The sequence below is a fragment of the Thalia democratica genome, chromosome 8 (assembly GCF_965202585.1).
Source record: "Thalia democratica chromosome 8, ktThaDemo2.hap1.1, whole genome shotgun sequence".
NCBI classification, from domain to species: domain Eukaryota; kingdom Metazoa; phylum Chordata; class Thaliacea; order Salpida; family Salpidae; genus Thalia; species Thalia democratica.
In genome coordinates, this window is record NC_139172.1 from 17,511,497 (window position 1) to 17,572,444 (window position 60,948).

The following is a 60,948-nucleotide window of genomic DNA, read 5'->3' on the forward strand; positions in this document are numbered from 1 at the left end:
ATACTAAAAAAGTTAAGATCACATAATTAAAAAAAGTATAAATTTAATTTACTAGAGAAAATTTTAGTAAAAAAAGTATGACTTAAGATATATTTAAACTATATACAATATTCGTGTTTAACTAACATGTGAAAACTTTAAATAAACAAATTCTAAAAACAGTTTAACGTTTTTAAACACAGGTTTAAAACGTTATTTTATTTTAAGCAGTCCATGATTTAATATAAGTAAAAACTAAACGAATGCTTATGAATAATGACTTCATCTATAATTACAATTCTTTGTAGCTCAAAAATATGAACAGTTCAATTCTTAAATCACAAGTTTAACCTTTTTTTTTTGCTCTAAGGTTTTGGTATATAAAGAAGCAATTTATTGAATAAAGTATAACGTACAGTAACGCTCTTAACGATTTATAAATTTTAAACACTAAAGTGCAGAAATAGTTTTAAATTAAAAAATTATCAAAAAAATTATCATGAGTTATTTTAAATTTCAAATAAGTTATTTTATAACGAGATTGCTTTTTTGTTTTTGATTAAAACAAAGTTTATATAAATACACTTTGATAAAGCAATTGCAATAAACAAAACTAACAAATTGTATAGTTCTTTGCAGTAAATGAAACTTAATCTAAATAAAATCGCAATACTAATTCACTTTAATTATATATTTTTAAATAACTTAAAAAGTTAGTGCTTATGTTTGTATGTTATGTATAAAAAATAATTCTATAACTAAATTTTTGTTGAACACTAGAAGTATTACACTTTAAGTGAAAACCAAAATCTTGAAAAAGACTGGTCGGAGTTCGTAAAAGTATAAATATGTTGCTATTAAAAATTATAGTACTGCTTGGATGTTTGTCAATAATATCTGATGCTCAACAAAACCCACAACAAATAAGAGTACAAAACAAAATAAGAGGTAATTTAGATACTTATCAGAAATTAATGCAATTTTACAGATTTTATTTTACTTTAAGAAACTCTTGTGTTTCACATTTTTAATACTAGTTACTTAACTAACTGAGAATCTTTAAAAATAATCGAATTTAAACATTTAGAAAGATTTTTAACAAAAAAAAAGTTATTTACCTAACTTTATTATTTACAAACAACAATGTAACAAATACTCTGTATGTATAAAATGCAGCAGTTTTGTTAAAATGTAAAAAAAATTCTAATTTGCTTTTAAGTACTTGTACGTTAAATGTTTAATGATACAAAAAGTATAAACATTGTATATATAGCATTTTAACAGGACATTGAACAATAAACATTCGATTAAGTTAGGATAATCAAAATACACTAGTTTTACAATTACGTTAGTTAGTTAACTTTTTAAAACTTACGAAGTTTTCCAAAAAAAAAAATCTACAAAATTTTTAAAAGTGAAATTACACTTTAGAAAAAATAAAAAATAATTTAGATCATACGTATTGTTTAGATAAAATTAACTAACAAAAAATACAAATGTATAACTACTTTTTTGTGTGTTAATATTTCAATAGACTCTGTAGTATAAAACATTAAACTAAAAACGTCATAAGTACTTTAAACATAACATACTTATTTTTCTTTGTTTCTTCATACATTTTGTAAATAAAATATGAAAGGGTGGATAAGTTTAAGTTAATGAATGTTAATTATTTATAAATGTAGCTTGTATTAAAATAAATAGAATATTTGCCAATTATACCAACTTTATCAAAAACTTTTGCTGTATACTTTATCCTAAACATAAACTTATTTAACATTATTAGGAGTAATTACAATACAAAATGTGAGAGTCATTTGTCAATTCAAGCTTTATCACTTCAATTATTTTCAGTCGTGTGTAAATAAACGTTTTTGTTTTTGGCTTAACTAAAGTTAAAGTAAAAATGTATTTTAGAAATATCGTGTAAGATCACCAATCATCAGGTATGTGCGAACGGTGGATCAACACAAAAGAGTTGTCAGGCTGCCGGATGCTGTTGGCAGGTTCACCCATCTGTAAGTTGTTTGAATAGTTTACAGCAAAGTTTAGAAGTAATGACGAATAAATTATGTAAGTACTTTAATAAAACATTTTTTAGGCCAGAATACGATTTAATTTATTAACCTGTTAGGTTAAATCATTCTACTACTGCAACTGTGTTGTTTATTTATATAGTTTTTTTTAATTAAAAAATTATTAAACTTAATGAACTAATACTTTTTATTTTATCATACATAGCCGTATGTATTATGTTCTAGAACTCTTAAGTATTGACTAAAATGTTTAAAATATGTTTAAACTTTTAAGGTAATTAATGTTAAAAAACACTAAGAAAATCCTAGGAATAAAGTTTTTTAATTTTAAATTTCTAAAAATTCTAAAAACCAGAGATCAGTAGGAGGGTCGGGAGCTTGGTGTTACCAGCAGGGAAGTTCAAGCGAAGTGGCGTCGAAGCTGATGAGGCAATATCGCTTCACTTTGCCGGGAAATTCAGCCGCAGAGAGGAGTGATGCCGTCAACAAGTATGTCAAGTGCACCCTCTCAATACCGTCCGGGTCTTACCTTAAAAGCTTCAAAGATTGCACTTTAGGTAAGAAAAATTTGTTTCAATACAACCGTATTTCAATAAAAAGAACCCTAGCAGATAAAAAAGCTGTGAATAAAAATTGAAGTTATATTTAATACATTTTATAACTACAGCATCAACATCAACAAAACAAGTTTACACTTCTGCTCCTCCCCGACGTGGTAAGTTTATATGTTAAAAATAAGCATTTAATTAAGAATAGATAACCAACTTCTGTACTCAAAAAGCATGCTCCATGTTACCTTGGTCCAGCTGGAACGCCTGCAAAAAAGGTTGTTTGTCGACACTCCAAAAAAGGTTCAGAAGGTGCTCATGCGGCCGAGACTCACTTTGTTCAGGATCAACAGTGGAATTCAAGTCATTATTATTATTATTTTTTTTTTGAACACGTCATTATTTTAAATGTTTATATCTTTGTCATTAGATACTAATTAAAATATAAAAGAGAATATAAAATTCTAGGCCTTGTGGAAATCCGGTAGCTAATGACTGTGGGTACTGGACCAGTTGGAGTGAGTATTCTGGATGTAGTGTTTCCTGCTTTAATGGAGTAAGAACGAGGACAAGAAAATGTGCTGGAGGAGCTGCTGGTTCTGGAGGTTAATGAAAAATATTAGGATTTAAAAATACAGCTCATTAATTATAGATCCAAATCTCAAAGCACTTAAATCATACTTTTATTAACTAATATGAATGTAAATTAAGTGAAATATTTTAAACTTTAATTTTTGTAACATAAATATATCATAAACTAGTTGGAAAACGTTTTTAGTGTACGTTGCGTGTTCCTACAATTAAAAAAAAACATATATATATATAAATGTTATTTGCTGTTACATTTAAAGTACATTTATAAATAGTGTAATGTTTTTGATTAAAATGTTATACTTAGCTACAGTTTGCGTGTGTTGCGCAAGGATGGAATGTTTGATTATATTTTGATAAAAACTTGTTTGCTTAATGTTAATGCATTATGTGATTGCCTTGTAGAAATTAAAACGTTATATTTTAAACAATTCTCACTAAGTAATACTATTAAAGCAATGAAACTTAATAAAAAAAATTATTATCTAATATTTTAATTAAAGCATTTGGATATCTAATTAACAAACTTTGCTTTTTGAAAAAGCAACTAGTGTTAATTAAACCGTAAGAAAAATATCAAAAAAGGTTAAACAGAAATAACTTGAATCTATTTATAAAAATAACGATCGGAAAGTTTCAAGTTGTAAAACTCATAGTATACTTACCCTTAGGTTTTAATTTATACTGCTTAATTTTTTAGACTTAATTTAGTTTTACATCCTTAATGTAATATGTTTTATTAGTGATGTAATTTACATTTATTTGTTATATTATACTTACATATGAGTAAATATAATAGTTAATAGTTTATAGAGTTATAAGACAACTACAAACTTTGTATTTTAAGCATTGTGAGTAGCCTTATTTCTTTACTTTTATTTCAAACTTGTTTAAAAAATATACACGAACTTTTTAGCTTGCATTGGACCACAAACTGAAAGTATTCCATGTAAAGGAACAGCTAAACCATATTTGCCATTTACTGCTTGGGGCAAATGCAGCGCTTCTTGCGGTGAAGGTACACAGTGCAGAGTATCTGTTAGTTTTTAAGCTTTTATGATTCAAAATTAATATTAACTATTTTAAACTAGAAGATTAAACAATAATTTTATAAATAAAGTAACATCACGGTGTAAAAGTAAAAACCAGTGATACTGTCTTAGAAACGTATTATTTTATAATTAGTTTAACATACTGTTTTAGTCTGATTATAGATTTTTGACAAAAATAAAAATACACTAAAATATTCCTAAATTATTTACAAATCTAACGAATTTTGATTAAAATGAAAAGAAAAAATATTTGTAAGGTATCACAATGCGGTCAAGCTGACATCAAGGAGACTAGAAAGTGCAACGTTGGACCGTACAGTTTGTTTCTTTTACACAAGATTAATTTGAATATGATATAATAAAAACATATCCATAAAAATAAAGCTAATCACGTAAGCTAAAATAAGTGTGCTTTTAATTTTAAATGCAATTTTTAATAATGAAAAATGTCATGAAAATTTGATATAGAAGTAGTTCTAATCAACTAATTATACAATACTCTATCATATAAATTTAGTTTAATCTCAGAAAACATTAATGGATATAGTTTACTTTATACATAATTTGTTTGCTTTTAAAAAACAGATAACGGTGCATACTTGCATTGGTCGAAATGGTCACCTTGCTCACAATCTTGCTACGGTGGAAAGAGAAGTCGTTCAAGAGCTCACACTTGTCTGCCTGGTCTTGATGTACAAACTGAAACTTGTGGAAGTGTCGGTGGTTATTCTCATTGGTTAGTAAAATTTAGTAGCTGAGATTTACTAAATAAATAGTTAGTAACTTTTAAAACTAAAATGAAATTTTAGGAGTGATTACGGACAATGTTCACAATCTTGTAAAGGAGGACTGAAGTATAGAACAAGAATTCACTCGTGCACCAATGAAAAACAAGTTGATAGTTGTAAATGTGGGGCAGAAGGATCTTATTCTAATTGGTAATGACTTTTAATGATATGTAGATACCGATCAATATTGATAGTATTTGTTTATATTTTAATAGATTGAAGTATTTTTACCTGTTTGGAAGTTCACAGCTAACTAAAACAAAACTTTTTTTTACTTTTCCTAAGGTTTTAAATGTTTTTTTTTTAATTAATTATTTAATTAAATAATATTTTTGTTTAAGTTTTTAACTTAATTTATTAGGAGTGCATTTGGATCATGCTCAAAATCATGCAAAGGAGGAATTATGTTTAGAACAAAAGTTCATTCTTGTACTAATCATGTACAGCGCGAGAGTGCCTCTTGTGGTGGAAATGGTGCATACTTGCATTGGTCGATGTGGTCACCTTGCTCACAATCTTGCTACGGTGGAAAGAGAAGTCGTTCGAGAGCTCACACCTGTCTGCCTGGTCTTGATGTACAAACTGAAACTTGTGGAAGTGTCGGTGGTTATTCTCATTGGTTAGTAACTTTAATTAGATATTAGATATAACATAAATATAAACATATTTGTGACTGAATAAAATTTTAGGAGTGATTATGGACAATGTTCACAGTCTTGTAAAGGAGGATTGAAGTATAGAACAAGAATTCACTCGTGTACCAATGAAAAACAAGTTGATAGTTGTAAATGTGGGGCAGAAGGATCTTATTCTAATTGGTTGGTTATTATACTCACTTTGAATGTAAAAAAAAAAAGTTATTACTTTCTAATATTTAAAAAATAGATATTTGTGAGCCAACATTTTAATATAAAACCTGCTACTAAGAACTTGTGGCAACTGTTTTTTTTATTTAGTTTAATTTATCATTCATGTATACTAATGATTATTTCTAGATAGATTTAATGCTGCATTTATTGCTATGTTTTAGCTGAAAAATGTATGAAGGATTCGTATTCATAATTAAAAAAAATAATTTTTATTTTTAAAAAGTGCAGTTACAATTTAGTTATTGTCATCTTTCCAATTAATTTAAATTATTTGGTTATAACCTAGTTTATTTCACCAATTAGTTATTTATTTACACTGTACCAAATAAAAATACTAATGTTTTAAGTACTAATAGTACATAAAGTCGTTAATTTGCATATATTTGATATACTTTCAAAGAAAACTATCTGTACTTTTTTAGGTAAAAGTTTTTACAAAATTCTTAAGAAAACTTGAGTAGATATAAGCTTGAAGGTAATAAGATTTAATTGCTTTAGTGTTTTTAGCTCCGCAATTAGGTCATAACATTGACAATTTCGTTTAAAGAAAAGGAAACAATATTACCCTTTTTTTATTCAAACTTAGTAAATTCATTTTAGATACTTTCTTCTTAAGTTATTTTTAATGCTTAGCTGTAGTAATTAATTTTTACTTTAAAGATTTTAGTACCAATAATTAAATGTTGTTTAATTTTGTTGTATTAGCTCTATATTTCAATCTAGCTATTGAGATTTTGTACGAAAACTATTAGTTGTAAATATTTAAATCAGATTTTTCAATTAAAAAAATCTGACCAAGTTTACTATTTTTAGATTTTTATGTATGTCTTTAAATGAAAATAGTTGGTTTTAGGATACTTTTTCGAATATTTCATTAACTTGGTAACAGTTTTATTTTTACTATAAACTATCAAAAATTATTATACTATCAAACTAACTACATTGTTCTGATAAAAATGATTTCAAAAATTATAGTTTGAATGTATAAATTTTCAAAATAATTAAGATAAAAAGTATGGTGTTAATTTTTAAACTAAAATTAATAAAAATACTAAATTGAAAACTATAAAAAACAACAAGGTACTAAGAGTTTTTACACTACAGATATATTTTTTTGAAGTTGTCAAAGAGATTTTATTTAGCTAATTTTCTAGAAATAAACAGTCTACAAAAAATTAACTATTTAAAAAAAATTTACGATTTATTTACACGAATTATCTAGAAGTAGTAAATACATAACAAAATGTCAAGTTGTTACATTAAAAATTGTAAAGCTAATGAATTTAAAAAGCAAATAATCCGTAAATTTTATAACATTCGAAAATGTAAGATTTAAAAAAAACAGCTGTTTTCTTCCTGTACTGAACTTCTTCAAAAACTTAACTAAACTAACGACGTTTTGCTGCTCATTAATTTTGTACAGCTCTAAAGAGTAAACATTTGTAAAGTATGCCAATTATGCCTTCGTATAATTGTTCATATATTAAAGGTAGAGAAAAAAGTGTTAGTCTTATAAAGTATTTGCAAACAAATCTAGTTATTTCAAAATTTTCGACAGTCTTCGCTTGTTTCGATCTCAAAGATTTAGCGCCTTATTGCGCTATACTAGATTAAAAAGGTAATTAGAACTATCTAGAAAACTAGTTTTCATTGTTTTTATTAAGTTTATGACACATGAGAGACGAAATAACAGTTTACTTATTTCTTAAAGTTTTATAACCACTTTTGTTATTACTGTTATTTTATATAAATCCTTATGTTTATATCAAAATGTGTACAGTTGAGAGTCTTTTTTATGAATCTCAAAAGATCATATAAAATTAAGTAAAAAATGAAATTTTAGGAGTGATTACGGACAATGTTCACAATCTTGTAAAGGAGGACTGAAGTATAGAACAAGAATTCACTCGTGCACCAATGAAAAACAAGTTGATAGTTGTAAATGTGGGGCAGAAGGATCTTATTCTAATTGGTAATGACTTTTAATGATATGTAGATACCGATCAATATTGATAGTATTTGTTTATATTTTAATAGATTGAAGTATTTTTACCTGTTTGGAAGTTCACAGCTAACTAAAACAAAACTTTTTTTTACTTTTCCTAAGGTTTTAAATGTTTTTTTTTAAATTAATTATTTAATTAAATAATATTTTTGTTTAAGTTTTTAACTTAATTTATTAGGAGTGCATTTGGATCATGCTCAAAATCATGCAAAGGAGGAATTATGTTTAGAACAAAAGTTCATTCTTGTACTAATCATGTACAGCGCGAGAGTGCCTCTTGTGGTGGAAATGGTGCATACTTGCATTGGTCGATGTGGTCACCTTGCTCACAATCTTGCTACGGTGGAAAGAGAAGTCGTTCGAGAGCTCACACCTGTCTGCCTGGTCTTGATGTACAAACTGAAACTTGCGGAAGTGTCGGTGGTTATTCTCATTGGTTAGTAACTTTAATTAGATATAAATCAGAAAATAGACAGTAATAAAAACTTCTAGAATATTTTAAATAAAGAATAACGTAAAAATTTTGTAAACAAAAATCTCTCTCAGCCAATTTGATTAAATACTTTTTATTTTATTAGCTTTATTAACTTTACTTTACTCAATATTTTCATTTAATGTGGAATTTTATATGTATAAAGTTCTGCACTAATTGCTTTGCTTTACCTTTAAAACGTACAAATGATTAGGGACTGTAAAAATGTAGACAAAAATACTTAATTATATATGAAAAGTGTATTTATATGAAAAACATGAACTATGTTAATAAAACTTCATTTATTCTACTACTTAAGCACTTATTTATACACATCAAAAGTCTACAAATGCTTTTTTAGTAGCCCGATTAAACTTATGTCCCGTAAACTAGTTTGTGTTTTTTTTACCTTACAAAAGAATTCAATTCTTTTTTAGCCGTTTTTTCAAATTATAGATATAGTAGAGACTATAAAAAACATTACATTAAATGTTTTTACCCCTATATATTTTCAACTTTTAAATTTTTATTTTAGTTTAGCTTTAATTATTAACTGTTTTTTTAACATTTTCAACGAAGTAAGTTCTAAAAAAGATGTTGCTGTTGACTTTTTAGACAAATTAAGTTTGCAGCTTTTTATTAATCTTATAATTCTTCATCAAGAAAACAAGTAAATATACATATTTTTAATTAATTTTGAATTAAAAGCTAATATTTGTTTTTGGAATGCTTTACATGGCTTTTGGAAAAAAAAAATTCCAACGACACTTTTTAGTATTTTCTTTTAAATTTAGCAAATGTTTAAGCTCAATAGAAAAATCTCAATTAATATTTTGATCAAGATAGTTGTGTTTAATTTAACATTAATACCTGAATACTTTGATTTGAGTATTTAAACGTATAAACTTAAATAAAGAAAATTGTTGGGTGTTTGAATTTTACAGTAACTTCTAAAATCAGGTTTAATTAACTTAGTTTATTGAGTTTTGGTAATAAAGAAGCTTCAAAATAGTTGGTATAAATTACTCCAATCTGCCACAGAGCTCTAAGACTAAATTGCTTTTTATACAAGAACTGAACAGTTTACAAAAAAGAAAAGACAAAATCTACAAAAATATAAGAAAAGTTTTATCTAAGTTTGATTTAAAACAAAAAACAACATAAAAATATAAATGAAATTTTAGGAGTGATTATGGACAATGTTCACAGTCTTGTAAGGGAGGATTGAAGTATAGAACAAGAGTTCATTCTTGCACCAGTGAAAAACAAGTTGATAGTTGTAAATGTGGGGCAGAAGGATCTTATTCCAATTGGTAAACTTTATTTTTAAAAATACAGTTTTACATAAAAACATATCACAGCCGATCATAAAATTATTTATATATGTTCTTTTTATGTTTATGATCGTAACTCTTACAAATAGTATATCTACACAATCAGTTTAAGACTTTTAGAAACTTCCTTAGGACCTATTTTAACTAAGAGTTTTAGGTGTGTGTATATGTATTTTAGTCTAATATAAAACTAACATTTAAGGAGTGCATTTGGGTCATGCTCAAAGTCTTGCAAAGGAGGAATTATGTTTCGAACTAAAGTTCATTCTTGTACTAATCATGTACAGCGCGAGAGTGCCTCTTGTGGTGGAAACGGTGCATACTTGCATTGGTCGATGTGGTCACCTTGCTCACAATCTTGCTACGGTGGAAAGAGAAGTCGTTCGAGAGCTCACACTTGTCTGCCTGGTCTTGATGTACAAACTGAAACTTGTGGAAGCGTCGGTGGTTATTCTCATTGGTTAGTAGTTTTTTAGAAATGAGATTAAGTAAAACCCTAATTAAAAAGCTATTTTAATTAAATGAAATTTTAGGAGTGATTATGGACAATGTTCACAGTCTTGTAAAGGAGGATTGAAGTATAGAACAAGAATTCATTCGTGCACCAATGAAAAACAAGTTGATAGTTGTAAATGTGGGGCAGAAGGATCTTATTCTAATTGGTCAGTTTATAATATTTGGTCTTCCTAGTCAATGAGTTCTAACTAAAGCAAAAAAATAATTTTATGATAATTAATATGATATTTTATGACCATAGTTTTAGTAGTATTTTACATCGCTATATTTAACAAACACTATAGTATAGCAATACTTTAGTAATGTAACTTACCATATTAAATTAAGTAGTTTTTAAAATGTGCTAAAATTATTGGATGTTTTTACCAATGGCTGCAGTTTGCCGACCCCTTGCCTATACCGACCTTAGTTTATTTTTTAATGAATAAAAGAACACTCAAATTTTTCATTCCAATATATTTCGTCAAATTCTCTTCAGGGAAACTACAATTGAAATAATAAAATAAAACACAACACGTATATATACAAAATAGTATTTTTTTACAAACTAATTAACTGATCAATTAAGTAAACATAAATGTAATCAACGAAAATGTAATCAAAAAGCTTTAAAAATCAACAAAAAATGGTCTTAATTAGATAAGGCTAGGGTGTAATCAAATTCTTTCTTTTTGCATAAATTTGGTTTGTTTAAATGTATTAAAATGGCTTCAAGTCTGATTAATTCCAATGTATTTGAACATTGTCGCATTACACTGAAATTGGATAATGCAAACTTTTTTCCACAACTTGGATTATTCACAAGGTGTTCTGCTATCGCAGATTTTTTTATTGCATTTTTGACTGCAATACTCTTTTCGTCTTTAATATATGAAGTTATACACTAGTTTATTTACTAACAAAATGATTTAGTACAGTTTTATTTTTTTGACTCGCTAAACCTACGTACGACATTGTTTTACAAAAATTGTACAAAACCTGTTTTACAGTTTTTCAAAATTCGGTTTAGTAAAAATACTTTTTTATAAATCGATCATAACGAATTATTTACTTTTTAACAACTTTTTTTCTTAATTATCTATAACTAAATATTCAGCTTTTTATTAACAAAGACAATAAATAAACTTGTTACTAGACTAGATTATTGAAAACTTTCAATTCTAATAGCTCTAGTATGCATTCAAACTTATGTTTTCATCAGCGTAATACACTATTGACAGTTTGCTGTTTAAAACAATTGATGTAATGTACTGATTTGAAAACTCAATTTAAAGCATTATAAAAGAAATATTTTTAACATGAAGATGCTAATGGGGAGTTTATGTCCGGTTTGAATGCATTTAATTTCAGTAGCGTAGTTTGGCATTCAAAATTACCGCTTACTTACTTACTCGATTCGATCACATTAAAAGATTAATATCTAATAGTTTAATTTACAGTTATTTAAAAAGTTATAAACAACAATGAAATTTTAGGAGTGATTATGGACAATGTTCACAGTCTTGTAAAGGAGGATTAAAGTATAGAACAAGAATTCATTCATGCACCAATGAAAAACAAGTTGATAGTTGTAAATGTGGCGCAGAAGGATCTTATTCTAACTGGTTGGTAAACTAACCAGAATTTGTAACTAATTAGACATTACTTTTCATAAAATCTAACTATCAAATATGTTTTATTTAATATTTATAAATTAATAATTACATTATTTACTTGTTCATATAAAATAAAAAAATTAAAAAATTATACTTATTTGTATACAATCTGAATAAACTTAAAGGAGTGCATTTGGATCATGCTCAAAGTCTTGCAAGGGAGGAATTATGTTTCGATCAAAAGTTCATTCTTGTACTAATCATGTACAGCGCGAGAGTGCCTCTTGTGGTGGAAACGGTGCATACTTGCATTGGTCAAAATGGTCACCCTGCTCACAATCTTGCTACGGTGGAAAGAGAAGTCGTTCGAGAGCTCACACTTGTCTGCCTGGTCTTGATGTACAAACTGAAACTTGTGGAAGTGCCGGTGGTTATTCTCATTGGTTAGTAAAATTTAGTAGCTGAGATTTACTAAATTAATAGTTAGTAACTTTTTTCAACTAAAATATACTTTTAGGAGTGATTACGGACAATGTTCACAGTCTTGTAAAGGAGGGTTGAAGTATAGAACAAGAATTCATTTATGCACCAATGAAAAACAAGTTGACAGTTGTAAATGTGGAGCAGAAGGATTTTACCTAAGCTGGTCTAGATGGTCTCAATGCAGCCATCCGTGCCGTGGTACGAGAACTCGAAAGCAAGTTCACACTTGCGGTCAAGCTGATAACGTTCACACCGAAATTTGTGTGGGAATCAGTAAGTATTAAATATAATTTTGTAAATTACTTTGTTTTAAATAAAATCTTTTTGAATATGAGATACTTAACTTATGTATCATATTAGTGTATACAATTTTATTACCCGTTTGAAAGACAAATCTAAACAATAATATCGAACATATTTAAAAAAGTAAAGCTTTATTCACACATAGATTTTCTAAAAGTCTGTTTAGTTTATATTGATTCTCAGTTACTTAAATTTAGAAACTAATAGTTTAAGTATTTAATATTTTTTATAAAAGATTACTGGCAAAACTGGAGTCATTGGGGTAAATGTTCTTCAATTTGCCTGTCAGGAAAACAAACTAGAACGAGAAAAAAGCTTTGCTCAAACGAATACGAAGTAAGCAATATATTTAGCTAAAAAAACTTTTTGTCTAAGCACTTTTTTTTAACGAATTTCTTTGTATTTCTAAGAATCAAGAACAATGTTGTGGTACTGGAGGACACTGGGGTGAATATTCTCATTGGTCAATTTGTTCGGCGTCATGCGGCCCGGGAACCAGAAAAAGAGTGAGATATCATCCGTGTCGTGAGTGAAGTATTTTTGTGTAGCGAGTATATAATACAAACAAAACGTTTTTAAACCCTAGAAAATTAAAAAACAAATCAAAGTTTGTATAAATTTCTTTAAAAATATGAACTGGTGCCTCAAAAGTAAGCAAGTTTTGCTTTAAAAAAAGTGCTTCATAACATTTTAAAATTTATTTAAATATTTTAGAAACAAGTACAATCTGATACTTTGTCCGAAATAAAAAGTTTTAACTGTAGAATTTTTTTACAAAATAACAAACAACTTAATTAACAAATAATTCTAAATTTAGTAGTTATTCTTTTGTTTAACATAAATAATAATAAATATATTAAATACTAGTAATTTGTTCTTTACCGCAAACTAATAACTTAAAGTTATATAAAAACTGTGTACGAAGGTCTTTTTTTGTTGATAAACTTATTTTGTCGTTGTTATCTATTTTATATAAAATTATTGCAACTAATAACAGCGGCTGATATTGGAGGAAAAAGTGTTGAACAACAAGTTGAGGTCTGCAATTTGGATTTTCAGCCGAGGCATTAAGTGAATGAAAAAATACTTCAGTTGTAAAATTGATTAAATTCAGTAAATAAATTTATTAAAAACTGTGCAAATAAAACTTGTAGAAAAGACTTGTCTTGTAACTGTTAAATACTTATTTTACTAAAAAATTAATAAATAAAGTTTTGAAAATAACAGTACTAAAATTTATTTATAAACAAGGAAACTTATATAATAAAATAAAGTCATTATATATCAAAACAATATATCAAAAAAATCGATATATCTTAAGAAATCTACCTGAAGTAACAATTTAAACCTTCTATAAGTGCCGCATCAATACTTATAAAAATTGTAAATGCTTTGGCGAAAGTTTAGATGTGTTTTTTTGTAATATTAAACTGCTAAACTAGCTTCAGTTATAATTGCTTTTTCGTTATTTATAGAAACATATAAACAAAAGTCATGTTTTTCAAAGCATAACTTCTCAGTTTTTATCTAGTTAGGATTTCTAATGTTAAGTACATCAACATCTTCAAAAGCTGTAAAAAGAAAAAAACGAGGTTATAACAGCTTTTTATAGTGCAAAGAAAAATCACAAAAAAAACTCTAAATTAATTTTATACAGCCAAAATTAAATTCAAAGAAACTAAATTAATACATTCGTTCTAATATAAGTTTACGCAAACAACTACTGTCGCAAACCGCAATAAATATTTGATGTTGAAATTGAATTCAAGAGATTTAGTTTTACTCTTCAAGTTTACTATGGGCTACTAAGAAATTCTTCTATAAAAACTTTAATTAATACTAATATTATTCTATTATTTTACTTGATTTGGGAGCTAATAAATTTAATTAGAAATGTACAATATTTTATTTTAAATGTACAACATTCTATATTGATAAGAATTAAACTGTAACTGAGGGTAAATTTATCTCATTGATTAACTTAGTGATGCATTGATTTATTAATAAACTCGTGAATTGTAAAACTTGTATTCATCTCCTTGGGCTTAAGTTGAGAAATTTTATGGAATAAATCTAAAAGTTTTAATTTTTTTAATAATTAAAATATAACTCATTTGCGTTACAACATTATAGTTTGAATTTACTTTTAAGCTTCCATATAAACTCTTTTTAAAAACAATTTTATGGTTAAAAATTTATTAGGATAGTTATATCAATTTTAACAAATCAATTAAAATAATAAGTTTGTACAACATTTTATAAGTTACTATCATTTATAAAATAGAATTAAAGATGATTTCTGAGTTGTTAATACTTGACTACTTGAAACAGTTTTTAATTTTATTAACAGAAAATCAATTCAACTCCAAGTAAATTTTTATAAAATAAAACTACAACTTGATTTTTGAAACACAACTGACAACTAAAGGATTTTTAATGAAAATTTTGAAAACTAACGGTTGTATTAAAAAGCTATACATTTTTACATGTAACTTTAGTAAACAATTGAAAAAGTTTAAAAGTCGTTTAAGCGATAAAAATAACTGATAAAATTTGTAGTTTCATCATTAAATTCATTACTAATTGTAGATATTTTTCTACCAAAATCGGAAATAAAATTTTAAATTTAAGTAAAGTTCTATTTTAACAACTTAAAACGAAAATTGTTCTTTACATAGCTAGTTATAAGCAGTAAAATTTTAAATAAAAGTGAAGAATAAAAACTACCAATAAATAATTGATGTTTATGATTTTCATTATGTTATGGAAAATGCATACATTGACCAAAAAAACTAGATAATTTTTTGTAAATATTTAAAAGCTTAAACAACTTTTTTTTTGTAAATAATGATCTCAAAACTTTTACATTTTATTTTTACACCATTCTTTAATCAAATAAAAAGTTTTGTTAAAACTTGAAAATGGACTATCGATATGATTATAAATATACTTAAATCATTAGTTTTTAGTAAATAAAAGTTGGAAAATATGTTGATAAACAGTGAATATTAAACCAAGTTAAGTATTAAAAAATTTTGTACCTTGAAAACATTGTCTACGATTTGAACACCAACCCAAAACACTATTTAAGAAAAATTACAACTAATGATGCTTATTGAACCAAGAATTAATTGCAGTTTTTTTTAAATACAGATAAAAAGAGTCAAGCTTATTTTCTCCATTACCACAATTTATGCAAATTTGCAAGCTGCCTACACAATCACTGTACTCAAGTTTGTAGTTATCAAGTTGTCCATTCTCAATACTTGCAAACTCAGAAGTAAACTTTTTTCCGACCAATGGACAAGACCAGGACCAGAAAACTTCTTTGTTGCAGTCCGTGACCGTCACGTCGACCATTAAAGTCTTTTCAATGATGCCCTTGAAAATTTCAGTTTGCCATCTCAGCTGAAAATATTTTAGAAACTCGCAAGTTTTTTGCGCTAGCTCAAACTCAATGTATTCGTTTTTTGCTGACTCTTTAGAATAAACGCAAGAAAACTTCTGGTCCCACAAAGACAGTCCGAAAGTATGCAAATGGATGTGAACGTCGTAACCATGGAGACCATACTTAGGGTCAATATCATCAGGTACTACTGAGTGATGTTGTGCATACACCTCGTGCGGTGTAGATAGAAAGCATTTACGAATTAAATTGTGGTTGTGAAGACACTTGGCTATAAATGCAATGTCATTGGTTTCTTTCCAAGTTGCCAAAATAACATTGTTGGGTGTTAAATACACGTCCACTAAATCTCCTGTAATATTTTTTTTTATCTAAAAAATTGAGATAATTGTTCCGTTATATTTTAACTATTTACATACAAATATAGCTAAAAATTAATTTGATTGGTTTTAACTTTAATAATATATCAATGGATTAAATTTTAAAGGTATTTACTAAATATGAAACGAAGCAAAGTATACTCTTTTTCAAAGTTATGACCAAAGTAACTAATTTTTTTTAACAACTGAAAAAATAACTTAGTTTAATAGAAAATATTTTGTAAGCTAGCTCAAAAAATATTTTAAAACTATAACCATAAAAAATAACTTTTAGTAGAAATTTTTTATTACACTTAATGTTGTAAGATTTTTTTGTAATATCAAAGAAATATTAACCTTTATGTAACAGCTTTAAACTTTTTTCGGTTAAAGTTTCTAAAAATACCAATTTGAATTCAACTGGAGAATTTGTAACCGGTTTTTCATCTTTGTCATAGACTAAAGGCAATCTTGAATAAATTTTAATAGTCTTGATTTCTTTTAAACAAGCTTTGCAGTTCATTGAGTACCATTGTACAAATGTTGAAGAACTGAACACTTTCCGCCTTGATTGTTCAATTTTAGTAATTTCATTGTCTTTTTTACCTTCAATAACTACCTGAAAGTCGCAACCAACTTTGGAAATTATTTTGTCTACTTTATCTGTTACTCCTGTATATGAATTTATTTTCAACCTACTCAAAAATCTTTTATTGCGTATTTGTTTGAAAGTTTTAATCATTTCTGCTTTTAATACCATCCCTTTCTCTATTTTCTCAAACCTGCCTCTTGATGATTTAAGGCGGTAAGCTAGTAATTGAAAATACAAACTTTTCCACAAGCTGCTACTATTAGATAAGTTTTGCCACTTTGCACAAACACAAGCACACTCCATCAAACTTTTTAGGTCAAGAAAAGAAAATATTTTTATAATCATCTCATTGGGCAGTTCTTCAATCAAGAACTTGTGTTTTCTTTTATACATTTTGTTTTATGTTTTATAGTATACTAAAAAATTATATAAAAATTGCATAAGATCACTATTTTAAAACAAAGTTTAAGCACACTATAACACAAAAAAAATCTAGATTACATAAAGTTTTTACAGAAAAGAGTAATAGTAGAAACAAAACAAAAGTAATTTTTTTATCTAAATAAACTATTTAAAATTTAAAAACATTGACAATTAAAAATAAAACAAATTACTAAAATTTGTAATGATATAAAACAACATTTAAACACAGTACGAATTTTTGTTCTTTAGTAAAAACAGATAAACGGTTTATTTTTATCAACATAGACGAATGATTACTTAAGTTTATTTTAAATTTGAATAATACATTTAAAAATTGTAAAAGTATATATTTTTAAATTAGCTAGCTCATAAGTTTAAAGATTCACTAACAGTAGGTTGGTAATCAGGCAAAATACTCAGTACTTTCTTATGGATATCATTTAGGCGGTATTTTCTTTCACGTTCTTTACGCTGAAAACTTACATTTTTTAACAAGAGTTTTAGTACTTGACGCATCAATCTTTTTCTATCTTCCTTTACACTAAACTCATACAAATCTATTAGTCTAAGTTTTTCATCAATTGTGTGACAAGAAAGTTTATTTAAGTACTTTGACTTTAGCAAATTGTTGTAGTGATTTATTGAACGCTGTTCAAGTATAGCCATACTCATACCAAAAAGCTTCCACTGCCTAAATGACCTAACAATTAAAAGGTGACTGTAAAAGTCATTTGCTTGATGTTTTCTTTGTTCAACTTGTTTTTTTGTGTACTGACTGAAAGCGGATAAGAATTTTTTCAATAATTGTTGATTAAAATGTTTAGATGCATTCTGTTCTTGTATGTAAGTGACTTTGATTAGCTTCATTAATGGTAAAACTCCTCTGTAGTATAAAGATCTGTTGTTGTAATGTTCATCTGCTCTCTTTTGGGCTTCTCTCAACCAAATCTGATACTCTTTGATCTTAATTTGTTTTTCTTCCTTTTTCTTTCTTTCCATTCTTTTAATTTTGATTTGTTCACGCTTCAGTTTCTCTTGTTTTTCAGCTTCAAGTCTCTTTTCTTCTTCTTTTTTAACTTTGTTTTCTCTTTCTCTATCAAGACGCTTTAGTTTGATTTCTTCTTGTTTCTTTAAACGAATAAGAGCTCTTTCTTCCATAGCTTTGACCCATTTTGGTCTTTCAGGTTGTTTTTGGGAAGGCTTAGAATTGGTAATTGATTTTATAGACTTTGGCTTATCAATAGAAACTTCTGTAACAGTTTTAACAGACTTTAGCTCACTTATCAACCTTTTCTGCTTTGTAATCATGGAATTTTGTTTAAGCAAAATAGCTTTTTGCCTGTTGTACTCGTAAACAGTAAATGAGTTTTTTGCTGGTGAAGACTTAATTTTAGGGGTTTCTACCCAAGAAAGTCTAGAATTTTTGAAACCATTTTTAGTAGAGTTATTCCTGACAAGTTGTTTTGAATTTGACATATTTTTAAGAAAATTTTGCATTTTTTCTCTAGTTTCTTTAGTTTTTTGTTCTGACTGAGAGTAAAACTGGCTTATTTTTACAAAACGTTTCCATGAGTTAAAACATTTTTTTAGTATAATCAGTCTGTGTTTTCTATCAGCTTGCAATTCATTTTTTTTCTGTTTGTTTATATTTAAAAGATAGTTTTTATGTTCTTTTTCACTCTTGTTACTTATTGTTTGTCGTTTCCAATTGCTAAAAGAAATATGGAGAACTTTCCAATCAAAGAATGCATGTGCTTTACTTGAAAGTAATTTTCTTCCTAGCAAAAACTGGTACCACTCATCGAAAAACTTTCTTTTCATCTCAAATTCTTGACGCTTTTTAACTATAGAATTATAAAAACTAAGATTATTTGTACAGTCATTTTTTACTTCTTTTATAGTATATTTTGATTTTTGGGGTTTGGAACAATTTTTAACAGTATCTTTTTCAATTAACTGCTTTTCTTCAAATTTAAAACTTTTTTTCCTTTTTTCATACAAACTTTCTTTAAACTTTTTTATTTCAGCCTGAATTTTATGGTCTTCTTTTTTTCTGTTAATTTCCCTGATAACATTCTTTCTTTCTTGTTCTTGTTTAGCTTTTATCAATGCTTCTTTTTTTTCTTGTACTAACATTTCTCGCATTTTTCTAGCTTTTTTTATTTCTTCATGACGCTTTTGTATTCTTTCAGGAGTACGAGATGATTTTGAAGCATTATTTTGCCTAGCTATTTTGTAAACAAAATCATTTGTCAAGTTTGGTAATGGAGTTATCATAAGCTTTTCAACAACATCAGAGACAGTTTCATAACTACCACTTTTAACTCTATTCCTGCAGTCATTCAATACTGTTACATCGTTCTTCAAACTTTTTTCTACAACATCATCTGTCAACTCTTTGATTTCTTTTCCATTTATCCAATCATTAATAAGACTTCTTGCTTCTTCACTAATTATTCTGCATTTGTGTTCTTCACTTTGATAACTATTTAAACTTCTTCCAAATGACATTTTTGTTTTTTCTCTTTTGTTAGAGAATATTTAAGCATTAATTACTAAAGTCTGGTAAATTTTTAGTACTTTTAATTGACAAAAAAATTACCAATAAATTTACTAAAACCAAATGATATTATTAAGTTATTTTGATACATTAATAAACATAAATTTACAACTTATTATTTTTACTGATTTCTGTTCTACAAAATATTAAAAAGTGGTGTACATATGACTTAAAATTTTAATTTACTGTATTGTAAAATATAGAGTATGTAAAAACACCATAAAAATAAGTACACCTGTAAACAGTTTAAAACTGAAAAACTATTTACAGGTAACAAAGTTTTGTTAGTGATTCTAAAATTGAGAAAGAACATGACAGCACATTTGTAAAACTAAAGTTAAACAGATATGGTAAAAAAAGGAGAAGTTTAAATATATAAAATTTATAAAAAAGATTTTTTTTCTAATCTAAGTTTTATTTTCAGTTAAACTTATAAACAAATAAATTTAATTATTGAAAACTTTTTTCAAAACAATGTAAAACATCAACATAACTTAAAAAAATCAATAGGAATGACTTTAAAAATATTTAATAAACATTACATGTTAAGAAAGTTAGATAAAAATTTAAAGAAAAATTACTTAATGTTTTACATAGTCAGTATCAAACAGTATCAGACAAATATGATAACTATGTATGTTTTATTAAAAATTGATTAAATAGAACAAATATAAATAAAAAAATCATATTTTTAGAAAAAAAATTATTAAAAATACAAGCTAGATCAGGGTTTCCCAAACTCATTTTCTAAATCGCCCCCTTCTAAGAAATTTGAAAAATAGTCGCCCCCCACGATTTTACAAAGTAGTTTTTCTCTTGAGTTCTAACTTTTGAGCCGAAAAAATTTTGTTCAAAATGTAATTTAGTCTGGTACTTCTTATGCACGCCTTTTTGGGCTGTGTTCAAAGTAGTTTATAGGGCTTGAGAAAATAAGTTACATTCGTTTTCTTATAAGCCCAATAAAGCGTATTAAAATAATAATTATTAAAAAGCCTTGTGTAATCTGTAATCAATCCTGTTTAGATATGAAATGTTTTGAAACTAATGAAACTTTTAGGATAGTATTGGACAACTTCTGTAGTCAGCAATTCATATTTACTATAAAATCTTTTCTAGTTTCAACTTGTTAAAAAATGTAATTGCCGGCTGCATAATTTAAAAAAAATAACGTATATGAAAATTAAAAAACTCCAGCAGAATTGTGATAAAATTATTAAGTATTATTGTGATCTAGGAAATACTATTGTAAACTGAAAACCAAATTGAAAGTGTATTTCAAAATATTAAGAATCAAAAAACTAATTTTTGTTTATTTTGCACAAGTAGTTTTCAAGTTACTTAGCAGGTCGAAATTTGACTGGATCTTAACTGTACGTTACCCATATGAAATTTTAACTTAAACCTGACATTATAATAATCTCTCATATAATGAATTTCGGACATTTAGAAATTAATACTAAGTAACTTATTTAAGCCGCACAATATACTTAAATAGTTTTAGAAATAGGCATATTCTAAGATTACTATACCAAAGATTAAAAAACTATAAAAGAATGAACAGTTTATTTTACATATAATAAAATAAACATTAAAACATAATATCTGACCTAGTTTGAGGAAGTTTGACCGACTGGTTGATTATCTCACATGAAAAGTGGTTTATCAACAGCTTCAGTTAATGTAGTAAAATTATTAATTTCAATGCTAAGATATATTATAAGCAAGTTAGTTGTAAAATTAAAAAAATAATTTTTAACTTACAAACTATGTTTTGTAGAATACCAGTTTGAATATTAAACAGTATTTGACTTGGAATAACCTTCAATAAACTAAACCTTAATTTTAACAATTCCTTTTTTTTTTACTTATATTCAAAAAAAAATCAAAAGTTTTACAATTAATTCTGTGAACGGAAAGTAATCGATTGAAAAAATCTTTTAACTAGTTAAATTTTTTTTGTAACTGTAGCATTCTTTTTGATGGCTTATTTAATACTGTTTAAATATATTTTTTCTCTAGTTATAAGACTATAATAATTTACCAGAAGTAAATAGTGAAAAACTAAAAGCTAGTTTTGAACTATTAAAATAAACAACACAATCTAATTGCTAATATATTAAAAATTTAGATAAAACAAAAAACAATTGTATTAATAGTTTAAAATTCCTTAATATATTGATTTTTTTAACAATAATAAATCAAGTAAGAAAATAAAATTGAGTTTAAGAATCTTTTAAATGAAAAATTTGAAGTCATTTCAAACAGAGACCTCAAATTTATACTCTTATAAAACCAAAAAAAAAATTTTAAATAAAAACTTTAATAGTTATCAATTTTTATTTATTTATACAGATTAAACAAGTTATAAAAAAATTATGTCAAATAAGTTTCTTTAAAACAAATAATATAATCACTATGCTATAAAAACTTTTAGTGAAATGTAAAACGACAAATATAAACTACAAAGTTATACAAGTCAAAATAAAACTATTAACAGATTTAAAACATAAACCATTTAATATATACAGTAGACTTCCGCTTGAGTTCGCACTTTGAAAAAAATCAAAAAGTGCAAACTCAAAAATTATTACCACTTTTTTTATAAAATGATATTTTTAAATATGTTATATGCAATAACGTTATGCATAAACATGAAATCAACTAAAACATAAAACAAACATTCATTAAAACACAGATCTATATAAGCTATTAAATATTATGTATTTTTTGTTTTATTAATACTTAGTTAGTAATAGACTTTATTTAAGTTAAATTTTAGAAAATATAAATTTGCACTTTTTTTTGGGTAAAAAGTGCGAACTCAAAAGGAAGGCTACCGTAATTAATATTCATTAGGCATTATGCAAACCTTTTGTAGAATAAATAACTTAATAAAATTTTTATTATAAAAAGACTATTTAAATACAATACAAACCAGGTTAAATAAGAAGTATTTCAAAAGATCAAATAAAATAAAATGAACTTTCATAAAATAATGTCTGCTAATGAAGTCTAATATAATGTGAAGGATGAGTTTTAATACTGCTTGCAAGTTTTTCTAATCTGATTCTTAATCAGTAAAATAAAGTCTCCTTTACAAATATCTAGATTAGATCTTTTGCTCAAGATGTTGATAACTGAACTGAAAGCTTTCTCAACAACATAGCTAGAAGGAAAAACTATAACAACAATCTAAATTCCTCTCAAATGATTGGATACTTTTGCCTTAGTTTTTGTTGATTCCAAAAGCTTTTATATCGTTATTTGGAAAAATTTACTTTCAGTTCAAGGTCAGTTTGTAAGTCTGAGAAGGTTTCCTGTAAGTCGTTTACTTCAAAAAGATCTGCCTCAAAGGGATCTATATTTTTATCTATATGATAGCTTTTTTGTGTCAAATCGAAACTTTACTACTTAATAAGTTGAAATTGTTAAAAAATCCAGATTTTTTAGGTTTTTTTTGCCTAAACTGTCAAATTCCAGGTTTTTCCAGATTTCTAGGTAAATTAGCAACCCTGTATAGTTTCATTTCTTAGTCTAACTTAGTGACTTTTCAAAAAAACAATTGCAAATATCATTAGGTGATATAACTATCACCTCATGATATTTCCAACAAAAATAAAAGTATACAGGGTTGCCAGTTTACCTAGAAATTTAATAATATATAACATAGTTTTTTACAAACCATTTATGATCCCAAATAGCATTTATGTCAGGTTATAAAATGGTGAGAGGGATTCCGATCGTCTATGATCTATGTAATTGTTAAATAAGAAAATATATGAATGAAAATATGTAATTTACTTAAAAGTAGGAGTCATAAGTACTTGATTTTTTTCTTTATATTTTACATAAACAAAATAAACTTTTTTTGTTTAAGTTTTACTTCAGGGTCAAATATTTAATAGCAAGCTAAAATTAGTAAAATAGCAATATAAAAAGTAAAAATTTTATGACAGCCTAAAATTTTCAAATCGCCCCCTTTCTAGTTATCGCTCACCTTTTTGCCCCCTTACTAATTATCGCCCCCGACTTACTAAAATCGCCCCCAGGGGGGCGATATCGCCCACTTTGGGAAACCCTGAGCTAGATTTTATTCAAAATAGTTTTTACCAGGGTTTTCATTCTTTAAATAAATAATAAAAAGAATGAGTCAGAATGAGTTTATAAAAAAAATAAAAGTGAGTTCTGTGCATTTAGTTCAACTTATTTTTTCTTTTTAAATCTAAACTAATATATTTAAATAAAAAACCAACCTGGTAATGACTGTAAGTATATGCTTGCAAAAGTTTTTACAAAGGGCCATAAAACATACTTTTGTAAGAAAAAAAAAACTTTATAAATACCAAATTGGGAAGGTTTTAAAAATGTTTTCAAATATTAAGGAATTCTTTCTATTATGATTATAAAACAAGGATCATTTTTCAAAATTAAGCTAAAATAATTGAAACTATTGATTAAAGAAATATAAAGTTATATTTAAATTTAATCCATTCAATCTTAAAACAAAATCAGATACAATAACTTAATAACACAAACTTTGGAACTATTTATGTTATCTTCCTAAATTTTAATTATATTATCTCTCTTATTTTTCAAGTGTTAACTTTAAGACCATAAGGGAGGTTACAAGCTAAGTTACAAGCTGCTTTTTACAAATTTTTAATATTCAATCTAACCTTTGAGATCTACAGATTAAAATAGAAAGTACATCAGGTAAGTCATAGGAGGAGAAAACTAAAACATTAAATATATAAAAGTATCTTATAAAATCATCTTCTTTTATCTTTTTGAAGTTAAATACCTCAAATTAAATACCTCAAGAACTACTACTTGCATTGTAAAAAAAAAATCAGAGCAACAAATTAAAAAAATATATATGACCAACAAATCTTTTGTTTTGTCTATTAAAAAAAAAGGTTGAAAATTAAAAAAAACTCCTTACAAAGATATTGCAAGGATTATTTTCTAAAAATTTAAGGCAAAATATGTAGAAGGTAATAAAGTTTAGTGAAATAGTCTTTTTTGCCTTTTTAGTCAACTTTTCCAATAAGGAACTCTCTGATTTTAACTGGTGGTATATCAAAAGCTAGTTTGACTATAAATAGTATGTTAAAAGCAACTCATAGTCAATTTAAAACACTACAAAATAAGATCAAATTGTAAAAAAGTGAATTACCTCCCTCTAAGGCCTTAATTCTATTTTTGAGAACCCAAATATATTTAAAAAAATTATATTAAAGTAGAGAGCAAGATGACACAAAATTTTACTTTATGATGGTTATTTATACAGGGTTGACACTCTTTAAGTCAAAAAAACTACCTTGGGTGACCAAAAAATGCTTTGATAGACCTTAAACTGCCCTGAGTAACCCTGAGTTTTTTATCTCTAGCATAAACTACTTGTACATCATGTGCATTTTTCTACTTAAAAACTAAAAGTAAAATTGTATGTGTATGCTTCTGCATTAGATTTTCACTAAACTCAAGAGAAATATTGTTTTTGAAGATTAGACAACACTAGTTTTTACTCACTTTTAAAAAATTTAAAACAAGTATAAATAAATTATAAAAAATAACTTTATCTATGAATTAAAGACATATAAAACTATATGATTTTACTAAACTACATAAGTAATTAAAATTATAAAGTATATTAAAACTTTTTAATGCATAATTAAACTTTTATATCTTTAAACTGTTCCTGTTTAGAATATAAACTCAAATCATGGATATTAAATACAGATTTAAAACAAAATTACAATACAATTTCTAAGAATAGTGAAAAGCTAAAATAAGAAACACTAAAAAAATTAAATAAGCATCTAAAACTCAAGAAAAATCATGTTCTTGAACAAAATTGGGTAAATAAAATGACAAAATATTGAAATTAGATCACCTAAACCACAATTTAGATCTAGAAAAAATCTGCCCAAAATTTTTGAAAAATCTTAAAAATATCCAGTTATTTTGTATAAAAATAGTCAAAATGTTCTGAGTTAATCCTGAGTCTCTCTGAGATCTTTCTAGAATTTCAAACTATTCTGAGTTTCCCTGAGTGTATGGCATCCTGTGGTTATTGTATAATCATAAAAAATATTTTAATGGTAACTCACATGCTAAATATTAAGATTTATTAAAAACTCAGTCTACTTTGTCAAATAATCTTTAAGCTAGTCTGATTTTTTCGAAAAAATGCAAAACAATTTATCCTGGACAAGATTAAAATGTATCCGTGGTGTGGTGTGAGACTTGATAATCAAAAGTTTTTTGGTTCACCAGGTCCTAGGACCAAATATTTTGAGGGTATTTTTGTAGTTCAATAAACTATTATATATTATATTCTGCCTGAGTTTTTCAAAAGCTTTTAAAAAATCAGAGTTTTCAGGGTTCGTGCGCGAAATTTTTTTCATTTAGACTGACTGAGACCAATTTAGCCTGACATTTTTAAAAAAATAAAGAAAATTCCCTTTGGAAGTCATTTTAGGTATTGGGGGTCTTGATTAGTACTATTGTAGTCTCCGACTTCAACAAGCTTTAACCCATAAATATTTTGAGCTTTAAAAATATGCAAAAACCAACTCATAGCTTAGTTGAAACTCAATAAAATAAGACTGTATTGTGAAAAAGGTGATTAACCCCCCTATGCCTTTAACATAACAAATTCAGTGATAAGTTTTGAAAGAAGTGTTATATCTAATCTATTTCTAGTGTAAAAATTAATATATATTACTAAACACAATTGTTCAATTTAATTAAGCACAATAAAAACATTATAACCAGAAGATTTATAATAAAATAACGTGCATTGTCGTGTTTTATTAAAGTTCAAAATTAATTGCTTACATAAGTATTAAAATTCAAACAAACAGCTAAGTTTTTGAACTAAACAGTAATGTTTAAGTTGTATTTTTTTAATGAACTTTCATAATTATGACGTATATAATGTACTCAAAACAAAATAATGAATATTCAAAAAAATGGTTTAGAGACTCAATAAAAGGTTTTAAGCATTATATATAAATACTGACTGATTTTGTCCTTAATAACGAAATTTTTATTTAGAAATAAATTAAGATCTCAATTTGATCTTAAAATGATTTCTCTTTTTTTTTTATCAAAAAATTTCAAGCATTTGAACTGAGAAAAACCAAGATTCTCAAATTTTTAAATAAAAAAACTGATTTAGCCTGACGTTTTTCAACTTTTTTCAAAAAAACTGATTTAGACTGACTAAGCCTGATTTAGCCTGACGCGCACAAACCCTGGTTTTACAAAAATTTCAAAGTAACCAGAGTTAAGGTGGCTACTGATTTTTTGAAAATACTTGCAAGTTTTTAAAAGTACAAGCTATATCAAACTTTATATTATGTAATAATTTAAATTTCAAGTAATTACTCTTTTTAAATCAACTTGTTGTTTTATGAAACTCATTATAGTTAAGTTTATAAAATAGCATCTCTGTTGTCTAAACAAGATGTTAAAAACAGCATAAAAATCTTCTCTGTGCTCATCAAAGCCACAACAAAACATTTTAATTATTTAAAATAAGAAAATGGTATACTATCAAAATCCAACCGCGTTCAAAACCAACCCGATTTTTTTTATATATCAATTAATTTATATAATTATTGTTTTGCAATTTTTTTCGTTTATTTTTTATTTATTTTTCTGTTACCCCTAACCCTTACCCTCGATCGGTAAGCAGTTCTCGAATTTGACTGAGTGGATTTTGAACGTGTCCCAAGAAAATAAAGTAAAGTTATTAGATATCAAAAAAAATATTTTCGAACACAAAAAAATTGTAAAAAAATAGTCTAAGGTAAAGGCTAGTAAACTAAAAAATCAGTCTAAACTAAAAAAGCTAAAAACCGATGAGTCAGCAAAAAAGAAGGAGCTTGTTTTCATTTTATTTTAGTTATTTAAAGTTTAAATCATTATATGATTTTTTTGATTAATTGTTATGTTTATGTAAGATGGTTTCGGGATAAGGGTACAAGTTAAAAAAAATTCTGACTCAGATTTTTTCAACTCAGAGTCTAATCTTCAGACCGACCTTCGAGCCTACCTTCCTAAGGTAAACAAGCTTGGATTAAAAAAAAGGTTACAATTCCGTTTAAAAAAATAAACTACGTACATATTATATTTAAATTAGTGATTTATCGAGCCCGGATTTTCTTTAATACTCTATATTCAATACAATTTATTATACAACACAACTTAAGGTACTTAATTGTCAATTTATCAAAATATTAAATATAGATTAAAGTCAAAAAAAGTTTAGAAAAAAATGTTAGTGTGTCGTTAATAAATGATAAGCGAAAACACTATGAACTAGTCAATTTATATGATTTTATAAATCTAATTAACTAAAACTAAAGCAACAAAATTAAAAAATATATACTTTAAACTTCTATAGGAACAAGAACTATTCATAAGTTTATAACACCTTTCTAATATTAATCGTATACTTGCTCTTAAAGTTTCTAACACGTTGATTTTGTTTGTACTTTATAGTTTGCTTTAAGCTTATGTTTTTTAAGAAAGTTTTTAAATAATTTTACTTTGAATATAAATGAAATAAACCTTTTGTTTTTTTTTAAAGTATTTTATTTTTTTTAACAAACTAGTCCTTTTTTGTAACAAATTTTAATAAAAATATCGTTTCTGGTGCACAATACTACTAAGTTAAACCTAAACAAGTTATAAGCTGTGAAAAGAAAATTAACTGTGCTGAAATAGAAATAACCTGATATATTTTAATCATGTAGTGCTGTTTTTTAGTCGTTTTAGCTTGCATTTTCTATACAAAATTAATTATACTTAACAAATTTGATCGCTTGAGTTTCAAAAATATGTTTAAACCTGTAAAAAAAGTCGTAGCTGTATTAAAATTAAAGATATAAGATCAATTTTTAAAAAGCAGGTTGATCCTCCTTTATTCTGCTTTAGATAAAAAAATATTCTTTAAGTTTTACTAGTTAATCATTTCTAGAAAAAATCTGAAAAAGTCATGTTTTTAAAGTCCTTAAAAGTTTGGAGTTTCTTTAAATCTTTTTAAAAATTAACTAGTGTAACATGCGTTTAGTATTAGAAAAAACCTTTAAATTCTATACAGTAATTAAAGATTTTGTAATAAAGTAACTTCTCTGAAGTAATAATAAGTCAACATAAGTTAATAGAAAAATAAACTACTCGTACAGGTTTCTTTAAAACTTTTGTAACAAGTTTGTAGCTTTTAAATTCAAAAGCGTCTCATGACAAATCAAACTGAAAAAGTATAATTCTAACAAATCATTCAATAAAATCCGCTTTAATCTTGGGATTATATTGAAAATGCAGATGAGCTTTGATTTCAAAATCAAAAAATTTTTTTTTTAATTTATAAGATTTTTAGCATGTTTTAGTTAAACTTAATACGTTTTTTACCTTTGAGTTTTGTAATATAACTGTAGTTAAATTTACATTTTGTGTTTTATAAAAAACTGTGTTGTACTGTGCTTTCATTTTTACAAACTTCAACAGAACATTAAAATAACTTTTGTATATGCATTAATTTAGCTACTTGCAACAAATATAGACGAACACATGTTTAACTGTTTTTACTTTACTAAAAACATAATTGCTAATAATAATGTTTTATTTTTTTAAAAATTTTGAAACTAACACTTTAACTGTGAATACATTAACTAACAATATTGATGTTTACCGGAAATTTTGAAGCTAATTTTATAAACCACAACCTTTACAAAACTTTAAAATATAATTACACTCTTTTTACTCGTTCGCATCTTTACTAGTTATTACCCTATAAAATCACTCAAAAGAAGGCGATATCGCCCACTGTGGGAAACTCTGATGTACACACTAAGTAATTTGTTTGAAATATATATATATACAGAAATATTATTTAAGCCAGTGTGAATTATAACTTTAAATATAAACTTTAACACTTAATAAATTTAGTCAAATACTTTAAATTGCTAGAAACTTTAGCTGTTAGTTGGCTATTAAAGAAAATTAGTCTTGTATAACTTCAAGTCAAAAGTACAGCTTTAAAAAAACTGAAAGCATAAAATTTTGATATTATCAATATTTATATTAATTGTTTAATTTCTGAATATGTTATAAAGCTGTTTTATTTAAGTTTAGAAGAAGCAAGACTTATAAAGCATAAAGTTCGTTTTACAATAAATATGAAATAAACGGTACAAGTGTATGCACTTTAAGTCATATATTGTTTATTTAACTACTTTTTAATAGTATAACAATCATAAACATTATAGATTTAAAGTTTTAATTAGATGCTCTCATAACATATACTTATTAGTCTAATTTTTTACTTTACTGGAATAAAAAAAGTTTTAGGTCTAATGGTGTAATTTCAAAAAGAAAAATAAGTTGAGACATACACTTCCTTTTAATATTAGTGATTAAGCAGTTTCTATGTATATTAGATTATTCTGAACAATTTTTATGTAGAAAAGTTAAAATTATGGATAAAAATATTAATTTATAATGTTAATATATTGTTGAAAAATGCGATGTTACCCTGCAGAGGTATAAAATCAGCAAATAAGTATTCAAATCTATATAAAAAATATTACCATTGCTATTGAAACTTTAACTTTCGTTTTGTTATCACTATTTAATACTGAGTACGAACAACTTGAGTTTTTAAACTTTAGTAGCTTTTAAAACTAGATTGATTTTAATCAAACATTTGTGAATAAACATATGTAAACTTACGGTCGATAAAACCCAAAAACATAGAATTGAAGTAATTTTTATTTTAATAATAGAAAGTTGTAAATATTTTTTTAAGATTTACTTAACTAAAAGAATCACTATTTAGTTATTTAAAACAATTTTTATTAAAACAATGTAAGAAAAACTACAAAAAAAATTACCTATCAAATATTCAAGCATATAAAAAATATTCTACGAGCTAAATTGATCTAGTAAAAACAATTGATTTATTTTAGCAACTGTGTTTTCAAATCTTCACCAGCTAACTCTTCAATCGATTTTTGCATACTTTTTTGCAGTTTCGAAGGTTTCTGTAGGAATAGTATTTTTCATATAAATTACTCTTTTTATCGAAAAAATAATTAAAAAATACTGAAATTAGCTTAGAAATTAAAAAAGAATAGAGAAATTAAGTTTTAAGTTTTGTAATCGACAGCATGAATTAACTTAAACTACAAATGATAATAATAATACCATCTAATATGTAGCTATAAACTGATATTTGTTTATTATTAAGTGTATTTGAGCTATGCTACTAAGTAAAACACATTGAAAAAAAGGAAAGAATTTTTTTTCACAATATAAAAAGTATTACTATAAAGCACATGACTACCAAATATAAATTACCTGATTTTTCTGTATGAAGTGAGCAACATGATTGATGGCAATTTTCTCAAGTAAGGGACTTCTTTTCAGTTTTCCGGTGAGCAAGGCGTGAAGCTGGCTCCTCAAAATTGTCTCGTCACTTTCGTATGGCTGCATGAAGCTTTCAATTGGCAGAAGAAGCTGAAATTTCATATCTCATAACCTTATTGTCATCAACATATTTAAATTAACCATATCTATTTTAAGTTGTATTCCTCACTTGATCTGTTGTAAGACCGTAAAACAAGAGGTTGTCCTTGTGTGTTGTCCAGAAAGAAAGTTTCGATTTCGTATTCAGTTTTGAGTGTTGGTGCAACGGCAGGAGTGTCACTGATGCAAACAACTCGTTTCTCATCGAAACTTTTCCGTATTCTTCAATCAATGACTCATAACTGAAATTGAAATAAATTTATAAAGAGTCAAAAAATATCAAAAATATTCAATTGAATAAGAACAAGCAAATGTGTATAGAATATAAGTTAAAAAAGAAATTTAGCCTTTAAGTTTGATATTGCAATTGAAATGTATCATAAGAGATATAACTTCAATGGTGATTACAATAAATTAAAACTCAAATAGTAAAACTATTTTACCCGTATAAAAAACTGTTAAAGAAAGTTCGTTTTCAGTTTTGAATAGTTAGAATCAATAAATAACTATTTATATAACAACCTATACAAACATATGCTAAAATTAAAAATAATTAACTAACAAATCATAAAAAGAGGTTATTCCTGGAATTGGATCAAAAAATTCAAGTTCTTCAAGATTGACCTTAGAGCAATAATTGACGAAAAGTTTTTTCAATAAAGCCGATATATTTTCATCTTCAAACACATCTTTGCCTAAACAGTAGTTATGCACTATTTTCAGACAATATTTAAGATTTTTTAAAATGCTTCGTTTTTTGTAGTACAAACTAATATATTATATATTTTTGTTTAACTTTTTTATTACAACATCGCTTGTTAACCAAAGAAACTTTAAACTAATTACTATTTTCAGGTTATCCTAAACTATAAATTTAACTTAAAAAAACAAAACATAGAATAAAAAAAACATCAAAATATTATTTATTTTTTAAGCCGAAGAAAAGTTTATAATAGCAACATACCGCACAGAAACACACACATGAGTCGAACTATTTTTACGACGAGCGAAGTTTCTTTCATGTACTCTTGTCGGTTCGTTTCAAGAAAATTTATTAAATGAAGGCATGTTGCTACTTCATTGCTTGTAACTTCCTCATCAATTTCACTGTTTACAGGAGTTCAGTAAAAACATAAAAAAATTAGTTTGATGTCAAAAAACATAAAGTTAAAACTTATAATAATGTAGTAATAAAGCATACGCATGTAACGTAAATTTCATAGAAGCAAACAAACTTGTAGCACACATTAACTTGGGTGTATGCGTTAATAATCGGAATGAAGTACCAGTCCACAGGTAACAACGTCATTTGCATGTTGTTCACCAAAAAACTATTAACATTCCCACAATTCAATGATCTGTTATTATAAACTTTATTACATGCTATTTTTTTGTTTCACCAGTACTTAATTACCACATTATTTAATAATTTTATACTGTTAAAAAACCGAACATAATTAAATACAACAGTGCTTTCTTATATCAAGAAAATGGTTTAGCAATTTATATATACAAAAAATTTTAAAATATAGCAAGCTAAAAAGAAAAATAAATAATAATGTTTAAAGAAATTAAAACTACTTTATTTTGGCAAATACATAAAAGTAAAGACTCGAGCTTAGTAATCAAAAACAATTTGGAATGTTTCACACAAAAATTCTCACTTAACATGTTTGTCATCAACAAACCTATTACTAGATTCTTCCACAGATGAACGTTTAGGTTGCAAGTATTTCAGGTAAATATTTTTGAATTTTATATAACCATCTACTAATTGGCCGGACGAGCTATTTCTGTTACATTGTTTTGATAGATAAACGATAAATAAAAACAGAAAATTATCAGAAAATACGAACTTTTAAAAAAAGTTATGCAAATCTTATAGGAAAGTGTAAAATTAAACTAATTTCAAAATGAAAAAATATATAGGCGAAATTAAAGAATTGTACCTGTATTTTGTCTAAGTACAAAACTACATGAATTTAATATTTAACTTATCGAATACTCTTCTATAGACACAAAATTTATATACATATATCAACACAGTAGTATAAAATTTAATATGTTGTTAAATTATATAGATACTTTTTAAATAAAAAACAAGCATCTAAAAGGTGTAATGTTAGTTTATAAAATGTCATTGGCACGTAAATATCACCTTAAAAAGTATGGATGAAAGATGCGATTAGTGATGTATTGAAGCAACAAATGTTCCTGCCCAGTGCGCAGTGAAACAGCTAATTTGAGAGTGAAGGTGTGAATCGACTCAACATTGTCCATCACTTCATCACTCATTTTGTTGGCATGCTACACGAATTCAGTTTAACATATAGACTAATTAAAACTAATAAAGTACGTTTAATAATAACTTGTCATTGTGTTTTATAATTTATTATTTACAAAACTAAAACTAAATCATTAGTACTTTACAATTTAAAATTCAAATGTTAATAAATCTTGAATGAGTTTTTGCAAAAAGGTGCCCAAAAATTTTAGTTTTGTAAATCATTCGATTGCTATATTTACATAGTCTTAAGTAATAATTATGTATAAAAAAAAACAAAAACATGTTGAAACTTTAAAACATTTATATTGCGACAGAAAAAAAAGAGTTATAGTTCTTAAACTTTAGTTCTAAGAACAGGTGATTTATTAATAAATTACTATTGCTCTATAGTAATCATATACAAAGTTAGAAACTTGAACTTTTTTGTAAAATGGCAAAAACTGTTTTTACACTGCTCAAATTGATCGATTACTGTACATAATTATATAAAAAAAGCGTTATAGTAGATATGAACAAGAAAATACAAAAAAATTATATATGTAGAAACTATTTTAATTTTGTGTTGCCTAACTTTAATGAATATAGAAACTTGGTCAAACTAACCATTTGAAAAGCTATTTCAATTAATAAATGTGCAATTTGATGTAAAGGATTTTTAAAAATTTGAGGCAGCCTAACCAAATCACTGTCAAATATTTTTAATTGATTTAGGATAACTTCTATAAACCATGCCGACAACGTCTCTGATTTGGTTTTATTAGTCCTATAACATATAAGGTTTTTAAGCAAAAATGTTTATAATTAAAGATATATTGTTATAGTTTTAATTTTAAAACTTAAAATTTTTACCAACTATATATGTTATTAAATATTTAAAAAACTAGGTAAAAAAACAAGTATTACTTGATTAAGGAGCAAAGGACATTAAGAAATGCTGCAAGCAAACTATACTGGCTTGAAGTATTAATTAACTTATCACAATTCTCGATATTTATATATTCTAGTCCTGAACTTGAAAGGCTCTTTGTCATTGAAGTTTGATGATTCTTGGAAAGAATTTTCTGGTTTTGTCCTAAGCTGTTTTATTATGATTATTAACATTGTTATGAAACCTTACTTAGTACGAGTGACAAAAATTTCAGTCGATTTATGTTTTATAATTAACCTAAGATAAAAAAGTTAATAAAAGTAGACAAGATTTTATACATTTATATAAATACCAATTCAATTCAGTTTTTTTTTTTTACATTTATATAAGTTAAGTAAAACTTGAGAAAGTTTTTGTTTATTACTTTTAGCTTTTCTTTTAAAATATTATGTTAAAAACTTTATATAGTTATTAATTTCTTTTTAACATAAAGTTAAAAACTATTATTCGTTAATTATAAAAAAAAATCAATTTTTTTTATATGTTGTACTGTAAAGTTTATTAGAGTTTAATTATTTATTTTTAAGCTGGATTAAGTAAATAGTTAAAATATAAAATCTTATAAATAAATGCTGATTGAGGTATAGTTAAACTTTTTTATTTTAATGAAAAACAAAATATTGGCTGCAAAACGTTTTTCCATAACATATTTATAAATACGAATTCACAGGTATAATACTGTTGATAATGATAATAAGTATATATTTGGTTAGGCAAAAAAAAAACATAAAAAAATAGTGTAAAAAAATATATAAATGTAAAAATAAATGTACTGAATATGTAACATCTTACCACATATTTTCTTTAATTGCAGTTTCAACACACTTCATTAATACGTTCAAACGTGAATCTTCTAATGAATTAAAACTTTTTATTCTTGAAAAAGGAAGATAGTTCATTAGTATAGCTAAAAGCTTTGTCTGAAAAAATAATTGGCTAAATAACTAAAATATATTGATACAAGTAATTTTTTATTGTTTAATATATTATCATTAGTTTGTTTAAAAGTTATAGCGGTTAAGTTTTTCTAAAACCTTTACATCTCTAAAATGTATTTTTTTGATCATCAATTATTTAAACTTAAAAATTGATAGTTATAGAAATAAATGTTTAACAAAATTATTAATGCTTTAACATTTGTATGAAACTAAGACTTGATAATCCTTAAAAACTATTAATAGCTATTATGCATTATATACAAGTAAAAATATTTTATAACACATATTTGATATAAACTAACTAAAACGTATACTTGGAGTACGAAAAATGCACAAGTTTTAAATAAGTTTTTATAATAAATGACAACAAACTTAAATAAAAATTAAGGTTTAACAAGAGTATGATGAAACAAACACTGTATTTATAGTTTTTACAGGGTTGTCAAAAGTTTTTTGAAATTTTTTCCCGGTTTTCTGAATATCTTCCAGGTTTTTTGAAAGTAGTTTTTTGTTTATGTTTAGTTTACCATTAAATTTAAGGTAAAAAACTGACTTAAATAGTAAAAAAAAACATTGAAAGGATACTGTAATAATTTTTTAAAAGTGTTTTATAATAAAAACAAATTTAAATGGTTAAAAAAAAAATGTTTTGTATCTGATTAGAATTTTATAACTTTACATATAAAAACTTTTCAAAACTCCAGTTTTTTCCCCTTTCTTTTTCAAAGTATTTATAATTTTTTTTTTTGCTTAAACTTTCAAATTCAGGTTATTGCAAGTTTTTACTAGGATTCCAGGATTTTTGCAATCCTGTTTCAAAGTAAATGTTTATACTTTGAAAGAAAAAAGAATTTTTTATCTAAGCTAAACATGATAAAATATTATTAATTTAATGCTATTTAAAACAAAATACAACTTATGTGTACAAGGAGGTAAAGCTTTAAGCTGCAAGCCATTATCTAATATAACTTGAATCAAACCTGATATTCATCACAATTAGGATATCTTTTGATGAGAGAAAAAACAATTTTAGACGAAATTTCTAAAACGTCTAATCTACTAGACGTTTTAGGGGTGACTAAGAAAAGCTTTGTTATGTATGCATCAACTAATTCAATCTCTTCTGAGTTTTCAAGTTTTCCATAAATTCTATTTAATACAAATCCAGCAGTTGACAAATTTGTACTGTAAAATAGTTATGTGGTATTTGAATGACTATTTTGTTTTAAAATTTATTACTTCAAGCTGTTAGTTATTGTGTGGTTACTTACAATTTTTAGATTACGCTAGTATTTAGTTTTGTAGAGATAGCATAATACAAACTAACTAAAATAAAATTAGCTTGTACAAAAAAGTCTATTTTAAAGCCATTACGTATTTCAGAATGAATTAACAACATAATACAAAGTATTTTAATGTCTTTTAGCTACAAATTAAAAAGCTAGTCTAGTTTATTGCAAAATAAAAATTAATTAACCATTAAATTATTTATATTTTAGAAAATTTAATAGCTCAAAATGTAAAGCCATTAGAGAAAGATGCTAAATAAAAACACACATTTGATTTTCTCTTTTATAAAAAACATTCAGAAAAAATTACAAACTTTTTTTCTTAAATGTAGTAGTTTATGACAAATTACAATTATTAAGGCTTACTTCAGATATTCGTTTGAATGTCCGTAAGATGATAGTACAATCAGATATTTGCAGCATTCTATTTTCAGTTCGTGCATTTGACGTTTCGAAGGCTCTTCAACTTTTGAAGTATTTAAATTTTTATACAATTACAAAACTAGAGTATAGAATAAATAACTTTAGTACTATCTAATTTATTGATACTTTCAATATTTTTAGTTAATTGCAAAACTAGATATGACAACAAACAAATAAAAAAAGTTAAATATAATCCAAAACTTAATTTACCACTAATATATGCTTACCTTGTTTTATGATGTTATATGAAACATTAATAATTTTTTTAATTAATTTTGTTATTCTTCCTGCAATGTGTGTTCCACATTGAGAAGTTATTCTTAAAATTTTCACAATACTGGTAAAAACTAATAAAGCTTCACAATCTTCCGGAGTCAAAAAAATGTTCTTGATTCTTATGGAAACTGTAAATATATAATAGTTGTTATCAAAATTTAGTAAAACTAAAAAAACAAATTCTTTTATATTACTTTTTGAATGAACAATATGTTACATACTAAAATTATTGTAACGATTTTTTCATCTCAAAAAATCAATTTTACAAGTTAATTAATAAGTCCAAATTGTGTGAACTAGTACTATTAGCTTTAATATTGCTAAAAAAATCCTTCTGAATGCTATAGTTATATATATTTTAAATCAAGTAAAATTAAACTGTACAATTTGTATTTAATTCGAGATTAAATGGATCTAAAGGTTTATAAATTTGAGAATTTGATAAAAACCTAATATTTTAATACTTTTTTACTTGAAACTATAACACAACCTAAGATTTTAGCAAAATATTTCTTAAAAAAAATTCTAGATTAAAAATCATAAGACTTAAACCAATAGCTTTGAAAGATATTTTTGCTACAAGCTTTTGATATATTAAAACATTAGTTTTTTTTTAACATAAAAAAAGAAGGTTTAACTCATAATTTAATCACTTTGTGTTGTAGCAGTTGGTAAATGGTTAGTAGTTAGTATATTTTTTAAAGTAAAACAAAACACTTTGGGATGATAAAAAAAAAGTTTGACATTCTGAACTTAAACGGGCATCATGAGACATTGCTCTGTTAATACTATTGGAATCAACTAGACCACAGGTGAAAATGTAAATACCGACCTTTCACAATCTTTTGAGGTTTACCAAGATTAGAGCCAAGCAATAAAAAAATCTTCTTTTTCGAATAATGAAAAAACATCATTAAATTATGAATTAAACTGAATAATCAAAACTCAAATTTATCTTTAAATTTTTGTTAAAAAGGAATCAAAATACTTTATGTAAAGGTATTTTAGACTGCCTTTCAAAGTGTATGTTTAGTGTTATTCAAGATTTATTAAAAACACTTTTACTTAATCTTCAACCAAATGGCATAATTTTTTTTTGATGGAATATCAAAAAATGTCTAGTAGTTCCAAAATACAAAACTTTCTAATCACTTATTTTCATTTGATGACAACTCAACTTTTCTTCCAGTTGTGGTTCAACACTAGAGTCCTTAATACAGTTTTCAAAATCTATTTACTTTTATATTTTTAGTCAAGCTCAATTATCAGTGTTAGTTCAATTCTAATTACCATTTAAGGGCATAGGGCAAGAGCACTATGGTTCTTACATAAAAGTTTTACATAAAAGTTTTACATAAACTATAGGCTCTTTTACTACTATTAACTACATTTTCATAAGTAATATTTATTTTGAAAACTCACTAGAAGAAAAAAATAAGCTTACACAAAGGTTCTTATAATTTTTCAATTTTTATTTGGATTTCGAAACTTAACTAAAATTCAAAGTTTACCATAAATTCAACCCTGAGATTAAAACTTATCTTGTTCTGTTTTTAAGTAAAACATTGTTTTTATTTAAATGCTTAAATACTATTTTCCATGACTGTTACATATCTTTTTAGATTTTTTATTTAAGCAGAGAAGAGGTCTTTGACCAAAACTTAGTTTTCATAATAAAGTTTTGAAAGAATAAACATATGTATAAACTACAGTTCAGTTTTTCTTGAAAAATTTTTTTTTAAGATATAGTCATTTTTGTGAAAATTTTCCAATACATACGTATGGACCGCAATTTTTGATTGTAAGTATTTTCCAAAATTTAAAAACTTACTAAAAATTTATCTTATTCTTAATTTTTAGCAATTGACCTATTTTCAGGAACTTCCTTGCATTACAAGAAAAGTTTCTATTGTAAGGATTAAAAAAATTAAAAATAAGCATTTTGTGACCCAAAGTAAGAAAAAATAGTTTTTATTTTTTTACTTAGATAAACATATTCCTACAGCACAATTGTTTATCATTAACTTTTATGTGAAAAAAGAAGTACAAATTATATTATATATTTATTTGTCTTTTATAAAAGTATTAGAAAAAAGCTTAAAAACTGTAGGGAAAGAAATATTTTAATGTAGTAGTATCTTTTTTACCATTTTACTTAGCCCTTCCATAAGGAACCTATTGATCTTTCCAACTTGGTACCATTATATTTCAAAACCAACTTTAAATTTATAATAATATAAAAAGCAACTGTATGCAAAGCTATTCTTAAAAATGAGATCAACATTTTAAAATACGCGTTACCCACCTACTCCTTTGATTTTGTTCTTTAAACACAAAAGAAGTCATTAATAAAAATTTCAAGCTTTAAAAAATCACACCTTTATCTAGTTATAAACAGCAAGTCAAGGTTATTATAATAACCATAATAATAGAACTAGTTATACAATTTAGTCGTAAAAACAATTAAGTATAAGCTTTATTTTAAGATAGACAACCTTTTTCTATTTGAAGTAATTGCACTAATACTTTGAACAAATAAGGATGTTCAAAAACAAATGTTGCAGCTTGCAGAGAATGCTCGCAAAATCTTGAAATAATTTGGAGGCATTCGATTTTCGAAACCAAGTCCAAGTTACCATTCTCAAGTAGGAAGCTGAAAATTTGATTTTGTAATTAAAGTATTAGAAGGCTTTAAAAATATTTGCTAAAACAATAAAAAAAACTTGATTGTTTTATGAAACTGCTTAACACTCATACCTGATGCGATCGACAGTCGACATTCTGATCAAGCCGCAAACGACATCTCTCTTGCTCACATCCGCGTCACTCTCATCTTTATCCCACAACTTCGCATTTCCACTTTCAATTCTTATCGGCTCCAACTCACAACCGCTCGTTTGCAGGAATTGTTCATTTTCAATTTGATTCTGAAGTTAAAAATATTGCATATTAACAGTGCGTTAAAAAATGCTTTAGTTAAGATGTTATTATTGTGGTTGCCAGTAAAACCGAAATTTATTTACAAATTACTTAATTCAACCAAGGTCTACATTATACTTTAAAACATAACATATAAAAGATTTATGGTAAATAACTTTTAGTATGTGCAATTGTTGAAATGTTTTTTTAAATATCGTAAGTATCGATTATGTAACAAACTGTTATTAACATTTAAAATATTTCAACAAAATAAAAAACAATAAAATATTTAAAAAACTTATTTGGTTATTTTAGGCTTTCCAAACATATCAAAAAATATTACACCTTGATATAGATCTTTTAAAACATAGGATTACAATAAAGAATTCCTTATAGAAAATAGAGTTGGCATTTAACGTTTTGTGCGCGACTGACTATAGAGTAGTTAATATTTAAAACAATAAATAGGATAATTTAAGCTAAAAGTCAATAAAAAACTAGCAAACCATTTTTAAGTTTAGTAAAAATCTATTTTGATAACAAAAACTAATATAAAAAATCAATCGTATAACAATAGAAACTGTACTTAGCTGCACTAAAATTTTCTAAAACAGAACAATGATTAAAAAAAGTATAAAATTAGTTATAACTGTTCAAAATATAGATTTAATCGTTTGGTAACAAAAGATCCTAGTGAAACAAGTTCACTGGAATATAAATAAAAACAAAACATATGTTGGTACAATAAAGGAAGATTACTGTATAATTTGGTTTTATAAAATTAGTTATAGCAATAATAAAAACATAAACAAGAAAGTATGCAACCGCGCAAAGAACTATTATGAAACCAATGTCTTCTATCCAACCTTATCTATAAAGCTACAATCAAGTCAAAAAACACAACGAAACTCTACATACAATTTGAAGAATGTTACTGGAATCTTAAAATCCTCCGTAAACTAAATCTAGATTAAACTGTCTAATTATTTGTGAAATCTAAAACATGATTACTTAAAATCTTACATTAGATAGTAACTAGCTAAACAGTAACAAAATTTGATTATAAAAAAGTTGTAAGTACTACAGTTTAGAAAAGACAGAAAAGGTCGATAAAACTTAGCCATAAATAAGTAAACAAAGAGACAAAAAATTTACATAAATTACAAAAGATTCATAAAAAAAAAACCTTTTTTTTTTAATTTACAGATAATTTGTGTTCCAGCCGTAAACACAAACGGTTTTTATAATTTTAGTTAAACATTTCTTTATATTAATTTCCTATTAACTGCTAAACTATTTCTAAGACATAAAATTACTTGCAACCTTTTATTTTCACATAACTGCAAGTAAGCCTTAGTAAACAACTCTTTATATAATGGATTAAAATTAAGCCTAGGTATTAGTATAGTTTTTTCACAAACTTAAGTAATAAAATAAGTTTAAACTTAATTACTAGGTCATAATGATTACAGAATTTAACCGAACTCTTAAAATTTCAATAACATCATCGTTACAGTAATTATCAGTAGCTAAAATAAACTCAGGGTTGCCACAGATCAAGCTGAGAAAAATTTATTGACTTTTCCTGACTTTTTACTAAAATTTTCCTGACATTTTTAAATCAAACTCTTAGTTTTAACTTATTCTAAAATATATAATATAACACTTGAAACTATATAGAGCTTTTAATTTAATTTTAATACAGGTTAAAACAACATTTTTTGCTAAACTCAATAATCAAACTTCCATTACATCTTTAAACCATCTGTGTATGATTGATGTATTTGCAATAAAATGCTCTATCAGCAAAATATTTGTATTATTACCTTATAAACACAGATGTCTGAAAAAAAACACAATTTTTCAGTATTTTTTAACATAAATGTATCTAAATAAACGAAACGACATATAACGAACTTTTACAATAAAAACCTTAAATGAATAAAGAACTAAATCAAACACTTTTTTTTTATTACATGTATTCAAATTTATTTTATCCGTTTCTTTATTAGCACTTCAACCTCTTTAGCTATTGAAGATATGGTTTCGTTCGTCTGGTCTGCATCCCGCTTCATTTTTTTGGCAGTTAAAACCATTTGCCTCATTTTATTTAAATTGTTCTCATCTGCTGCACCTATTTTTGTTGAAGAGAATCTTTTCTCAAAATCTAGCAACAATTTGTTGGCTTCTTTTCTTTCCTTTTTGCACTCATTTATTTTTACCCCCAATTTTGCTGGCTCAATTATTTACTTAAACAAAAAACACTTTGATTCTAAATTATGCTAGATAAACTCTTTTGTATATATCACATTTTCACTATGGAAGTTCACTTGCTACAGATCATCAATAGTAAAAAGCTTACAAAAACTGTTTGCTCAAGTAGAGTAGTAGTTCAATAAGTTAATAGAAACTTTTTGCAGTTTTATAATGGATATATTACAGATGTTCTTGTGCTAAAACTTTATTTCAACTAACGGCGTTTCACTGCTCTCAAATAAATTTAAGAACAGATCTACGGAGTCTATAAAATGTTAACACACATTAGAAAAAAAGCAGAAAAAAGCATGTATAATTATGTATAGTGTTTATCTAGGTAGTAACTATAAATGGACTTTATGGTTTAAAAACAAAGTTTGGGATAAAAGCATAAAATTATAAAGTTGTCTACAAAAAAAACAAATTTAATAAAAGTTGGCACTAACCTCAAAAAGCTCTAAGAATAGGCAAATTTTAAAAATGAAAATTAAATTGAGTTGTGCAGAAATGTTACGTCATAATAATTTTAACAAATTTTTCAATAATTTATACAGCTTAAAAACATGAAGTATTAAACTTGCAAGTATAAGTTTTGTGAAATAAATTAGTACATAAATAGACAGAGTTATTTAAAGTAGAATCGTCGGTTATGGGGACAGATATTCGATAAATCTTGCCGCTTATTCAGAAGTAGGTCTTTATCTTCTGCTGCAATTACTGCTCTTTCTGTATTGCAAGTTGGGCAAATTCTACTTACTCCGTTGGATGCATGTTTTATCTTTGAAACAATACTCCACTCCATGTTTGGCCTTTTACCGTACCTGTGAAAAAAGCTCCAGACATAATCCGATAAACGCGTGCTTTGTTTTTTATTTATATTTTTAAAAGTATGTTTATGATTAGCATATCTATCCTTGAAACTACCTGCTGTACTTCCGATATAAATTTTATCTGGGCCCTTACTTTCAACTTTAACTTTATAAATTACATTTTTAATTAAACAATTACCTTTTAATGGGCATTTATCTTTGTTTAATTTACGGCAATTACATGTTTTAGGCATATTACTTAACTTATTACTATTAGGGTTAGTTGGTTTTGAATATTTATTTATAGTTTTATTGTTATGCATTTTGCTTATACTTTTAACGCTATTATCACTTATTTGTTCTAAGTTTTCTTTTATCATTTTAGAAATACTTCTAGTTATACGTTGATTATTATAATCTACACTATTGTTAGTACTATTGATATGGATATTTTCATTATCATTAATATTAAAGTTATCATTATAGCTTATATCTTTAATGTTTAAAGTTTTAATATGTTTTACATTATTGTTACCATAATTAAAATTTTTACTATTAGGATTATCATTATTATTACTGTTATTATTAATTTGATTAGTATAATTAGAAATATTGTTCATATCTACGTTATTACTAACTTTATTACTAGAGTTATTATTTGTATTAGCTTTGATATGTCTATTTTTAAAATTTGAAATTACTGTTTTGTTGTGCGATTGTATTAAAGTTTTAACATTACTCATGCAACTATAAGAAATTTTAACTGTCTTTCTATTGAAAATTTTATTATAAAAGTGGCTATCGGGGAAGTGTTTATCGACTAGCTTTAAAAATTCTTTACCTAAGTTTATATTAACTGAAGAGCAATATGGAGGATTATACCACATTATATGTCGGTTACGCGGTTTTTTGCGTTTTTTTTCTACATCTAATTTTTCATACTTTAATTTACATTTAAAACCTCGATTTTTTAATTCATTTTCGTACGGTGCTTTTATTTCGTTAAATATCTTTTCATTCGAAGAGAGGGTACTTAGACGTTTTTGTGTCATTACCGGGAGGCATTTTTTTACATGGTAAGGGTGGTCAGAATTAATATTGATAAAGTTTAATAAAGAATTCGGTTTACGGTACGGACGGTAAGTATTATTAGATAAATTTAAAGTAACATCTAAAAAATTCGTTATTTGCGCTCCTATTTCTAAAGTTATTTTAAAACCGATATCAGACATCAATCTAAACGTTGACTTTTTAATTTTTTCGTAAACAAGAGGTTTTGAAAGATCAATAACACCGAGTCCATCATCTCTATACAACCCACAATTATCAAAAATACTTTTGAGTTTATCTAGGATGTATAAGCCTACAAGATCGCATACCTCCGCTCCATGAAAACTACCCATTGGTATATCAAAAAAACTATCGGTATCATTTTTCTTCCATACATCATCACCCGAAAAAAGCAAAGAGTCGCACGAATGGAATATAATGTCTGTATCTGATTTATTAAAATTAGAAAATTGGGATGCATAATCTAGTGCGTTAATTAAGTGCGCTTTTGTAATAGACGGGTAAAATTCGACGATATCAAAGCTAATAAAACGCTTACTGCTTTTATTGTTAATATTATTAAACCATTGTAGTAGTTCACCAGTGTTTTTCCATTGGATTAGACTAGTGGCTGTTCTTACGTCTTTAATTATACTAGTTAAAATTTGTTTAGATATTTTACCAATATGCGTTTTACTTTTACTTATTAGTCTGCACTTGACTGTTGCAGGAAAATTATCTTTATGATCCTTTACTGTTATATATGCTTGCGATCTTTCTAACTTAGGTATACGTTTACCAGTAATATTATTTTCATTTAAAAGTTCTTGTGCACGGGAGTCTATCGTATCAGCCGGATTATTAGTACATTTTTTATAGTTTTTTGTGATATTATCTAAAAGTAACTTATCATAATTTTTTGGACTGATTTTATACAAATTATTAGTTTTGTCTGCAAAAATAACAAGTTTATTAGACTTTTTTATAGAATTAATCTTGTTACGTAAATTATATTGAAAGTTATTAGTTTTACCGGGTTTAAGTTCAATTTTATTAATTAAATCAATTAATTCAGATTCAAAAGGTATTAATTTTACACAGATTGGTGCCGACTTTTTAGTCGGGAAAGGCAAAGATTTACTTATTGTACTTAAATTAAGTACAATAAGTAAATCTTTGCCTTTCCCGACTAAAAAGTCGGCACCAATCTGTGTAAAATTAATACCTTTTGAATCTGAATTAATTGATTTAATTAATAAAATTGAACTTAAACCCGGTAAAACTAATAACTTTCAATATAATTTACGTAACAAGATTAATTCTATAAAAAAGTCTAATAAACTTGTTATTTTTGCAGACAAAACTAATAATTTGTATAAAATCAGTCCAAAAAATTATGATAAGTTACTTTTAGATAATATCACAAAAAACTATAAAAAATGTACTAATAATCCGGCTGATACGATAGACTCCCGTGCACAAGAACTTTTAAATGAAAATAATATTACTGGTAAACGTATACCTAAGTTAGAAAGATCGCAAGCATATATAACAGTAAAGGATCATAAAGATAATTTTCCTGCAACAGTCAAGTGCAGACTAATAAGTAAAAGTAAAACGCATATTGGTAAAATATCTAAACAAATTTTAACTAGTATAATTAAAGACGTAAGAACAGCCACTAGTCTAATCCAATGGAAAAACACTGGTGAACTACTACAATGGTTTAATAATATTAACAATAAAAGCAGTAAGCGTTTTATTAGCTTTGATATCGTCGAATTTTACCCGTCTATTACAAAAGCGCACTTAATTAACGCACTAGATTATGCATCCCAATTTTCTAATTTTAATAAATCAGATACAGACATTATATTCCATTCGTGCGACTCTTTGCTTTTTTCGGGTGATGATGTATGGAAGAAAAATGATACCGATAGTTTTTTTGATATACCAATGGGTAGTTTTCATGGAGCGGAGGTATGCGATCTTGTAGGCTTATACATCCTAGATAAACTCAAAAGTATTTTTGATAATTGTGGGTTGTATAGAGATGATGGACTCGGTGTTATTGATCTTTCAAAACCTCTTGTTTACGAAAAAATTAAAAAGTCAACGTTTAGATTGATGTCTGATATCGGTTTTAAAATAACTTTAGAAATAGGAGCGCAAATAACGAATTTTTTAGATGTTACTTTAAATTTATCTAATAATACTTACCGTCCGTACCGTAAACCGAATTCTTTATTAAACTTTATCAATATTAATTCTGACCACCCTTACCATGTAAAAAAATGCCTCCCGGTAATGACACAAAAACGTCTAAGTACCCTCTCTTCGAATGAAAAGATATTTAACGAAATAAAAGCACCGTACGAAAATGAATTAAAAAATCGAGGTTTTAAATGTAAATTAAAGTATGAAAAATTAGATGTAGAAAAAAAACGCAAAAAACCGCGTAACCGACATATAATGTGGTATAATCCTCCATATTGCTCTTCAGTTAATATAAACTTAGGTAAAGAATTTTTAAAGCTAGTCGATAAACACTTCCCCGATAGCCACTTTTATAATAAAATTTTCAATAGAAAGACAGTTAAAATTTCTTATAGTTGCATGAGTAATGTTAAAACTTTAATACAATCGCACAACAAAACAGTAATTTCAAATTTTAAAAATAGACATATCAAAGCTAATACAAATAATAACTCTAGTAATAAAGTTAGTAATAACGTAGATATGAACAATATTTCTAATTATACTAATCAAATTAATAATAACAGTAATAATAATGATAATCCTAATAGTAAAAATTTTAATTATGGTAACAATAATGTAAAACATATTAAAACTTTAAACATTAAAGATATAAGCTATAATGATAACTTTAATATTAATGATAATGAAAATATCCATATCAATAGTACTAACAATAGTGTAGATTATAATAATCAACGTATAACTAGAAGTATTTCTAAAATGATAAAAGAAAACTTAGAACAAATAAGTGATAATAGCGTTAAAAGTATAAGCAAAATGCATAACAATAAAACTATAAATAAATATTCAAAACCAACTAACCCTAATAGTAATAAGTTAAGTAATATGCCTAAAACATGTAATTGCCGTAAATTAAACAAAGATAAATGCCCATTAAAAGGTAATTGTTTAATTAAAAATGTAATTTATAAAGTTAAAGTTGAAAGTAAGGGCCCAGATAAAATTTATATCGGAAGTACAGCAGGTAGTTTCAAGGATAGATATGCTAATCATAAACATACTTTTAAAAATATAAATAAAAAACAAAGCACGCGTTTATCGGATTATGTCTGGAGCTTTTTTCACAGGTACGGTAAAAGGCCAAACATGGAGTGGAGTATTGTTTCAAAGATAAAACATGCATCCAACGGAGTAAGTAGAATTTGCCCAACTTGCAATACAGAAAGAGCAGTAATTGCAGCAGAAGATAAAGACCTACTTCTGAATAAGCGGCAAGATTTATCGAATATCTGTCCCCATAACCGACGATTCTACTTTAAATAACTCTGTCTATTTATGTACTAATTTATTTCACAAAACTTATACTTGCAAGTTTAATACTTCATGTTTTTAAGCTGTATAAATTATTGAAAAATTTGTTAAAATTATTATGACGTAACATTTCTGCACAACTCAATTTAATTTTCATTTTTAAAATTTGCCTATTCTTAGAGCTTTTTGAGGTTAGTGCCAACTTTTATTAAATTTGTTTTTTTTGTAGACAACTTTATAATTTTATGCTTTTATCCCAAACTTTGTTTTTAAACCATAAAGTCCATTTATAGTTACTACCTAGATAAACACTATACATAATTATACATGCTTTTTTCTGCTTTTTTTCTAATGTGTGTTAACATTTTATAGACTCCGTAGATCTGTTCTTAAATTTATTTGAGAGCAGTGAAACGCCGTTAGTTGAAATAAAGTTTTAGCACAAGAACATCTGTGATATACATTCCGATAAGCTTAGCTTATCAGGATCTCCAGGATTTAACGCCTTATAACGTTACATCTTATAATGGATATATTATTAATTTAAACCAGATGAAGGCATTAGAAATTAAATAATATTGTAAATTTTTTAGGAAAACTTTGCAATTTTAGTCTGACTTTAAAGGAATTTTGATTAATTTTTTACCATTTGAAGGCTTTGGAAAATAAGGAACTTAAATAAGGAATTTAAAGTGACAAAAATTGACGTTTTTTTTAATTTTAATAAATTTCCTGATTTTTTTCTAAAAACGCCCATTTTTTCCTGACCTTGTGGCAACCCTGTAAACTATATAAAAATAAAAGTATAATGAATTATAATGAATGAGAGTAAATTAAAATTTTTGCAAAAATTATATGTTACATGTTCAATATCGTTCGAACAAAACTGTTTTGAGAAAAATTATAAGAATACATAAGCTAATACTTAACTTTAAACAATTAACTTAAGAATATACTGAATATTTTTTTACTAGACTTGAACGAAAACATAACGAAGTTTTTTAAACTACCTAGCAAAAAATCAAAAAATACTACTTTCAAAATCAGTTTGTTTTCGTGTTAGCCTTTAATCCTTCAATTTTACTAATATTTGAAAACTTACAAGCATAAATGCATATGACTCAAAAAATCTTATTTCATGAATATCTAACCTGAACGTCAATTCTACACACAAGAGTTTTCAAACAATTGATAGCAGCTTTAATCATTGTTTTGGAGCTATCATCGATGGCCATTCTCAGTATAAAAAGAAATCCTGCATCAAGTAGAATTTGTATGAACGAAACGTCTTTCATGGAATACACATTATCACGTTCCTATTTTAACAAGTTATTCAGTTTAAACTGTAATTCAATAAATTAGTTAAAATATATTAAGATAAAACTTAATTACATTTGATAGAGTAAAAAAAAACTAAAGCTTATAGTACATTTTTACTCCTGTTTTATAATAACTTTCTAGCTTTTCTGATTAAAAAAATGCACCATTGAGTAAATTTAAATTATTTGTATTTTATAGTTCATAAATATTTACAATGCTTTAAAAATAAAAAAATAAAACATTTATTGTGCTAATATTTATTAATATTCGAAAAAAACTATTATAATTATTTTTAATCACATAAAACTACTAGGAGGGAGAATGAACTTTTTAGTTACCAAAAAATCAAAATAATCTAAGAATAATAAATATATAATATTAGTAAAGAGATTATTTTCTTTTTATTCAAAAATAGTTTTGTTTATTTTTGCTTCAAGTATTTCAAACGTTATTCAAGTTTAAAGGCAAACAGTGTTACTATATTCAGTTTAAAAATTACTTAAAATTTGCAAGAATTTTTGTCAAAAAACGGCTTGCAAGTACTACAAAAAATATCAGAATACTTACAGTTTGCAATCTTTGTTAACATTTTTCTTTTTTGTGATTTACAGTATTCGTCAAAAAATAACATTAGTAATTTAATATCTAAACATAATTTTTTTATTAGAAACAATCTATTATAAAAAAGACCGTTAAAGTATTGCAAAAAAAACTTTAATAAAATTTAGATTTTTAAATTAAACACATCTAAAATTTTTTTTGTAACTTTTCTATCATATACAAAAACTATTTTAGCCTCATACAAAAATTAAGTGGAGGATATCTTTAAATTATATAACTCTCAGTTTTCCTTAAATACACCCCTGAGTTTTTTAAAAACATAGAAATTTTTTAAAGAAGAAAAAAGTTCAAACATTTAAAGTTTTCAAAAAACTTATGTAATTAGTCTGGTATTCAGGGTTGCCACTGGTTTTTGGCAAGTTTTCTCCATGTTTTTAAAAGCCTACGTTTTTGGGTCTATATTTAATTTAATTAAAATAAATCAAAGTCTAAAATTAATTTTCTGATAAAATACTGTGTTAAATAGTATAAAAACTTTGAAAATATATTTTAAAGCTACTTTAAATGTGTTTGTTAATAAAAAAGTTTTTGATGATGACAAAAATTTTTACTACTTAACTTGTAAAAATTGCTTAAAATTCCAGGTTTTTTAGTGATTTTTGTTCAAAATTCAAGGTTTTTTAGCCTAGATTGTCAAATTCCAGGTTTTTCCAAGACTCCAGGTTTTTTGGCAAATATGGTTATTATAATATCTGTTAATTAAAATAGTAAAAAAAGGGTGTATGTAAGTATTTTTATGTAGTTGTTGCAAGCTTAAAATTTTGACATAAAATTAAGAAGTATTTTATGTAATTTTTAAACACAAAATTAACAAAAAATTACCGCATTTAACTCACAAAAGTTCACAATCACTTGAAGCATAAAAGAAACAAAATCAGTATTTAAAAAGAACTGTAGTTCTATTTAAAAATGTAAAATTCTTAATTTAATTTTCATAAATCTAAAACGTCTATTACCACTTGCTGACCTACTGTGGAATATAACTTTAAATTGATTAGTACCAAAAAAAAAAACTTTATAATTCTTTAATGTATTTATTTTCTAACTAATTTATATTGAAACCACTAAATAACCTTTTTAATTATGCAAGTAATAGTCTTGAACGCATAACTTCTTTGAGAAGTCACTCTACTTCTGGTCAATTGAAACAACTCGTGCAAGTTGTAACCACCAAGATCTTGTTCCTCTGGATGGTGGTGCAATCCCAACTTGCTGCTCATTGACTGACTCTCTTCCAGTGTTAAAATATTTCCATTGAAATCAAACCTTGCAGAAATTTATTACATATATCCTACAAGTAAGTATTCACTCACAGTTCATTGCTACAACTCAAATTCACACAATTAGCTTTTTAAAAAGATTATGACGTTTACGTATATGTTTTATAAAACATTTGACTTTTATTACCTATAGGCTGATTGAGATTCAGTCATGTTATTAATTTCTTTCATCCAAGCTAGTTTATCATTTTCGAGTGTTTGCATGTTTGGATACTTTTCTTTTTCTATAGCTTCTAATTCTTAAAGTAAGAGTTTTAGTATAAATTACGACATAGCTTTTTCGATATTTATGTATTAATAAAACATTTATTTACGTTATCTTTAATTTACCTGTTGTAATAGGAAAAACTAAACTATTTTAATGTAAAACAAACCTTGAATAGTTTCTGTAGAAAAGTTTTCACTAAAATCATTTTGTTTTTCTATCAGTGATTTGGAGATTAAACGCTCTTGATTTGAAAGTGATACCAAGTTATTTAAAAAAATTTCTTCTTTAGTTGTTATTTTGCTTGTTGGTTTAGCTAATAAAAAAATACCATTAGTATTAACAGCTGATTATTTGAAAACATTGTTTAAGAAAATAAATATTTAGACTAAACAAAACATAACAATATTAAATTTCGAATTTAGTAAGTACTCAAATAATAACTTTACAAACAAAAAGTACAACTATGGTGTTTGTTATTACCTGAAGAATTATTTAGCTTTTGACTAGCTTCCATTTTCGCTTTACCTAAAATCAACAAATAGTAATCGTTTATCATACTAAGTATAAAATAGGAGTAATAAAGTACAAAATATTAACCAATTCTTCCAAGAGTAAACTTTTAGATTTTTGAAATTATTTAATTTGAAGTTGTTGTACAACTCTGTAATTTTTAGAAAATAAAATTTTAAATAAAATAAGTCTACATATAAAATATAAATATATATTTATTTAAAACTTAAGTATAGATGTAAAAAAAACTTTGATAAAACATTAAACCTCTTTTACGGAAAAATTCAATTTGTTCAGGGGTCATTTTTTGCTTAAGTTTTTTAATCAGTTCTTCATGGTTTTGTAAACTTAAATTACTACTACTCCTGTTATAACTCTCACTTGTAGAACTTTCTTTGAAATTATGAGAGCTATTAAGTTCTTGTGTATCATTTTGTGTTTTAGGTGTGTTTTTTTGTTGCTTTTTAAAACTCATTTCTTGAGCAAATAGACTGATATTTTTATTTCTACAAGAGAGCTGATGTTATTTCTTTATTTTTCAAATATTTAGTAAGTAACTTATAGTTTGAGAAAAATACATAATTGTTTATAAAATTAATTTCAGCTTTAAATGAACTAGAATTTTAAAACAAAAGACAACTTATTCTATTTTTTTGATAATTAGAAAAAAAATATTCTAAGTAATTTAAACTTAGAAGGGCGTAAATTTTTTTAGTATATGACATGTTTTTATGAAAAGAGCATTTATAACATATAGTAAAATGATAATACTAACCTTTTTTCAAATTAATAAAAAAAACTTTAAAAAAATATGTACAAGGAATACACGAAATAAATATATTATAGATACCAAGAATTTTATAGATCAAAAGAACAATAACACAAAAGCAAAATTAGTACTTTTTCATCAAGTTAAGTGAAATATTTAATAATATATCTGTAAAAGACTACAAGAAACTTTAAAAATATAATACTGGTAGATTGATTAAACTGAGCATTACTTTGATTTCAATTCAGCTCGTTTTTGTGTTACAGGAAAACTTGTTTTCTTCAGAGAAGGAAAAGAAAATGTTTTCTTTAACTCAAAGTTTTTCTCTTTAACAATATCAGCAAGAACATTGGTAATATGTTTATCTTTTTTATCCAACTCATCTTCATCAAACCCCACCTTCTCTTGTTCTAAAATAAGTTTACCATTTTATCTACATAAACATAAATTTATAAAAAATAATAAATTTGTCAAGCTAAAATTTAAGATGATAAATAAGGCAAGTTTTTTTATCCTAGTATTTTAAAAAGTTGAAACATTTAAAATAATCAAATCTAAAATAAAAGCTTGTGTCATTAATCAACTTGAAAGTTTTACTGCTAAACTATTATAAAAATTATATCTTATCATAAAAAAGTTCCTTATGAAGTTATATGTGTTAGATTTTACATGAGGTAATAATGTAAAGAATATTTTAATACTTTTAACGTTCACTGTAAATTTTGTTACCTTTTTCTTTGTTAAAATTTGTAAAAGCGTATTTGGTTAAACACAATGCTTTAAAATTATCATATTAGTATTTTAAAAATTCGTAGTGAACTTAATAAACAATAAACATCTCAAAATAAGAGGTGAGAAACAGACTAATTATGTTAAAATATTTTTTCAACCTATTTTTTTATGATAAAAGCTAAGATTATTAAAGTTTGAAATCTATTTTGTAATAAACTTTAAACATTTATTTTTAAATAACTTTATAAGTAATCAAAACAGGGTTGCTACTCTTCAATACAAAAACAAAATACTAGTAAGAAATGCAAAAAACTAGCCTGAAATTATTATTAAACAATTTAAATTTTGCACAACCTGCACAATTTACTATTTTCTCAAGAGTTTTATTTAATTAAATTTAATTTTGTTACTACTAACAGCATTGCAATAAATATATGCTTGCACAGTGCACAATCTATGTTTACATAATGAAGAAGAAAATGTGAATGCTCACACCTAAGGTCAATGGATTGGTGTATAGGAAGACCATTTGGTCATCAAACTGCGCACCATTTGCTTGTAACTAATACTTTGAGCTAACTATAAAATAATATTGAAAAAAGTAATAGAAAAACAAATGATGTAAAAGTAATTATATATACATAAAAAATATTTAAGTAAAAAAACGGTAAGCACCCATTACTACCAATATTGACCATAGAAACCATAGTCTACCATGGGCTCTACACTGTCTCCTCTTAACATTCACATTTTTTTAGTTGCCTTTTCTACAAGAGCAACCACAAAAATGCAACAAATAACTCAAAATTAAATCAGAGGGTAGAATCGGTAATGTACACATAAAATATTTAGTATAACCACAATATTGTCAGAGCACCAGGTATTTTTAAATAGTGTCTATAAATTTATAGTATTTGTGCTTGTAGGTAGGTAAAATTTTAAATTATTAAACATTAGTTTAGTTTTTTTATTGATCTGTAAACTATTTAGTTTTAATCAATAAAATCTAGCATTAGTAATTAATTAAATTGGTTTAAATTACATAAAATTAAATCATTCCTACTACTGAACAGCTAAACTTAAAAATAATTATAAAAATAGCAGAACTTAACAAATATTCTAAAAAAAATAATAAGAGTATTATAAGTGAGTTAAATAAGTTTTACATAATTAAAAACAATTATTTTTAAGAAATAAAACTAAACAACCAAAATAACTAAAAAGATGAAGTTTATACACTTAAATTCAGGATCTCTATATTCTAAAACAGATATAACACTTAAGATCTAGTAAAACAAATAATAAAAATACATCTACTTGTTTAATCACACTGTCAATGAGGATGAAACAACACTAACAAAATTTTCAAGAAAAAGAAACAAAAAATAAAAACAATAAAACCAACTTAGACTAATCCAACTCTACTTACACCCAGTTTATGAGACCAACAGCAATCAGCCCAAAAAAAGAAAAGTAGGAACACCAATAACAAATAAATAACTCAAACTAATGTTTTGTAAGGATTAAGCTGGATATTTTTCTGATTGTCTTTTAAGTAAATCATTTCTCAGTCCAAATTGAAATGCTCAAAGACAGCTCGGACGGATCTTGTAAGTTTCTGGGCAATTCATCCCACAGCTTACAAGCAAAAAAGGATAATGACTCAAGACAATAAAGACTATTTACTCTGGGAAAAAAATTGTTTGTTTCTGAAAATCTAATCTGAAAATGACTATGTATTTTAGTAACGTTTGTAAAGTAAGGCTTAACATTGACTGGTAATATAATCTCTTTTGAATTTGTGCATACAAATTCCTAAGTCATATTTGAACATGTTTTCAATATCTAATAATTTCTTTGTTAGTTTGAAATTGCTAACATTTTTGCTCCAACTTTTTAAATGTATGCATCTTATTGCTCTGTTTATAAGTTTCTTAATCTCGATGACTTTTTTAAATGTATGCATCTTATTGCTCTGTTTATAAGTTTCTTAACCTCGATGACTTTACCTTTGTTTATATGCTATAATATTACTTTTGTAAAAAAGTACTTAAAAACTTAAAAAATACCAGATATTAAAGATTCTGGCAGTAACCATGTTTAATTTTGTTTTTATACAATAGTACTCAGTGTTAAAAATGTGATTATAATGTGAACATTTGAAAATAAATGTCAATACAAATACGTAGTTAAGCCTAAAAAAATTAAATTGGAAAAATGTTAAGCTGTAATAACACAATAGCACTAACTTATATTTTTCTAGTGCAAAAAGTTCTACTATCATCATAAACATAAAATTTTACATTTATATAAAAAACCTTAATTCAATTTTTATATTAAAGCAGAGCTAGCTGCAAAGCGAAAATTTTTACTTAATAATTGAAAATAATACTATAAAAGTAATAAAAATTGAATCATTGAGCAAAAGTTAACAAAAACAAAAAGTATTACAAAATGAATCTACCCAACCTCATTAATGTTTTAACCAAAATAAGACAAAACTTTATAAAAATAAATAGTAATTTAAGTACTTTAATTATAATAGTAGTTAGTAAAATAATTAAGCTGAATTCTTTACACAGATACTTTAACCAGGGTTACCTTGTCTTTTAGTCAAAAAATTCTATCCTGAGTTTTTCATTCTGAGTCAGCCTGAGAAAAAAATAAAATTCAAATATCTCAAGTTATCCTGAGATTTTCAAAACAAAAAAAAAATCCTTAGTGTCCTGAATATCCTGAGTGCATGGCAACCTTGTTCAACTTTTAAAATTATTGATGAAGTTCATAAAAAAAGTCATATTCAAGCAGCTCTTAATGAGACTTATTTATACGGCGTATCTGTTTGAGCTGACGCTGTTGACTGTAACTAGAAACCAAATGTTTGTATGCAAAACTTATGATAATTTGGCTTTGTTCCTAATCTTAACTCCAGTAAATCCCTTGTTTCTAAAAACTAGCCTACTGAAATTAAGTGAGGTATTTGATACAGTAAGTTAATGCAGAAAACTTTAATAATTTTTATTACGACTAGAGCAATTTTACACTAGTTTTGTTCAGATATATGTGTTATACAAGTTTTAGCTTGTGTCTTTCAAAATAATATTTATTATACAAGTTAGTTAGAAAGACATGGAACAAAACTTTCTCAGAGCTTTTTTAGGTAATTGGTCGTAAGTTTAAGTGAAATAAAAAAATATTTATAAACATTAGTCTAAGATGTTTTGTTGAACAATTTATGCATAATTCAGAACAACAAAATTATACAACAAAAAATCTCAAAACATTTGGTCCTAGGAACTGGTGTACAAAGGAACCTTTAGATTTATGAATCTTACACCATTTGGATACAGTTTAACAGGACAAGTTTTTTTAATTGTGTGAATTTTACTTTTTATTGCATCTTGTGTTCACCAAACTGTGTTAGATTATTTTTTATTATTATATAAATTGATGAAAAAAGCTTAACTTTTTATATAAGTGTCCTGGACATGACGTTAAACTGTATCTAAGTGGTGTAACACTTGATGACTAAAAGGTTTTTCCTGATACCAGGTGCTTAATCTAATATTTTGAGTTTTTTTTTGTCTTTTAATAGCAACAAATAAATGTACTATTAGAATTTATGATAATACTTTATATAAATGCTTCTAGATAAGTTACATTTTTTATTTAGTAAGCTTTTGTGTTATTGTTTTAAGAGTAGTTATTTAGTTAAGTATTTTTGTATAGCTTGTTTTGTAGGTAAGTATTTAGAATTCTGTGCATATATAAAATAGTTTTTTAAACTATGCTTTTTTTTAAAGCTGATGTGGATCTACTTTAGAGACATAGTTAGATTATTGCTGTATAATTTTCATTTACTTTCTAGTTGAAGTGTAAGTACAGTAACCTCTCGCTTATTTACGCACATTGTGTCCACAGAAAAAGTGCGTAAAGGTACGAGAGGTACTAAATATACTTACTATAATCGCTGTTTTTTGATATTGATTCTAGTTAAAAGCATACTGGGAACTTTCCCACTTTGAACAATTTGTTTACTTTATTTATAAATATGAAAACAAAAGATAAAATTATAGATATGTTAAAAAAAAGTATTTAAAATTATATAGAATAAAAATACTTGTAAATTTCTTTTACAAAGTTTAATAATAAGTAGATTTTATCTTTATCTTTATTCATATATGACTTACTTGAAACTTAACATTTATAAACTATTCTACTTAGCAAATTCAATTTTTAATTAATCATTAGTTTACAATAGAAAAATGGTGTGGTGTCTACATTAAAATTTGTTTTTATAGCCTTTTACAAAAACATTTCAGAATTTTAGTTTATCTCTTATTGTGAACAAAATTTCTGATATACTGAGGTATAACTAAATGTTTATCAATTAGTCAAGAAACATAAGTTTACAAAGTCTAAATATATAGAGAGGTGAATTAGCATTTAAAAACATACTTTAAATAAAAAATATACAATAAACCTAATTTGTGCAATATTAAAAACATTTAAAATTTTTATTTTTTCAATTATTTAGAATTCTAAAATGCGTAACTAAACGAGAGTGCGTAACGTCAGAAGTGCGTAAAGATGCGAGAGGTTACTGTAAAGACATGCTCAGGGTTCGTGCGCGAAATTTTTTTCATTTATCCTGACTGAGACCAATTTAGCCTGACATTTTTTCAAAGTAAGGAAAATCCCCTTTAGAAGTCATTTTAGATATCGGGGGTCTTGATTAGTACTATTGTAGTCTCCGACTTCAACCAGCTTTGACTCAAAAATATTTTGAGCTTTAAAAATATGCAAAAAGCAACACATAGCTTAGTTACAACTCAATAAAATAAGACTAAATTGTGAAAAAGGTGAATTACCCCCTATGCCCTTAACATAACAAATTCAGTGATAAGTTTTAAAATAAGTGTTATATCTAATCTATTTCTAGTGTGATAATTTAATATATATTACTCTACACAATTGTTCAATTTAATTAATCACTATAAAAACATTATAACCAGAAGATTTATAATAAAACGATGGTGTATTATTAAAATGAGTATTAAAATTTAAACAAATAGCTAAGTTGTTGAACTAAACTGTAATGTTTAAACTGTATTTTTTAAAATTTTCATAATTGTGACGTATACAATGTACTCAAAACAAAATAACAAAGATTCTTAAAAATTTTTTAGAGATTCAACAAAAGGTTTTAAGAATTCATTTTATAAATACTGACTGATTTTGTCTTTAAAAACTAAATCTTTATTTAGAAATAAATTCAAATCTCAATTTGATCTTAAAAAGATTTCTCAATTTTTTTTATCAAAAATTTTCAAGCATTTGAACTGAGAAAAACTGAGATTCTCAAATTTTTAAATAAAAAACTGATTTAGCCTGACATTTTTCAACTTTTTTCAAAAAAACTGATTTAGACTGACTAAGCCTGATTTAGCCTGACGCGCACCAACCGTGCATGCTTTGGAGTTAAAAACTTAAGAACTTTCCACACTTTGTCATTTTAATGCTGAGACTTAGTTTTATAAGTGTTTACTAAACGACAAGCAAACAAGCAATATTTAGACCAAAAAATATTGTTAATTTTTTATCATTTTTTGTAATTTTTCTTGTAAATAAATAATATTTCAATATTTGAGAGTTAAATAAATTACACATGATCAAATTAACTCTGTGGACTTGGAAACATTTATTGTTGTAAACATAAAAGTTTTTACTGGCAGTTTTTATCTTTAAAAATGTTTTTATTTATCAGCTATTAATTATCTAAAAGTTTTATTAAACAACTTTTAGGTAGTAAATCATTCTTACAATTAAGATTGTAAACAATATGCATTTAAGGTGCTATTGATAGTGGACTTACCTTTTTTCAATAAATTATATGCTTTTGTTCTCTCTTCTTGAACTTCATTTTTAGTTGCATTAGAAGTTCGAACAACTGCTGATGAAGGTGTTTTCTTGCTGTTCAAAAACTCTCTCTGAAGTTTTAAAAGGTCCTCTTCAATTTCAGCTGCCTTTGGCCTTGTTGACATAACTACTTGTCAACTTTAATACTAGTTAATTCACTGAATTAAGTTTATATATATTTTTAGCTATTGGTATTACCCTAACTGGAATATATTTTTTTCAAGTTTATTTTAAGACGTTCAACTAAGGGTTTAAAATTTCAAACTAAGATTTTTTCTTTCTAACTTTTCTACAACTTTCATTAAATAAACTTAGTTTTTCATAAAAATATTAAATAAAAACCTTAATTATTACTTAAAAACTTAACTAACGTCACATTAAAGAACTTATTAATGCAAGTTTTAAGTGGTAATGTAAGTAAGATAGAATTATAATAATCTTTAAAAACAATCAAAAACTTTTTTTAATTAAATATAAAAAGATAACTTTTAATTATGTGCAATTTTTTTTTTAATTTTACAATACTTTTAAAAAAGAAAATGCACAGTTGCTTGTATAAACAGCGTTAAATAAGAAAAAAAAATTTAAGTTAAAGTATTTTTTTTTTATGCGAGCACAAGTGGTTTTAATTAAGTTTAGTCTAGTTTTTCATTAATTCGTTATTGCGGTCATTCTAAAAACTTTATATCATATTTTTTATTAATTTTATTAAAGCAAAAACTGTTTAGGATTGTGATACTGATATGTATCTAGTCCTTCCGTTTTATAAGAGTAAAGATTAAAACAGTTTATTATAATGTAGTTATTTTGATAGTATTATGTTAAATGTTAAAAAACACTAAAATACTACAACAAAATATTTTATCAAAATTAGTGCTTTATACATTATATATATAGTTTATGGAACGAAAAAAATACGCTCAAAACATTTGGTCCTAGGACCTGGTGCACGAAAAAAAAATTCGGTTATTGAGTTGTACACCAGGGATACCTTTTAACGTCTTGTCCAGGACAAAGTGTGCTTATTTAAAAAGTTTTAGCTTTTGTCACAATTGCCAGAATTCTAATAAGTTGGAATGCTAACTTAACTGATAATGAATGCTATAAAAGCTTTACTTTGTTCCAGCTTACAATAGTTTGCTTAAGTAATTTTTATGACTTGTTGGATCGACAAATAACACGCCCTTATTCCATCTTGTTCTGAAAGTTATAAACCTTACTATAAGACACGCCAAAGGGTGACAGAAGATTAGAAAGAAAAAAAACGTTCATTTTGAAAAAAGAATTAAAAAGATCAAACATTTTTTTTACTTTTTAAAACTTTGTATACAAATATTATTGTTTAAAAGGATTTGATCTAAAAAATGCTATAAAAACAACTACAACGGAAACGGTGTTAATACTTAAGCATTTTTTTTGAAAAACCAGTCA

At 25.6% G+C, this 60,948-nt stretch overlaps 3 protein-coding genes across 3 annotated transcripts; all 3 read right to left on the reverse strand.

The window, feature by feature from the left end:
• Positions 1-15,462: 15,462 nt before the first annotated feature.
• On the reverse strand, positions 15,463-17,311 carry LOC145842235 (F-box only protein 15-like). The gene is made up of 2 exons (XM_082949654.1): positions 16,694-17,311; positions 15,463-16,329 (listed from the first exon to the last, which is right to left on the reverse strand). The coding sequence occupies exons 1-2, from the start codon at positions 17,271-17,273 to the stop codon at positions 15,674-15,676; spliced, it is 1,236 nt and encodes a 411-aa protein (XP_082805780.1). The 5' UTR covers positions 17,274-17,311; the 3' UTR covers positions 15,463-15,673.
• Positions 17,312-17,482: 171 nt separating this feature from the next.
• LOC145842141 (uncharacterized) lies at positions 17,483-19,908 on the reverse strand. Its single transcript, XM_082949531.1, has one exon. The coding sequence runs from the start codon at positions 19,860-19,862 to the stop codon at positions 17,718-17,720; it is 2,145 nt and encodes a 714-aa protein (XP_082805657.1). The 5' UTR covers positions 19,863-19,908; the 3' UTR covers positions 17,483-17,717.
• Positions 19,909-30,849: 10,941 nt separating this feature from the next.
• LOC145842940 (RNA polymerase II-associated protein 1-like) lies at positions 30,850-59,642 on the reverse strand. The gene is made up of 24 exons (XM_082950414.1): positions 59,474-59,642; positions 53,099-53,276; positions 52,365-52,603; positions 52,068-52,112; positions 51,754-51,900; positions 51,507-51,618; positions 51,173-51,365; positions 49,310-49,474; positions 40,351-40,520; positions 40,089-40,246; positions 37,545-37,721; positions 37,261-37,360; positions 36,586-36,790; positions 35,460-35,587; positions 34,643-34,816; positions 34,343-34,502; positions 33,611-33,759; positions 33,141-33,245; positions 32,688-32,810; positions 32,417-32,559; positions 32,015-32,147; positions 31,523-31,694; positions 31,285-31,443; positions 30,850-30,968 (listed from the first exon to the last, which is right to left on the reverse strand). The coding sequence occupies exons 1-24, from the start codon at positions 59,640-59,642 to the stop codon at positions 30,885-30,887; spliced, it is 3,588 nt and encodes a 1,195-aa protein (XP_082806540.1). The 3' UTR covers positions 30,850-30,884.
• Positions 59,643-60,948: the final 1,306 nt, after the last annotated feature.

Coding starts and splice junctions, on each gene's coding strand:
- LOC145842235 (XM_082949654.1), bottom strand. CDS start 17,273: ATGATTATAAAAATATTTTCTTTTCTTGACCTAAAAAGTTTGATGGAG. Junction 16,330..16,693: donor TTTAAAGCTGTTACATAAAG/GTTAATATTTCT, acceptor AAAATATTACAG/GAGATTTAGTGGACGTGTAT.
- LOC145842141 (XM_082949531.1), bottom strand. CDS start 19,862: ATGTCATTTGGAAGAAGTTTAAATAGTTATCAAAGTGAAGAACACAAA.
- LOC145842940 (XM_082950414.1), bottom strand. CDS start 59,642: ATGTCAACAAGGCCAAAGGCAGCTGAAATTGAAGAGGACCTTTTAAAA. Junction 34,503..34,642: donor GTCCTTTGCTCCTTAATCAA/GTAATACTTGTT, acceptor TATATGTTATAG/GACTAATAAAACCAAATCAG. Junction 33,760..34,342: donor TTGAAATAGCTTTTCAAATG/GTTAGTTTGACC, acceptor GAATTCGTGTAG/CATGCCAACAAAATGAGTGA.